Here is a 69,426-nt window from a genome sequence, read left to right as displayed (position 1 = left end):
CCTTCCCCTCCCCTCTTCTCCCTTCCCTTCCCCTCCTCTTCCAATCCCTTCTTTCCTCCCTTCCCTTCCCCTCCCCTCCCCTTCCTCTCCCTTCCCCTCCCCTCCCCTCCCCTCCCCTCCCTTCCCTTCCCCTCCCCTTCCCTACCCTCTCCTCCCCTCCCCTCCCCTCTCCTCCCCTCCCTTCCCTTCCCCTCTCCTCCCCACCTTCCCCTCCCCTCTCCTCCCTCCTTCCCCTGCCCTCTCCTCTCCCCTTCCCCTGCCCTCTCCTCCCCCCTTCCCCTGCCCTCTCCTCCCCCCTTCCCCTCCCCTCTTCTCCCTTCCCTTCCCCTCCTCTTCCAATCCCTTCTTTCCTCCCATCCCCTCCTCCCTTCCCTTCCCCTCCCCTCCCCTTCCTCTCCCTTCCCCTTCCCTCGCCTCCCCTCCCTTCCCCTCCCCTCCCTTCCCTTCCCCTCCCCTCCCCTCCCTTCCCCTCCCTTCCCTTCCCCTCCCCTCCCCCCTCCCCCTTTCCTCCGCTCCCTTCCCCTTCCCTCTCCTCCCCCCTTCCCCTCCCCTTCCCTTCTTTCCTCCCATCCCCTCCTCACCTCCCCTCCCTTCCCGTCCCCTCCCTTCCCCTCCCCTCCCCTCCCTTCCCCTCTCCTCCCCTCCCTTCCCCTCTCCTCCCCTCCCCTCTCCTCCCCTCCCCTCCTTTCCCTTCCCCTCCCTTCCCCTCCCTTCCCCTCCCCTCCTCTCCCTTCCCCTCCCTTCCCCTCCATTCCCCTCCATTCCCCTCCCTTCCCCTCCCCTCCCCTTCTTTTGAGACAGAGTCTTCCTCTTGTCATCCAGGCTGGAGTGCAATGGCGCAATCTTGGCTCACTGCGACCTCCACCTCCCAGGTTCAAGCAATTCTCCTGCCTCAGCCTCCGGAATAGCTGGGATTACAGGTGCGCACCACCATGCCCAGCTAATTTTTTTATTTTTAGTAAAGACAGGGTTTCACCATGTTGGCCACACTGGTCTCAAACTCCTGACCTCAGGTGATCCACCCGCCTTGGCCTGCCAAAGTGCTGGGATTACAGGCAGGAGCCACCGTACCCGGCCTAAACCGCAGACTTTTATGTCTCACGGTTCTGGAGGCTGAGAGTCCAAGATCAATGAGTGGGAGGTTCAGTGTCTGGTGAGGACCCGCTTGCTGGTTCACAGGTGGTTCCTTCTGGCTGTGTCCTCACATGGTGGAAAGGGCGAGAGAGCTCTCTGGGGCCTGTCTTCTAAGAGCACAAATCCCACTCATGACCTAACCACCTCCTAAAAGCACCACCTCTAATACTCTTGCAGTGGGAACTGAGTTTGAACTTGAGTTTTGGAAGGACAGAAACATGGAAGGCATAGCAACCCTCTTACACAGCCCGGCCCCTCTGAAGCCTGCCTGGGTTCACAGAATGGTCCGTCTTCCTCAGGCCCCTGGTGTGTTCGCTTTCTACTTTGTTGATAGCTGATGTTGAGCAATGCAAGATTTCTGTTCTGATTATCTGACCCTGGATATCCAGTTTGGGGACTTGTGACATATTTGGGACGTCAGAAGCACGTACCTCTCACATAGAGCATGGCATACTTAATAAACAATAAATTATAATAGATAAAAAATGAATAATGCATTATAAATTATCATTATTTATTTATTTATTTATTGGAGACAGAGTCTCGCTCTGTTGCCCAGGATGGAGTGCAGTGGCGCCATCTTCACTCACTGCAACCTCTGCCTCCTGGGTTCAAGTGATTCTCGGGCCTGCCTCAGCCTCCTGAGTAGCTGGGACTACAGGCACCCACCTCCACACCCGGCTAGTTTTTTGTCTTTTTAGTAGAGACGGGGTTTCACCATGCTGGCCAGGCTGGTCTTTTTTTTGTTTTGTTTTGACATGGAGTGTCGCTCTGTCAACCAGGCTGGAGTGCAGTGGCACGATCTCGGCTCACTGCAAGCCCCACCTCCCAGGTTCACACCATTCTCCTGCCACAGCCTCCAGAGTAGCTGGGACTACAGGTGCCCACCACCACGCCCGGCTGATTATTTTTTGTATTTTTAGTAAAGACGGGGTTTCATCGTGTTAGCCAGGATGGTCTTGATCTCCTGACCTCATCATCCGCACATCTCGGCCTCCCAAAGTGCTGGGATTACAGGCATGAGCCACCACGCCCTGCTCCAGGCTGGTCTTGAACTCCTGACCTTGTGATCTGCCCGCCTTGGCCCTCCAAAGTGCTGGCATTACAGACGTGAGCCACCGCACCTGGCCTCATTTATTATTTTGTAATCACATTATAAATTGTCATTTATTATTTCATAATTACATTATAAATGATCATTTCAGAATTACATTATATATTTTCATTTATTTCATAATTACACTATAGATTATCATTTATTATTCCACAATTACATTATAAATTATGATTATATTATACAATAGCATTTGCTTCATAATTACATTAGATTATCATTTATTTTTAAATTACATTATATTTATTTCATAATTACATTATAAATTATCTTATAATTAGAAATGATCATTTATTTCATAATTGCAATATAAATTATTATTAATTTCATAATACCATGGTAAGTTATCATTTATTATTTCATAATTACATTATGTAATGGTACGCTTTAATAATTATTAATATACAATTAATAATTATTAACCATTCAATTAATAGTTAATTAACTAGCAATGTATATGTAATTCTATAATTACATCATAGAATATGATATCTAATTTATACATAAATTATATTATTCAAGTATATTACCCATAATTTGCAAGTATAGTATAGAATCCCGTTATAGGATCCTATTACGTTTTAGAATTTTGTTATATATATTTGACTCTACAATTGGAATTTAGACCCCAGACCGGCCCCCCTCCTGTTTGGCTTAAGGGCGATGACCACAGACCCTGGCCCAACTACCTCCCCTGGTTACCCGCAGGCAGGTGGCACCATGGGGGGCGGGCGGGGCGGACTCGCGCACGCGCAGTGCAAAAGGCCGGGCTCCCGGAAGTCCCTCCTCCCAGGGGCGGAGCCAGGGCAAGAAGGAGAAACCGGGTGCTGCCGCGCGGCCTCTTCCGCGAGCCCGCGCGCCGGAAGTGGAAATGCGTCATAGAGGGCGGGCGGCGACGGCGGTGGCGGCGTCGGAGGCGCCTCCAGGGGACGGTGGCGGCGCCCGGCGGTGAGGCCGCGCCTGTCCGGGGATCGTCGGGGGACGGCGGGAGCTTGGGCCAGCGGCGGCGGCGGCCTGGGACGCAGGCGGAGCCCCGCGCAGGTGAGTGCCGCCCCCGTGACTCCCGGGCCTGGCTGCAGCCGGCGAACGCTTCGCTCCTAGGGCCGGGCCCGGGGGGCCGGGGCTTGGGAGGCGGCGCCTAGGGGTCTCGGAGGTGACGGGGCTGGGGTTGGGGTGCGTGGGGTTGGGGGGCGTGGGGTGCCACCGGGGGGCTGGGAGCGCCTGGGGCCGTACGGGGGAATCGGGGGCTGGGGAGGTCTGCGGTCGGGGTCCCGGGGTCCCTGGAAGTAGGGGTAGGGGCTGGAGCGGTTCCTGGGACTGCACCGAAGGAGCTGAGGCCTGCAGCGGTGTCGGAGGGCTGGGAGCTCGGGGGATCGGATGGGCGGGAGACTAGGAGGCCTGGGACTAGGGGACGTGGCGCTGCGGTCGCTCCTAGGTCTACAGTGGGAAGCAAGGGGCTGTCCGGGGTTTTCGGAGGCTGGGGCGGTGCTGTGTAGGTTGGGGTATTGGGGCTCATCCAGGAGGGTGGTGGGGAGCGGGGAACTGAGGAGCTGAGGGTACCGAGTGGCCAAGGGCCTGAGAATGTGTGGGGCCCTGCCAGGGGTGCCAGCGGCAGCCTGAGGCTATGCTGGGGGGCTGCGGTAGGTGGGAATACCAGGGGCAATGCCGCCTACTGGGGATTGGGCAGCCAGGTGTACCGGGGTGGTCGGAGGGCGCTGGAGGCCAGAGTGGGGAGGGTTCCTGGGCGGTGAAGTTGCTGGGGCCGCTTGGGTTCTGGGGGAGGGTTCACTGGTCTGTGTCCAGACTGGAGCCCCTCCCTGGTGCCCCACTGACCTTTTCTGGTAGCTTCTCCACCCTCCCTCCCTTCTTTCGCACCTCCCACCTCGGGCTTGGGCGAGGAGGCCGTCTCCTGGGCCTGGCAGGAAGCCTCCAGGTTGATGGGGTGGGCGGCCGGGCCGGAGGCGGTCACCTGAGATGTTTGGGTTTGTGTGTGTGAAGCTTCCTCTACTTGGACTTGGCCGTCAGGAAGTGGCTGCCCGTCAGCTCAGCAGGGAAGAGGTGGGTTAAAGAAGGTGGGCGGAGAAAGAAGGCGCAGATGGGGGACTTCGGCCCCTATAACTTGTGGAAAGTTCCTTGTACTTTTTGGCTTTGAGTGGGTTAAAGCTGGGATACGTCTGGCCTTCGTGGAGATTACTAGGGTTCATGGTTCTGGATTGTTTTTGTAGCCCGAGACTTCCTGTTTTATCAGGGCAAGTACAGGGCCGCCGCCCCCTCCACAAAACCTTTCCAGATGCCTGCAGCTGTGCTCTCCCTGGCCCCTTCCCTTCCCCAGTGTCTTTCTGCCCCTTCCCGTGGAGGTAGGCGTTTGTAGCGTCCCCGTTCCTACTTGACCTGTGTGAGGGGCCTGGTCGTGCTCAGCTTCCTATTCCGCAGGCCTTGGGAGCTGCTAGCTGCTGGCTGCTGGATGTAAGGTGTCGGGCAGTGCTGACCGAGGCTTTGACACTAACCTGTTCTTTATCAGCTCGGCTCTTTCCCCTTTGGTGTACTCTTAATGATTTCAAAAAGTAAAAAACTCCGTTGAGATGGCTGTTAACAAAGTGGAAACCAGTCTCTGACACGGCAGAGAGACACTGCTGTTTCTCTTCTCCGGGTCCAGAAAGTGCCTGCTGGCTTGGCCCCTCCTCAGTGGCGGGGGAGGTGGGGGGTGCCGGTGCTGACTGACTGCCTCTTATGTTTCAGGCCCAAGGTCCCGGAGGCTATGGCAGCGGCTACCATCGTGCACGACACGTCTGAGGCCGTGGAGCTCTGCCCTGCTTACGGCTTGTACCTGAAGCCCATCACCAAGATGACCATCAGCGTGGCGCTCCCACAGCTGAAGCAGCCGGGGAAGTCCATCTCCAACTGGGAGGTGATGGAGAGGCTGAAGGGCATGGTGCACAACCACCAGTTCTCCACGCTGCGTATTTCCAAGAGCACCATGGACTTCATCCGCTTCGAGGGGGAGGTGGAGAACAAGAGCCTGGTCAAGTCTTTTCTGGCCTGCCTGGACGGCAAGACCATCAAGCTCAGCGGCTTCTCCGACATCCTGAAGGTGCGCGCGGCCGAGTTCAAGATCGACTTCCCCACCCGCCACGACTGGGACTCCTTCTTCCGCGACGCCAAGGACATGAACGAGACCCTGCCGGGGGAGCGGCCGGACACCATCCACTTGGAGGGGCTGCCCTGCAAGTGGTTCGCCCTGAAGGAGTCGGGCTCCGAGAAGCCCAGCGAGGACGTCCTGGTCAAGGTGTTTGAGAAGTTCGGGGAGATCCGGAATGTGGACATCCCCATGCTGGACCCCTACCGGGAGGAGATGACGGGCCGCAACTTCCACACCTTCAGTTTCGGGGGGCACTTGAACTTCGAGGCCTATGTGCAGTACCGCGAGTACGTGGGCTTCATCCAGGCCATGAGCGCCCTGCGCGGGATGAAACTCATGTACAAGGGCGAGGACGGCAAGGCCGTGGCCTGCAACATCAAGGTGAGTCCTGGGCACCGAGAGCCACGCGCTTCCTCCCTCCGGCGACTTCCTTCCAGCAGGGTCAGCAGAACGCTCCCAGCCACACCCCTGAGGCTGTGGGGACCTCCCCTAAGTAAAATGGCAGCAACAGTCCTGTGCCTGTCCAATTTCAGAGGCACAGGCGTGAGGTGGAGTAGGGGTCCCGTGCTGTGGTTTTGGAAATTCGGTATCTTAAGGAAGATGTGGGGGAGACACAGGTCATATAGTAGGTGAGGGGTGGAGCCTCAGGAACTCTGACAGGGATTTGAACCGTGTCAGAACCAAGAGAACCTGGCCTTCCCAGAATGCGCCTTGAAACCAGGGCTGAACGTTCCCTTTAGCCTCATGTGCTTTTTTATTTTTTTATTTTTATTTTTATTTCGAGACAGAGTCTCGATCTGTTTCCTGGGCTGGAGTGCAGTGGCACAATCTTTGCTCAGTGCATCCTCCGCCTCCTGGGTTCGAGCGATTCTTCTGCCTCAGCCTCCCGAGTAGCTGGGACTACAGGCGCGTGCCATCACACCTGGCTAATTTTTGTATTTTTAGTAGAAACAGGGTTTCGCCGTGTTGGCCAGGCTGGTCTCGAACTCCTGACCTCATGAACTGCCTGCCTCGCCCTCCCAAAGTGCTGGGATTACAGGCGTGAGCCACTGCGCTCAGCCTAGCCTCGTGTTTTGACCGTGTTGGCTTCACAGTGACCAATGAGCCAGCCTCCTGGAGGGGGTTTTGTGGCCTTAAGATGTGCCCTGTGGGTGTGGGCAGGCAGCCTGCTCAGTGACTGTGGCCACAGGGAATGGTGGAGCCGGGTAGCGGAAGGGGAGCTGTGTCTCACAGCGGTGGCGTGTCACTTGTTTTCAGTAAGTGGCGAGGGCTAGTTGGTGTTCCTCGTTGAGTCGTAACTCCGTGGGATGAGCTAAGTCTTGAGCCACTGATGGTGACTTGAAGGGATTGGTTTGGCTTCTGGGCTCCACTGTCTGGGTCTGCACCGGACGGGAGCGGTGAGCGGGCGCTCAGGCTCTGAGGCCACTCGGCCCTACGGCCCAGGAGAGGGCGCCTGGCCGTGTGTCTGGGGGGTTTTGGGGGAAGGCCATCTGACACTGTTTTTGCTTTTAAAGGTTTCTTTTGATTCGACCAAACACCTGAGTGATGCCTCAATTAAGAAGCGGCAGCTGGAGAGGCAGAAGCTTCAGGAACTGGAGCAGCAAAGAGAAGAACAAAAGCGCAGAGAGAAGGAAGCGGAGGAGAGGCAGCGAGCGGAGGAAAGGTACCTTCTGCGGGAGCGGGCCCTCGGCGCTGGTGTCCGGCACCTGGGAGTGTGCGCAGACCCGTGTGCGTGTGTCTGCATGTATTCCTGTGCGTGTGTGTGTGCATGCATGCTTGTGAGCTTGTGTGTGTACCTGTGTGCATGGACGCATGTATGCCTGTGAACCGGTGTGTGTACTTTGTATGTACGTATGTGCGCCCGAGAGTGTGTGCCAGAGCATCTGTGTGCACATGTGCCTGTGTGTGCGTGCACGTGTGTGAGCTCGTGTGTGTACCTGTGTGCGTATGTACGTATGTGTGCCCACGTGTCTGTGCCTCTGCGTCTGTGCACACATGCCTCTGTGCATTCTTGCGTGCCTGTGAGCTCCTGTACCTGTGTGCGTATGTACGCATGTGTGCCTACGTGTGTGCCTCTGCGTCTGTGCACACATGCCTCTGTGCATGCATGCGTGCCTGTGAGCTCATGTACCTGTGTGCATATGTACGCATGTGTGCCCACGTGTCTGTGCCTCTGCGTCTGTGCACACATGCCTCTGTGCATGCATGCGTGCCTGTGAGCTCCTGTACCTGTGTGCGTATGTACGCATGTGTGCCCACGTGTGTGTGCCTCTGCGTCTGTGCACACGTGCCTGTGTGTGTGCATGCGTGTCTGAGCTTATGTGTGTACCTGTGTGTATGTACGCATGTGTGCCTACGTGTGTGTGCCTCTGCGTCTGTGCACACATGTGCCTCTGTGTGTACATGCGTGCCTGTGAGCTCGTGTACCTGTGCGTGTGTACGCATGTGTGCCCATGTGTGCCTCTGCATCTGTGCACACGTGCCTGTGTGTGTGTGCATGTGTGCCTGTGAGCTCGTGTACCTGTGTGCATGTGTGTACCTGTGTGTGTATGTGCCCGTGTGCCCACGTGTGTGCCTCTGTATCTGTGCACATAGCACACATGTGCCTGTGTGCATGCGTGTGTGCCTGTGAACCCGTGTGTGTACTTGTGTGCGCACGTATGGGTGTGTGTGCGTGCCTGTGGGTGCTCAGCTGTGCACGTGAGGACCTGCGTGAGTGGCTGCTTGAGACGCAGCAGAATATGCATGTTTCTCTTTTTCTTGTCACACGTCGTGGTCTGACACGATCTCTGCCGGCTCCCGGCACCGCGCCTTGCCCGAAGAGCCACCTCTTCTCCCTCCACATGCTGTTCACACCTCCCGCTGAAACAAGCAGAATGCCTTGGCTGTTTGCAAGTTTGCATTTAGGTTGAGGCTACATTTACAAAATGAAGTAGAGGGTTGATGGTGATGGCCAGATTTAAAAAAAAACAAAACAAAAAAGCAATGATAGGACAAAAACCCGGTTTCACATAAGAGGCCTTTAAAGCAATTGCCTGGGTCGTTCACTGTGGTTGCGGTACCAGAGACAACCTCAGGTCACTCTTTGTAGCCCCTTTTATCTTCTTAGTATTGCAGGAGGGAACCAACAACTTCCTGTGAATCCCGTGAGGTGGAATCCTCCTCCTCCTCCTACTCCATCCCTCCCACCCTCCTAGTGAGGTGGAATCCTCCTCCTCTTCCTCCTCCGTCTCTCCTGCCGTGTCCTCTGACGACTTTGGTGCGTCCTGCACGTCTGTTGCGCTTCATGTCGCCGATATCAAGTCTGGGACGTGTTGGACTTGGCTGGGGGGCTCCTGGACAGCCTCTGGTGGGACCGAGTTGGTCCGTTTTGTTTCCATTTCTCACTGCTTTATGTGACGCTGGTGCCAGCGTGTTGATGTGTGTGGCCGGTGATGTTTGCACAAGAGTCCCGGCACTGAACTCCTGGGAGCAGGTCCATCCTGCCCGTGGTGTTCTTTACGTAGCCCCCGTTGCCTCCCCAGGGGAGAGTCGGGTTGTCAGCCTCTGAATCTGAACCCCGAGGGCTCCTTAGGTGACGCAGGTGCAGTGTGTAAGCGAGTGGCTGTGAATGTGCTGGCGGGGGGCCCATGTCAGCCGTCAGGATTCCCAGGACCTAAGGCAGGCAGCACAGAGAGGCAGACGCCCTGGGAGGGAGGGACATGCTGCTGCGTCGCCATCCTGGGAGGCGGCCCCTGGGAGGGGCGGTTCGGATGTGGGGTTGAGTCCAGGTCCCCTGTGTCAGCCGCTGTCAGGCCGACCAGGACAGCTGGGGTGGGAGACAGTCCTGGGACGTTACAGGGACTCTTCCGGGCTGCAGACACAGCCCAGGCCTGGCTGAATGTGCCTGTCCACATTCTGGAAGTGTGGAGTGGGACTCAGAGCCTCGGACATCTCAGTGTTGCAGGAGTGTCCCCGCAACATTTCAGAAAGCAGCTTGCGGGTGCGGAGAAGAAGCTGCATCCTTGATCTTTCCCTGAGGAGAGATGGACGTTGGAGTAGTGGAGTGTGTCTCTGCAGGGAAGGGACCCCGTCTGCGTGGCCAGACCACAGAGGGATTGGGGGAAGCGGGGCCGGGCCATGAGGTTCTCGAGAGCAGGATGGGGTGTCCAGAGCCCCAGGGAGGGGCAGGCCTGTTGTCTGGGGGAGCTGGCCAGGAGGGCTCCACACGCACGGCCGTACTTGCCCCCGCTGTCCCCCAGTGTCCTTCCTCAGAGGCTGAGCATGAGGGGAGGCCCAGGGCAGCCTCCTGCATTTCTTTCTGGTGGGTGGAGATGAGGCGTGTTTGCTTGTTCAGCCCTCACGGGTAACTTTGAGCTTGATGAGAGCTGTCCTCTGAAAGCTGCCCAGCCTCGAGGCGGGCGTCGGTGTGAGTCCCGCCTAAGGGCGTGCTGTGTGCTGGGCTGCCCTGAGCCACCCTCCAAGCTCGTGGGGCGGTGACAGCTCACAGGGCGGTTAAACCTTCAGCACATGAAACTGCCTGAGGACCTGCTGGGGATCACTGCCTGGGCGTCGGCACCTGGCCCGGCCCCCTTCTTGGGGTGGCAGAGCGTGGGATGCCTTTTCTCCCGGCCTGCTCCTCCTTGTCCCCGTGTCTCCTCTCGCCTTGGTGTCTGCGTGGGTCTGTGTCACCCCGGCAGGCTTTGTGGCCTCACTAGGCAGTTGGCACCCACCCAGGCTTCAGAAGTCTCCGCCTCCGTGTCGTGTTCCATAGGAACAGCTGCGACTTGTTCCTATGTCCAGTGTTGGTTGAAATGCATTTGAGAGTGGCAGGGCGGGGGAGGGTGAGCTGGGGAACTCCCTACTGTGTCTTGTGGTCTCTCTCTGGGGACCGTGCCCCTCCCCGGCCGCATTCATCCTCACTTCCTGGACACCCCTCTCCACAGGAAAAGTGCAAGGAGCTGAGTGGCGTGGCTGTGGTTGGATTTGTTTAGAGAGAGGTCCCCCCGTGCCAGTGCTGTGTGGTGCTCTCACAGGAGTCCTGCACAACAAGGAGTCACCCAGCGCGGTTCCTGGTGGGCAGAAGCGGCCTCCCCCGCGCCGCCGTGCATCCCGGGGCCTTGTTGGGCCTGCTGGGGTTCCTCTTTCACCCGTCCGTCCGTCCGTCCGTCTTTCCCCTGACCGGGGGCGTGGCTTTTGATGTGGTCGGTCCAGTGGTCGTTTTCTTCGTGGTTTCGGGGTTGGGTCGCACTTAGCAGGACGGTGTGTTGGAAGGTCACGGAGCTCTTCGCCCGGCTCACTCCTTCCACCTCTCGGGCTGCTTTGAGTCAACTGAGGTCCACTTTGGGATAAAGAGTTAAATGCTTAATCGTTGCACTGTGGCCTGTTCCGCCGTGTGTGAAAAGCCGCTTGTATGGTGTGTGGTGTGTTGGCTGCAGCGCGCTCTGTGACGAGCCCCCGGTGTGTTCCACACAGGAAACAGAAGGAGCTGGAAGAGCTGGAGCGAGAGAGGAAAAGAGAAGAGAAGCTTCGCAAGAGGGAGCAGAAGCAGAGGGACCGTGAGCTGCGCCGGAATCAGAAGAAGCTGGAGAAGCTGCAGGCAGAGGAGCAGAAGCAGCTGCAGGAGAAGATCAAGCTGGAGGAGCGCAAGCTGCTGCTGGCCCAGAGGAACCTGCAGTCCATCCGGCTCATCGCCGAGCTGCTCAGCAGAGCCAAGGTACCCGGGGGCTCCCTCTGCAGCCGCCAGCCGCGCCCGGGCTGCCCTCGGTGCCCTCCCCTGAAATGCGGGCGGCGTCACGGCGCCATTTCCCCGCCGGCTGCAGCTGTAGCCACGAAACCAGCTTTAATGCCGAGGATGACGGCTCCTGCCCGGGAGGGTGTAGCGCTCGTCTGTCGTGATTTCAGAGCTGTGACAGTTTCCTTTTGCAAAGCTGGTGCATTCAGGTTCCCCGAGCAGGCTGGCAGCCTCCCGGGGGCCGCGGCAGAGGCTCTCTGTTTCCTTTGGGTCGGGGCAGTGGCAGAGAGTGCAGGGGGCCGCTCTCTCTGGCCCATGCCTCTGTGTGTGGTCAGCTGGCCTGGCTGTGACCTCACCAGTGGCCCAGAGCAGAGGGGCAAGGTGGGCTGGGGGGAGGGCTGAGCACACAGAGGGGGCCTGCCGTGGGCCCCGGGTCCCTCCTCCGCAGAGTGAACCTGACAGGTCTCACCAGCGCCGGTACTGACGACCCCCTCAGCACCAAGAGCCTCCCTGCTCCTCCTGCAGGCGCGACTGGTAACTCCCATGAGCCCGGGGCCAGGGCCCACAGACAGACAGACCTCCCCAGGACAGACGTCCCCGGCACGCTCCTTGTCCTCAGGAGGGCCGCGTCCCCCTGGAGTCCAACGCGGGGCGACCCCATAACCTGTTGTCTGATTACAGTTGTGATAAGTCCCCGGGAAGGAGCATGACAAGAGGCTGAGACATGTGGCAGCCCAGTCCTTACCTCATGGTGAATATTGAAGACACTAACCCAGGCTAGGCCAGGCTCGCCCCGCAGCTACGGCGGCGGCATGTGTCTGCGGCGTCATCTCAGCTCCCTGTTGCTGGCGGCCGCTTGTGACCTAACCGCAGGCGCCTGTGTGCAACGTGGTGGGGCTCCCGGCAGGGCCCGGCTCTGCCCAAGAGGCCCGCCCTGGGGCTGCGCCGAGTCGCTTTGCCAAGGGGTTTCCTTCTCACTCAGACGCATGATGGCCCCAGGTGTGGCCGCGGGAGCCGAGGGATGGACGGGCTGGACCTGGCTCGCCGTAGGAGACGCCCCCCACCCCAGGGCTGGAGTCCAGCCAGGCCGCTGATCCTGCATCCCCAGACCATGGGGCCTCCAAACACCTTCCCAGCTCCTGTCCCACGTGTCCGGCCAGGCTCGGGAACCGGGCTCAGCTGCACTTTCCTCTTCCCCGCAGGCTGTGAAGCTACGGGAACAGGAGCAGAAGGAGGAGAAGCTGAGGCTCCAGCAGCAGGAGGAGCGGCGGCGGCTGCAGGAGGCCGAGCTGCGGCGCGTGGAGGAGGAGAAGGAGCGCGCGCTGGGCCTGCAGCGGAAAGAGCGGGAGCTGCGCGAGCGGCTGCTGAGCATCCTGCTGAGCAAGAAGCCGGACGACGGCCACGCGCACGACGAGCTGGGCGTGGCACACGCCGACCTGCTGCAGCCCGTCCTGGACATCCTGCAGACCGTGTCGTCCGGCTGTGTGAGCGCCACCACGCTGCACCCCCTCGGGGGCCAGCCCCCGGCCGGTGCCCCCAAGGAGAGCGCGGCCCACCCAGAGGCCGACGGCGCTCCCAAAAGCGTGAACGGGAGCGTGGCCGAGGAGGCCCCGTGCAAGGAGGGTCAGAGCTCCTGTCGTGTGGCCCCCGAGGATGGCTCTCCAGAGAAGAGGTGCCCGGGCGGCGTCCTCTCCTGCATTCCTGACAACAACCAACAGCCCAAGGGCATCCCTGCCTGCGAGCAGAATGTCTCCAAAAAGGACACCCGGTCGGAACAGGACAAGTGCAACCGGGAGCCCAGCAAGGGCCGGGGCCGGGCCACCGGAGACGGGCTTGATGACCGGCACAAGCGGGAGAGGAGCCGGGCCAGGCGGGCCGGCAGCAGGGAGGACGGGAGGCCGCGCAAGGAGCGGCGGCCCCACAAGAAGCACGTCTACAAGGATGACAGCCCCCGCCGGCGCAGCACGAGCCCGGACCACACCCGGTCCCGGAGGTCCTACAGCAAAGACAGGCACCGGAGGGAGCGGAGCCGGGAGCGGAGGGGCAGCGCCAGCAGCAAGCACAGCCGCCACCGCCGCCGAAGCGAGCGGTGGCGCTCCCGGTCCCCGAGCAGGCACCGCAGTACCTGGAACAGGTAATGACGGGCACGGCCTGTCCAGGAAAGACCAGGACCTGCTCGAGCCTCCTGGCCGCTCCTTGGCCGCTCTCCATCCACCCCTGCAAAGCCAAGACCCTTCTGCAGCCACGAATGTCCAAGGAGCCCGCTGGCAGGAAGGAAGACACCATGCGTTAGAGATCCATCTTTCTCCACTCACCACAGCGTACTTGGCACTTCAGTTTCAAACACGTAGTCCTTTAAAACTTGATCCGATAGCTTTAACGCGGCCGCTCCTCTCTCAGTCAGGAAAATTGCACAGACCGACAGTCGTGAGGATGGCAGAGCTGCTGCATTCCCCCACACGGGGATTTCTGTGTCTGCTTGGCGACCTCCGTGCGTGCACGGCCTAGGAGGTGCACGGGCCACCAGAGTCACACTGGCACTGAAAAGAAAGCGTTGCCCTGGTGATTTTTTCCCCCCGTTTGTAATTTTAACTGATCAGGAAATGCAGTTTGGGTGGGATGCCGAATCGTCGTGCTGACATTGAGTCACGGATGAGGAAGGTACAAGTCCTTTAAGATCAAAACTCGAACGGGCCGTTCTTTCTAAGGTGTCGGTATGTGGGGAGTGGTACAAAATGGTCTGATGCTCCTTCAAAAACATTCACTTTTTACAACTTCAAGGAATTAAGCATAAAAAAGATTGGTTAAAAGCTTTGGTTTCTAGTAAAGGTTAGTGTGTGTGGTTTTTTTAAGAAGCTGTTTTGCTAAATTATTTTTACTTGGAATGTTTCAAACAGATTTCAGGCTGCAAACTTGTTTTATAATCGTTTGCTTCTCCAAGTGAAGCTCAGAAATACCTAAAAATAGCTGTAACGTTCGCGTTAGGAAAGATGGTGTTTATTCCAGTTTGCATTTTTATGGTGAAATAAAATCCTTTTCCAATGAACTAAAATTTTTCACGCTTACGATTTTTGTGTTTTTATGTTCCTTAGACTGCATTATTCAGCTGAGGCTAGCCAAGTGTGCGTGAAACCAGTAGAGATCGTTCGCTTTTCCTAGAACTGCTGATTCAATGATGACATATCCCACAGCTCTCCCGCAGCTGTACGGTGGTAGTAACCTTCTGAGAGGAGAATCCTGGCTCTTAAGAGGCATCTGATTTGTTTGCTGAGAACATAAACTTAGCCAAATTCCCAAAACCAATCTTTTTTAAAGCCAAGGAGCTGTTTTTAAAGCAAATTTAAAAGACGGTCGTTCTTTTTTTTTTTTGAGCCGGAGTCTCGCTCTGTCACCCAGGCTGCAGTGCAGTGGCATGATCTCGGCTTACTGCAAGCTCCACCTCCCGGGTTCACACCATTCTCCTGCCTCGGCTTCCCGAGTAGCTGGGACGATAGGCACCCACCACCGTGCCCAGCCAATTTTTTTGTATTTTTTAGTAGAGACAGGGTTTCACGGTGTTAGCCAGGATGGTCTCGATCTCCTGACCTCGTGATCTGCCCGCCTTGGCCTCCCAAAGTGTTGGGATTACAGGCGTGAGCCACCGCGCCCGGCCAAAGACGGTTCTTTTCCCCGCCTAAAGTAGTGGTCACAGGTAGCGTAGGCACTGCCTGCTTGACCCACAGTGGAATAGTCTGTTCCTCTGTTTAATTAAAACACAAACGTTCTTGGGGACTGGAGGGCTGGACACGTGCCTGTTGCACCCCCAAGCTCATATCACTAGCAGACAGATGAGCGCTACACACACACCTTTCTCTCAAATGGCTCTGTCTGGCCTGAGACCAACTGACAAGATGCGTCCAGACACAGAGCGTTTGCAAACACGGGCCTCTCAGAAGTCTGCATCTGGCCGGGCGCGGCAATTCAAGCCTGTCATCCCAGCACTTTGGGAGGCTGAGGCGGGCAGATCACGAGATCAGGAGATCGAGACCATCCTGGCTAACACGGTAAAACCCCTTCTCTACTAAAAATACAAATTAGCCAGGCATGGTGGCGGGCGCCTGTAGTCCCAGCTACTCGGGAGGCTGAGGCAGGAGAATGGCGTGAACCGGGGAGGTGGAGCTTACAGTGAGCCGAGATCACGCCACTGCACTCCAGCCTGGGGGACAGAGCAAGACTCCTCAAAAAAAAAAAAAGCTGTGTATCTGTGTCAGTCTGTCCAGCCCAGCACTGAGCTTTTTGCCTGTTCAGTAGTTATAAGAACGTTGCCAGGGCCAGGCGTGGTGGCTCACATCTGTTATCCCAGCACTTTGGGAGGCCGAGGCAGGTGTATCACCTGAGGTCAGGAGTTCAAGACCAGCCTGGCCAACATGGTGAAACCCCGTCTCTACTAAAAACACAAAAAATTAGCCGGGCGTGGGGATGGTCACCTGTAATCCCAGCTACTCGGGAGGCTGAGGCAGGAGAATCGCTTGAATCTGGGGGGCAGAGGTTGCAGTGAGCCGAGATCGCGCCACTGCACTCCAGCCTGGGCGACAGAGCGAGACTCCATCTCAAAAAAAAACAAACAAACAACGTTGCTAGGAGCAGGTGTTGCTCTGGGCACCTGGGATATGGTGCTGGAAAAGACAGCACTCCCTGCAACGCTGAGGAATGTGTAGACACAGGGATGAGAAGTCCCAGTGATAGCTTCTCGAGCGAGCTGTGTGCGCAAGACAGAAGGGTGGACGTGGTGTGTCTGAGGTCAAGAAGTGCATGTGGCCGGGGGAAGGAGTAGGCAGAAGAGAAGCAGGAAAGGTGGACATGGAGCTGATCACACTCATGAGGCTGACCCACCCCAGACTTTTGGGACGAGAAGCAAGAGGGCTGTAAGCTGGGAGTGTGATGAGTGTGGCGGCTTGAAGTGCTGGTGGACTGGGCTAGGGGTTGATGGGAGAGAAGGTGGCAGAAATTGAATGCGTGTTGCCTTGTGATATGTTAGATGTGGGCAGTCTAGGAAAGCTGGAGAGCACCACCCCCAGGCCTATAGAACTGGGTATCTATGGAAGAGATTTAGGAATCTGAACTCCTTTTCTCTGTTTTCTCTTTTCTCTATCGCTCGTGCTCTCTCTCTCCCTCGTGCTATCTCTCTCCTTCCTTCCTTCCCTCCCTTCCTTCCTTCTCTCCCTCCCTCCGCCCTTCCTTCCTCCCTCCTTCCCTTCCTCCCTTCCTTCCTTCCGTCCTCTCCTTTCCTCCCTTTCCTCTCCTTCCTGCCTGCTTTCCTTCCTTCCATCCTTTCTTTCTTTCTCTTTCCTCCCTTTCCTTCCTCTCCTTCCCTCCCTCCCTCCCTCCCTTTCTTTTCTTTTCCTTTTCTTTCCTTTTCTCTTTTTTCCTTTCCTTCCTTCCCTCTTTCCTATTTCTTTCTCTTTTATTTTTTGAGACGAATTCAAAAATTCTAAAATTTTTGAATTTTTAAGTAGAGGCAGGGTTTCTTCATGTTGGCCAGGCTGGTCTTGAACTCCTGACCCCAGGAGATCCACCAGCCTCGGCCTCTCAAAGTGCTGGGATTACAGACGTGAGCCACCGCGCCCGGCTGAAATTTCTCTTCTTTGCTGTAGGGGTCAGTAGCAGTAAGTAGCGGCTGATAGGTGAGAATGGAGATTAATTGAAGCAACGCTGTTACTGATTAGATTTTGTCTTTACACTTGAGCCTGGAAGGAAGAAATGGAAGCATTCAACCCGAGGAATGTTGCCCCACAGATTTCTGGGGGGAGCATAGGAGATTGGTGTGTGCGTGCCCTGCCCTCCTCCCTCTCTCAACCCCTCTCAGTCTCTCCCCTGTTTCTCCCTGCTGTCTCTTCTCCCGCCCAGCTTCCCCTCTGCTTGTCCTCTCTCCCAATCTATGTTTTTGTCTCGTCTCTCCTCCTTTCTTTTTTTTTTTCTTTTTTTTTTTGAGATGGAATCTCACCGTTGCCCAGGCTGGAGTGTAGTGGCGCGATCTCGGCCCAGTGCAACCTCCGCCTCCTGGGTTCAAGCAATTCTCTGCCTCAGCCTCCCAAGTAGCTGGGATTACAGGCACCTGCTGCCATGCCTGGCTAATTTTTTCTATTTTTGGTAGAGACGAGGTTTCACCATCTTGGCCAGGCTGGTCTTGAACTCCTGACCTCGTGATCCACCTGTCTTGGCCTCCCAAAATGCTGGGATTATAGGCGTGAGCCACCGCGCCCGGCCTGTCTCTTCTCCTCTCTTAATCCTTCTTTCTGTCCTCTCGCCCAGCTTCCCCTCTGCTTGCCCTCTCTCCCTATCTCTATTTTAGTCTCTCTTTGTCTCTCTCGGTCTTGTGATTTAGGGCACTTTGTGTTCAGTCCCTTTCTAGTGATTGGGATTATTATCCACTTAAAATATCCACAATAGGCCGGGTGCAGTGGCTCACCCCTGTAATCCCAGCACGTCGGGAGGTCGAGGCTGGTGGATCTCCTGAGGTCAGGAGTTCAAGACCAGCCTGACCAACATGGAGAAACCCTGTCTCTACTAAAAATACAAAAATTAGCCAGGCGTGTTGTCACTCGCCTATAGTCGCAGCTACTCAGCAGGCTGAGGCAGGAGAATTACTTGAACCTGGGGGGCGGAGATTGCGGTGAGCTGAGATTGCACCATTGCACTCCAGCCTGGGCGACAAGAGTGAAATTCTGTCTCACAAAAAATAAAAAATAAAATCCACAAGGAATTTCAATTCCATGTGGCAGAACAGAAAAAGAATGGATATATTGCAAAATACGAGTGAGAAAGTGTGATTCTCTCGTTCATACCCTTTTATGACACTTAGTTCTGAACTGATTTGCCTCGTGTTCAGTTGGGATCTCAGGATCTCTTTTAGCCAAAAAAATCAAACTTCCCTGTTGAGTATGGCCTGTGTCACGGTGACCATCCTGGGCTCCTTCCGTTTTTTTGTTTTTTTTCAAGACAGTCTCGCTCCATCGCCCAGACTGGAGTGCAGTGGCACAATCTCGGCACAATCTTGGCTCTCCGCAACCTCCACCTCCCGGGTTCAAGTGATTCTCCTGCCTCAGCCTCCGAAGTAGCTGGGATTACAGGTGTCTGCCACCACACCTGGCTTTTTTTTTTTTTTTTTAATTTTTAGTAGAGATGGGGTTTCACCAGGTTGACCAGGCTGGTCTCAAGCTCCTGACCTCAGGTGATCCACCTGCCTCCCAAAGTGCTGGGAATATAGGCATCAACCACCGCACCCAGCCTCACCAGGTAAACTTTCAAGTTCAAAAGTGCAGCTTGGAATTCCAGCGGGAAGGAGGATGGGGATACGGGTACGTGTGAAAAAAGCAGCACTGTGTCTACGATTCCACTCTCTGTGCTCACGTGAACACATTATTTAGCTCCCACTCAGAAGTGAGAACACGCTGCGTTTGACTTTCTGTGTCTCTGTGATTTCAATTAAAGTAACGGCCTCCAGGGTAACAAAACCGCACTTCTATGCCCTAAATCTATAATAATATATCAAGGTAAAAAAAAAAAAAAATGGGCCAGGTGCGGTGGCTCTCGCCTGTAATCCCAGCACTTTGGGAGGCTGAGACGGGTGGATCACCCGAGGTCAGGAGTTCCAGACCAGCCCAGCCAACACGGTGAAACCCCGTCTCTACTAAAAATACAAAAATTACCTGGACATGGAGGTGCGTGCCTGTAGTCCCAGCTACTCGGGAGGCTGAGGCAGGAGAATCGCTTGAACCCGGGAGGCGGAGGTTGCAGTGAGCCGAGATCACCCCACTGCACTCCAGCCTGGATGACAGAGTGAGATTCCATCTCAAATAAATAAATAAATAAATAAATAAAATGTATTTCAAAAGTGCCAATATGACATGAACTGCTGTTAATTTGTTCACCTGTATTGTTAAAATGGGTGAATATGGTTACCAGATTGTGATCATGTTCAAATTCCATAGGCCGCAGCCTTCGGGATGAAGCAAAGAGTTTTTGAAAAATTATATATTCTATGTCTAAAATGGCACCATCTGCATTTTTGAAAAATTTTAGATAATATTACAAATGCGTAGGTTGGCTCATGCCTGTAATTCCCAGCACTCTGGGAGGCCAAGGCAGGAGGATAGCTTGAGCCCAGGAGTTTGAGAACAGCCTGGGCAACATAGCAAGATCCCATCTCTACAAAGATAATTAATCAGGCTTGGTGGCAGGCACCTGTAGTCCCAGCTACTCAGGAGGCTGAGGCAGGAGGATTGACTGAGCCCAGGCATTCGAGACCAGCCTGGGCAACATGGTGAGAGCTTGTCTCTAGCAAACATACAGAAACTTTAAAGTTTTTAAACTAGCTGGGCGTGGTGGTGGGTGCCTGTGGCCCCAGCTATTCGGGAGGCTGAGGCAGGAGGATCGCTTGACCCCAGGAGTTCAAGGCTGCAGGGAGAAATGATGGTGCCCCTACACTCCAGCCTGAGTGACAGAGTGAGACCCTATCTCTAAAAGAGAGACCCTCTGTCTCTAAAAAGAAAAATAGACCGGGCGCGGTGGCTCACGCCTGTAATCCCAGCACTTCGGGAGGCCCAGGCGGGCAGATCACGAGATCAGGAGATCGAGACCATCCTTGCTAACACGGTGAAACCCCGTCTCTACTAAAAATACAAAAAAAATTAGCCGGGCGTGGTGGCGGGCACCTGTGGTCCCAGCTACTCGGGAGGCTGAGGCAGGAGAATGGCGTGAACCCAGGAGGCGGAGCTTGCAGTGAGCCGAGATCGCACCACTGCACTCCAGCCTGGGCGACAGAGCGAGACTCCATCTCAAAAAAAGTAAAAAAAAAAAAAAAAAAAAAAAAAAAAAGTATAGAAAAATATGCATGCATGGGGTGTATAGGAGAGGTCCCAGCCCTCAGCCGTAGCCATGGATGTCCAGGTGGTGATGTGTTGCCCTGGCCCGCCCCGCAGGCCTCCAGCATCTCCAACAGCGGCTTCCCAGGGGATGCTGAAGCTGCGGCCAGACCCCTACCCTCCCCGCTGTACGCTGCCCCAGCAAACCTCCCGAGTTTGCACCCGGCCGCTGGATCGGCCTGCACAGGGGCTGCCGCCTCCGTCCCAGATGGCAGGGGCTTTTCCGTGCACCCCATCTCACTCAGCTCATGCCTCTGCTCCTGGTGAAAAACTTTTCCCATCACTCCGTCCCGTCCCCTCTCTGCAGCAAATGACTCTTGTCCAGGCTGCCAGAGACCACCGAGCCACTCAGTCCGGAAGCCCATCTGTGCCAGGGTCATTGGGAGGTAAAGGCAACAGCCTTTACCTCTCCAGGCCACCCCTGCGCCTACTCCAGCTAAGACTCCAGGTCACCCCTGCCCCTACTCCAGCCAAGCCTCCAGGTCACCCCTGCCCCTACTCCAGCCAAGCCTCCAGGTCACCCCTGTCCCTACTCCAGGGGCTGAGCGCGGTGCTTCACACCTGTAATCCCAGCACTTTGGGACTCCGAGTTGGGCGGATCACGAAGTCAGGAGATCGAGACCATCCTGGCTAACACAGTGAAATGCCGTCTCTACTAAAAATACAAAAACAAAATTAGCCGAGTGTGGTGGCAGGTGCCTGTAGTCCCAGCTACTGGGGAGGCTGAGGCAGGAGAATGGCGTGAACCCGGGAGGCGGAGCTTGCAGTGAGCCAAGATCACGCCACTGCACTCCAGCCTGGGTGACAGAGTGAGACTCAGTCTCAAAAAAAAAAAAAAAAAAAGCAACAGTATGTTCCCCTGGGAGAATGGAGGGGGCGGCTGTTTACAGTTGCCCCAGGGCAGGACCTGCACACTGGACCATCCAGGGCCAGTCACCCCACAGGCATCTCAGACTCCACACATCCCCGCCAAACCCCAGCCCCGGGTCTTCTGCATTCTGGGGACATGGGGACACCACGCTGGCCGGGAGGGTCCCAGGCTCTTCTCAATCTCTCTCGGGCCCCTCCTCTCCTGCTGCCGCTGCCCCGGTGAGACTCCGAGGCCTGCAGGAAGCTTCAGGTGCCTGAGCCTCCAGTACAGCCCTTCCCCTACTCCAGCCAAGCCTCCAGGCCACCCCTGTCCCTACTGCAGCCAAACCTCCAGGCCGCCGCTGTCCCCTACTCAAACCAAGCCTCCAGGCCGCCCCTGCCCCTCCTCCAGCCAAGCCTCCAGGCCAGCCCTCCCCTTAATCCAGCCAAGCCTCCAGGCCACCCCTGTCCCCTGCTCCAGCCAACGCTCCAGGCTGCCCCTGTCCTCTACTCCAGCCAAGCCTCCAGGCCACCCCTGCCCCTGCTCCAGCCAAGCGTCCAGGTCGCCCCCGTTCCTACTCCAGCCAAACCTCCAGGCCACTCCTGCCCCTGTAGCAGGACTAGCCGCGGATAAAACCCCTCAGACACCAGGTTAAGGAAGGTTTTGGCTTTATTCGGCCGGAAGCGTTGGCGGACTCACGTCTCGAGAACCGTGCTCTCCAAAGACAGAGTTCCTGGCCCTTTGAAGGGCTTACAACTCTAAGGGGTTCCACGTGAAAGGGTTCTGATAGATTGAGAGCACGTGTGGTTAGAGTCGGGGGTTAATGTTTTAACCTCAGGCCTGGTCAGGGGTGCCGGCTGGTCTTGCCACTGACTTCATTCCTGTTGTTTTTCAACTTTTACTTCCTTCTCTTCAGAGACAGGAGACAGTAAAATAAATGGCCTCTCTCCCCACCCCGACTCCAGCCAAGCCTCCAGGCCACCCCTGCCCCTACTCCAGCCAGGCCTCCAGGCCACCCCTTACCCTACTCCAGCCAGGCCTCCAGGCCGCCTCTGACCCTGCTCCAGCCAAACCTCCAGGCCTCCCCTGCCCCTACTCCAGCCAGGCCTCCAGGCCACTCCTGCCCCTACTCCAGCCAAGCCCCCAGGTCACTCCTACTCCAGCCAAACCTCCAGGCCTCCCCTGACCCTGCTCCAGCCAAACCTCCAGGCCTCCCCTGCCCCTACTCCAGCCAAGCCCCCAGGTCACTCCTACTCCAGCCAAACCTCCAGGCCACCCCTGCCCCTACTCCAGCTAAGACTCCAGGCCACCCCTGAGCCTACTCCAGCCAAAACTTCAGGCCGTCCCGGCCCCTGCTCCAGCCAAGCCTCCAGGCCACCCCTGCCCCTACTCCAGCCAGGCCTCCAGGCCACCCCTTACCCTACTCCAGCGAGGCCTCCAGGCCACCCCTGCCCCTACTCCAGCCAGGCCTCCAGGCCGCCTCTGACACTGCTCCAGCCAAACCTCCAGGCCTCCCCTGCCCCTACTCCAGCCAAGCCCCCAGGTCACTCCTACTCCAGCCAAACCTCCAGGCCACCCCTGCCCCTACTCCAGCTAAGACTCCAGGCCACCCCTGAGCCTACTCCAGCCAAAACTTCAGGCCGTCCCGGCCCCTGCTCCAGCCAAGCCTCCAGGCCACCCCTGCCCCTACTCCAGCCAGGCCTCCAGGCCACCCCTGCCCCTACTCCAGCGAGGCCTCCAGGCCACCCCTGCCCCTACTCCAGCCAGGCCTCCAGGCCACCCCTTACCCTACTCCAGCCAGGCCTCCAGGCCGCCTCTGACCCTGCTCCAGCCAAACCTCCAGGCCTCCCCTGACCCTGCTCCAGCCAAACCTCCAGGCCTCCCCTGCCCCTACTCCAGCCAAGCCCCCAGGTCACTCCTACTCCAGCCAAACCTCCAGGCCACCCCTGCCCCTACTCCAGCTAAGACTCCAGGCCACCCCTGACCCTACTCCAGCCAAAACTTCAGGCCGTCCCGGCCCCTGCTCCAGCCAGGCCTCCAGGCCACCCCTGCCCCTACTCCAGCCAGGCTTCCAGGCCACCCCTTACCCTACTCCAGCCAGGCCTCCAGGCCGCCTCTGACACTACTCCAGCCAAACCTCCAGGCCTCCCCTGACCCTGTTCCAGCCAAACCTCCAGGCCTCCCCTGCCCCTACTCCAGCCAAGCCTCCAGGCCGCCTCTGACACTACTCCAGCCAAACCTCCAGGCCTCCCCTGACCCTGCTCCAGCCAAACCTCCAGGCCTCCCCTGCCCCTACTCCAGCCAGGCCTCCAGGCCGCCTCTGACACTGCTCCAGCCAAACCTCCAGGCCTCCCCTGACCCTGCTCCAGCCAAACCTCCAGGCCTCCCCTGCCCCTACTCCAGCCAAGCCCCCAGGTCACTCCTACTCCAGCCAAACCTCCAGGCCACCCCTGCCCCTACTCCAGCGAGGCCTCCAGGCCACCCCTTACCCTACTCCAGCCAGGCCTCCAGGCCGCCTCTGACCCTGCTCCAGCCAAACCTCCAGGCCTCCCCTGCCCCTACTCCAGCCAAGCCCCCAGGTCACTCCTACTCCAGCCAAACCTCCAGGCCACCCCTGCCCTTACTCCAGCTAAGACTCCAGGCCACCCCTGACCCTACTCCAGCCAAAACTTCAGGCCGTCCCACTCACCCAAGTTATACAAAAGCTCCTGGGCTTTCCGGCCAACTCTGTGTCCGAAACATCCCATCCCCAAAATGGCAGCTTCTGACTGTGTCCAGACCATGCACGCCTCTCCTGAAACCGTCCTGCCAGACCCTGTCTCAAGGTGGTCAGGGGGTCCGTGCAATGTCCCTGAGGGCTTTTAAAGCCACCCTGTCTCCTGTCCATCGGCCCCCTCCCCTCCCCTCCCTCTGTCTTTCCAGATGCTCCACCCATGCAGGGTTGTTGTCTCTTCTTTGAACAGCCTGGACGCACTGCCGCTACCCCACGGCCTCCGCACCTGCTGTTCCCTCTGGCAGAGACGGTCTTTCCTGGGAGCACCCACCCGGTCCCTCCTGCCTTGGATTTCAAAGACTTCCAAAACCACCTTCACCCCAAAATGCAGCTCTCCCTCCCCTCCCCTTCTGTCCACACCCCCAAATCACCTTCTAACATCTTCATCTTTTTTTTTCTTTGTTTTGAGATGGAGTCTCCTTCTGTCGCCCAGGCTGGAGTGCAGCGGCGCGATCTCGGCTCACTGCAACCGCCACCTCCCGGGTTCAAGCGATTCTCCTGCCTCAGCCTCCCAAGTTGCTAGGATTACAGGCATGCACTGCCACGCCCAGCTAATTTTTTGTATTTGTAGAAGAGATGGGGTTTCACCATGTTGGCAGGCTGGTCTCAAACTGCTGACCTCAGATGATCCACCTGTCTTTGCCTCCCAAACTGCCCGGATGACACATGTGAGCCACCACACCTGGCCGAGATCTGATGGTTTTATAAATGGGAGGTCCCCTGCTGCACACGCCCTCTGGCCTGTCACCAGGTAAGACATGCCTTTGCTTCTCCTTGGCTTTCCTGCCATGAGTGTGATATGTATTTATCAGCAGCATGAAAATGGACTAATACAATATGCTTGTCAGCCACGTGTGTGTCTTTTTTTGGAGAAGTGTCTGTTGGCTGGGTGCGGTGCACGCCTGTCATCCCAGCACTTTGGGAGGCCGAGGCGGGCTAATCACGAGGTCAGGAGATCCAGACCATCCTGGCTAACACGGTGACACCCCATCTCTACTAAAAATACAAAAAATTAGCTGGGTGTGGTGGCGGGTGCCTGTAGTCCCAGTTACTCTGGAGGCTGAGGCAGGAGAATGACATGAACCCGGGAGGCAGATCTTGCAGTGAGCTGAGATCGTGCCACTGCACTCCAACCTGGTGACAGAGCGAGATTCCATCTCAAAAAAAAAAAAAAAAAAAATTACCCAAAATTACGCAGTCTCAGATATGTCTTTATCAGCTGCATGAAAACGGACTAATACAATATGCTTGTTGGCCACGTGTGTGTCATCTTTGGAAAAGTGCCTGTTGGCTGGGTTCAGTGGCTCATGCCTATTATCCTAGCACTTTGGGAGGCTGAGGCAGACGGATCACCTGAGGTCAGGAGTTCGAGATCATCCTGGCCAATATAGTGAAACCCCATCTCTACTAAAAATACAAAAATTAGCTGGGGGTGGTGGCAGGTGCCTGTAATCCCAGCTACTCAGGAGGCTGAGGCAGGAGAATCGCTTGAACCCAGGAGGCGGAGGTTACAGTGAGCCGAGACCACACCACCGCACTCCAGCCTGGTGACAAAGCGAGACTCTGTCTCAAAAGGAAAAAGAAGAAAAAAGAAAAGTGTCCGTTCATGTCCTTCGTAAGACTCCACTCTCTAGCAACCGTGTTCCTGCCCTTCTCAATTCCTAAGGTAATCGCCTTAACTCAGATCCCTGAGAAATCCCCACAGCAGGCAGAGATTTGGTCTCCTGACAGTAGCTTTGGGATTCCATTAAGCAAATATGATTGGGGGCCAGCCCCTTCTGTCTCCAGGTAAGGTGTCCCCAAGGACCCTTCATCGCTCTGAACTTCAAGGATTTCTCTCTTTTTCTTTGTTTCTTTCTTTTTCTCTCTTCCTTGCTTCCTCCCTCCCTTCTTCCTTTCTTTCTGTATCTCTCTCTCTCTTTTCTTTCTTTCCTTTCTTTCTATTTCTGTGTCTCTCTCTTCTTTCTTTTCTCTTCTTTCTTTCTCTCTCTCTCTCCTCTCCTCTTTCTCTCTCTCTGTTTCTCTCTTTTTTCTTTCTTTCTTTTTGATACAGACCTATGTTGCCCAGGCTGGAGTGCAATGGCCCAATCTCGGCTCACTGCAATCTCTCCCTTCCAGGTTCAAGTGATTCTCCTGCCTCAGCCTCCCCAGTAGCTGGGATTACAGGCACCTGCCACCATGCCCGGCTAATTTTTGTATTTTTAGTAGAGACGGGGTTTCACCATGTTGACCAGGCTGATCTTGAACTCCTGACCTCAAGTGATCCTCCCACCTCAGCCTCCCAAAGTGCTGGGATTACAGACATGAGCCACCTTACCTGGCTAATTTTTATATTTTTAGTAGAGTCGGGGTTACACCATGTTAGCCAGGCTGGTCTCGATCTCCTGACCTCATGTGATCTGCCCCACATTGCTGGGATGACAGGCTGTGTTTATATTTTTCCCCTAGAAAATCACTCTGGAGGCTGGGAGTGGTGGCTTACGCCTGTCATCCCAGCACTTTGGGAGGCCGAGGTAGGCGGATCAGCTGAGATCAGGAGTTCAACACCAGCCTGACCAACATGGAGAAACCCCGTCTCTACTAAAAATACAAAATTAGCCGGGCGTGGTGGCAGGTGCCTGTAATCTCAACTACTGGGAGCCTAAGACAGAAGAATCACTTGAACCTGGGAGGCAGAGGTTGCGGCGAGCCATGCATCCTCAGAAATGGGGCAGAGACCTGGCACAGTCACTTTTTTTTTTTTTTTGAGACAGATTCTCGCTCTGTCGCCCAGGCTGGAGTGCAGTGGTGCGATCTCGGCTCACTGCAACCTCAGCCTCCCGGGTTCACACCCATTCTCTTGCCTCAGCCTCCCAAGTAGCTGGGACTACAGGCACCCGCCACCACGCCCAGCTAATTTTTTGTATTTTTAGTAGAGACGGGGTTTCACTGTGTTAGCCAGGATTGTCTCGATCTCCTGACCTTGTGATCCACCTGCCTCAGCTTCCCAAAGTGCTGGGATGACAGGCTACCACGCCCAGCCCTGGCACGGTCACATTTTAATTATGTGCAGGCATTTAGATTGTCCAAATAAACGTTGCAAGATATCTAGGCTGAAGTGGGAGGATCTCTTGAAGTCAGGAGTTCGAGACCAGCCTGGGCAACATAGTGAGACCCCCCCCAACCCCCCCATCCCTACAAAGAATTAAAAAATTAGTCAGGCACATTGGCTCATGCCTGTCTTCCCAGCACTTTGGGAGGCTGAGGTGGACGGATCACCTGAGGTCAGGAGTTGGAGACCAGCCTGGCCAACATGGTGAAACCCTGTCTCTACTACAAATACAAAAATTAGCCAGGTGTGGTGGTGTGCGCCTATAGTCCCAGCCACTCGAGAGGCTGAGGCAGGAGAATCGCTTGAACCCAGGAGGCAGAGGTTGCAGTGAGCTGAGATGGTGCCACCGCGCTCCAGCCTGACGACAGAGCGAGACTCCATCTAAAAAAAAAAAAAAGGGTCTCACTATGTTGCCCAGTCTGGCCTGCTGGCATCTTGATGTTGAACTTCCAGCCTCCAGAAGTGTGAGAGAACTGGTTTTTTGAGCCACCCAGTTTGCAGAAATTCGCACGACCCCCAGAAATGAATGCAGAACCTGTTCAATCCATAAGACGATTAATGAGTGCTAATGATGGGTGAGCATATTGGTTTGGGATCAGTTCTACAGCTGATGAGTCAAGGGCTCAGGGGGGGCCTGATGCAGACTATTTTAGGGCTGTGGAGGGGCGCCCAGAAAGCCAGGGAATTCCCACACGCTTTGTGATCCCCTAATACGGTTAATGAAAATTTCTAGAGTGATCCGTCTTTGTTTGAGTACTGGGCAGGCAGCAGGGAGAGTCAGGCAGCAGCCGTGAGCAGGTGGCTCTTCCCCACCTTGCCAGGCTCTGTGCTCCTTGAAGCAAGCGCTCCAGAGGCTCCGGAAGCCACGGCTGGATTGCAAACAAGATGGGATCCTCAGAGGACCACGCCTATCGCCTCCTTAATGACTACGCCAATGGCTTCATGGTGTCCCAGGTAGGATACGCTCTGTGGGACAAGGGGGAATAGACTTCCGTTCATCACACTCACGTTCCATTGTTGGGAGTGTCAGTCAAGAAAAATGACGAGTCTCCATCATTTTAGGAGGTTTATTTTCCACCGTGAAAGACGGGCACCCACGATGTAGCCTCAGGAGTTCCTGAGGACATGTGTCCAGGGTGGTCTGGGGACAGCTTGGTTTGATACATTTTACAGAGACATGAGACATCAATCAATGTATGTAAGTACATTGGGCCAGGCGTGGTGGCTCACACCTGTGATCCCAGCACTTTGGGAGGCTGAGGCGGGTGGATCACCTGAAGTCGGGAGTTCGAGACCAGCCTGACCCACACAGAGAAACCCCATCTCTACTAAAAATACAAAATTAGCCAGGCTTGGTGGTACATGCCTATAATCCCAGCTACTTGGGAGGCTGAGGCAGGAGAATCGCTTGAACCTGGGAGGTGGAGGTTGCAGTGAGCCGAGATCGCGCCATTGCACTCCAGCCTGGGCAACAAGAGCAAAACTCCATCTCAAAAACAAACAAACAAACAAAAAAAGCAAAAAAAAAATTAGCCGGGCGTGGTGACATGTGCCTGTAGTCCCAGCTACTCGGGAGGCTGAGGCAGGAGAATTGCTTGAACCTGGGAGGCGGAGGTTGCAGTGAGCCGAGATCGCACCACTGCACTCCAGCCTGGGCGACACAGCAAGACTCTGTGTCAAAAACAAACAAACAACAACAACAACAAAAAAAAAAGAAACAAAGCTTAAAATGAAATACATAGGATTAGAAACAAGACAATGTTTATTGAACTGCAAGTGTTGAAATTTTTAAAACATTTCGTGATGGAGTAGTATATGTGGTTGTTTATTAACCCAGTAAATAATTACACTGTGCGTTTATCATAGAGGTGAGTTTTGAGGGTTCGCCCGTAGAGGAGCAACACCTCATTCCTTTTTTTTATTTTTTTGAGATGGAGTCTCACTCTAACCCAGGCTGGAGTGCAGTGGCACGGTCTTGGCTCACTGCAACCTCCACCTCCAGGGTTCAGGCTATTCTCCTGCTTCAGCCTCCCGAGTATCTGGGATTACAGGCACCCACCACCACGCCCGGCTAATTTTTGTATTTTTAGTAGAGATGGGGTTTCACCATGTTGGCCAGGCTGGTCTTGAACTCCTGACCTCAAGTGATTCACCTGCCTCGGCCTCCCAAGGCCTCATTTCTTCTTCTCACAGAATGACATCGTGCTCAGTGAAGGAAGGCTGACGTGAAAGGCCCCATATGGTATGACTTCATTTATATGAGATGTCCAGAGCAGGCAAATCCTTCGAGGTGGAAAGTGGACTGGTGGTTTGCAGAGGCTGGGCAGGACTGCGGAGGGAGTGTTTAACGGAGACAGTGTCCCTTTTTGGGGTGATGCAAATGTTCTGGAACCCGGCGGAAGTGCTGGTTATACAACATCACGAATGTACTAAGTGCCCCTGAATTATGCTTGAAAAGGGTTAATGATGGCCGGGCTCAGAGGTGACACCTGTCATCCCAACGGTTTGGGGGTCCGAAACGAGGGAATCGCTTTAGCCCAGGAATTCGAGACCAGTCTGGGCAACATAGTGAGAGCCCCCATTTGTACAAATTCTTTTTTCTTTTTGAGACACAGTCTCGCTCTGTCGCCCAGGCTGGAGTGCAATGGCACGATCTCGGCTCACTGCAAGCTCCACCTCCCAGGTTCACGCCATTCTCCTGCCTCAGCCTCCCGAGTAGCTGGGACTACAGGCGCCCGCCACCACGCCCGGCTAATTTTTTGTATTTTTAGTAGAGACGGGGTTTCACCATGTTAGCCAGGTTGGTCTCGATCTCCTGACCTCATGATCCGCCCGCCTCGGCCTCCCAAAGTGCTGGGATGACAGGCGTGAGCCACTGTGCCTGGCCAAAAATATTTTAAAAATTAGCCAGGTGGGGCGGTGCACACCTGTAGTCCCAGCTACTCGGGAGGCTGAGGCGGGAGGATCGCTTAAGACTAGGAGATGAAGGCTGCAGTGAGCTATGATTGCACCACTGCACTCCAGCCTGGATGACAGAGCAATACTGAGTCTCTTTAAAAAATAAACGGCAGGGCGTGGTGGCTCATGCCTGTCATCCCAGCACTTTTGGGGGGCCAAGGTGGGCGGATCACTTGAGGTCAGGAGTTCAAGACCAGCCTGGCCAACATGGTGAAACCCCGTCTCTACTAGAAGTATAAAAATTAGCCAGGCATGATGGTGGGCACCTGTCATCCCATTTACTCGGGAGGCTGAGGCAGGAGAATTGCTTGAACCCGGAGGAGGTAGAGGTTGCAGTGAGCCGAGATGATGCCACTGCACTCCAGCCTGGGTGTCGCAGTGAGACTCTGTCTCAGAACAAAAACCAAAAACCAGCATCATCATGAAAGGGCATCGTGTGCTGACGGTATTTTGAGATGTCTGCAACAGCTCTCATGTGACTTGAAAATATCTGTGGTTTCTCTCCGTCAGCAAGCCACCGGTTTTTTTTGTTTGTTTTTTTCCTTTTTTTTTTCAGACAGTTTCCCTCTTGTCGCCCAGGCTGGAGCGCAGTGGCGCTATCTCGGCTCACTGCAACCTCTGCCTCCCGGATTCAAGCGATTCTCCTGCCTCAGCCTCCCCAGTAGCTAGGAGTACAGGCGCGTTCCAACACGCCCAGATAATTTTGTATTTTTAGTAGAGACGGGGTTTCTCTATGTTGGTCAGGCTGGTCTCGAACTCCCAACCTCAGGTGATCCGCCTCGGCCTCTAAAGTGCTGTGATGACAGGTGTGAGCCACCATGCCTGGCCCCCACACTGTCTTCTATCATGGTTGTGGTTTGCCAGTACGCTCATGGTTGAAGGGAATACCACATCTTAGGAAGAGGTAGTGAAAATTAGAGTGAAGTCTCTTCTCCTTCCTGGTTTGTAGAGCCCGTGAATTTTACCCCTAGGCCCCCAAGGGTTAAAAATACCTATTCCCCAGCCACCGGTACGCAGAGCGGCCTCTGCCTACGGGGTTCAAGCGATTCTCCTGCCTCAGCCTCCTGAGTACCTGGGATTACAGGTGCCTGCAACCAAGCCCGGCTAATTTTTATTTTTATTTTTATTTATTTTTCTGATATGGAGTTTCACTGTTGTTGCCCAGGCTGGAGTGCAGTGGCATGATCTCAGCTCACTGCAACCTCTCCCTCCCAGGTTCAAGCAATTCTCCTGCCTTAGCCTCCTGAGTAGCTGGGATTTCAGGCGTCCACCACCACGCCCGGCTAAGTTTTTGTATTTTTGGTAGAGATGGGGTTTCATCATGTTGGCCAGGCTGGTGTCGAACTCCTGACCTCAGGCGATCTGCCTGCCTCGGCCTTCCAAAGTGCTAGGATTACAGGTGTGAGCTACCGCCTCTGGCTAATTTTTTGTATTTTTGGCAGAGACGGGGTTTCATCATGTTGGCCAGGCTGGTCTCGAACTCCTGACCTCAGGCGATCTACCTGCCTCGGCCTCCCAAAGTGCTGGGATGACAGGCGTGAGCCACTGACATCCAGCTAATTTTTTGTATTTTTGGTAGAGACGGGGTTTCATCATGTTGGCCAGGCTGGTCTCGAACTCCTGACCTCGGGCGATCTGCCTGCCTCGGCCTCCCAAAGTGCTGGGATGACAGGCGTGAGCCACTGACATCCAGCTAATTTTTTGTATTTTTGGTAGAGACGGGGTTTCATCATGTTGGCCAGGCTGGTCTCGAACTCCTGACCTCGGGTGATCTGCCTGCCTCGGCCTCCCAAAGTGCTAGGATGACAGGCGTGAGCCACTGACATCCGGCTAATTTTTTGTATTTTTGGTAGATACGGGGTTTCATCATGTTGGCCAGGCTGGTCTCGAACTCCTGACCTCGGGCGATCTGCCTGCCTCGGCCTCCCAAAGTGCTAGGATTATAGGCATGAGCCACCATGTCTGGCTAATTTTTCTATTTTTTAGTAGAGCTGGGATTTCTGTTACTGTCCCAGACAACAGTAACTTGCTACCTTTGCCTCCTTTGACCGCAGGCCTCCTGCTGGGGCTACTGACTGCTCATTCAAAGACTGTCGCTGGTTCACAGCGGTGTTCAGGGAGGTGGTTTGGTGGGTTCTAAATCTTGGAAGATCAGTCACTTTAAGGCACATGATACCATGTCATGGGAGTTGTCAGAAGTTTCACAGAACCAGAGTTAATGCAGAGTTAATACCACCTTAAGAGGATCAAACTTAGTACACCCTTAACAGAAACAATTAGCTAATGCAGCTTTCATAGACCAAGAGTGAATATCCCCTTAAGAAGATAACATTTAGTATACCCTTGGCCAGGCACAGTGGCTCACGCCTGTAATCCCAGCACTTTGGGAGGCCGAGGTGGGCGGATCACAAGGTCAGGAGTTCGAGACCAGCCTGGCCAATATGGTGAAACCCCATCTCTACTAAAAATACAAAAATTAGCCGGGCATGGTGGCGGGCGCCTGTAGTCCCAGCTACTCGGGAGGCTGAGGCAGGAGAATGGCGTGAACCCGGGAGGTGGAGGTTGCAGTGAGCCGAGATCATGCCACTGCACTCCAGCCTGGGGGGCAGAGCGGGACGCTGTCTCAAAAAAAAAAAAAAAAAAAAAAAAGTGGGGGCTGGGGAGGGAGAGCATTAGAACAAATACCTAATGTAGATGATGGGTTGACGGGTGCAGCAAACCACCATGGCACGTGTATACCTATGTAACAAACCTGCACGTTCTGCACATGTGCCCCAGAACTTAAAGTATAATAATAATAATAAGTCTTTGGGAGCAGAAAAAAAAAAAAGATCAAAGTTAGCGCACCCTTAACAGAAACAGTGAATGCACCTTTCATACACCAAGGGTGAACTCAGCCATAAGAAGGTAACATTTAATATATGCCCTTAAAAGAACAATTAATTGAGACAACCCCAAAAGGAATGAATACAACTTTAATGAATAAAACAGAACACAACGCTAATTTAAAAAGGTTAATACGGGCCGGGTGTGGTGGCTCACGCCTGTAATCTCAGCACTTTGGGAGGCCGAGGAAGGTGGATCAGGAGGTCAGGAGATTGAGACCATCCTGGCTAACACGGTGAAACCCCGTCTCTACTAAAAATATTTTAAAAATTAGCCGGGCGTGGTGGTGGGCGCCTGTAGTTTCAGCTACTCGGGAGACTGAGGCAGGAGAATCCCTTGAACCCGGGAGGCAGAGCTTGCTGTGAGCCGAGATCGCACCACTGCACTCCAGCCTGGGTGACAGAGCCACACTCAGTCTCAAAATAAATAAATAAATAAATAAATAAATAAATAAATAAATAAATAAGAAAAAGGTTAATACAACATTAAAGAACAAGAATTAATATAGTTTTTTTTTTTTTTTTTTTTTTTTGAGACCGAGTCTCACTCTGTTGCCCAGGCTGGAGGGCAGTGGCGTGATCTCAGCTCACTGCAACCTCCGCCTCCCGGGTTCAGGCGATTCTCCTGCCTCAGCCTCCCGAACAGGTGGGATTACAGGCGTGCACCACCATGCCTACTTTTTGTATTTTTAGTAGAGACGGGGTTTCACTATGTTGGCCAGGCTGGTGTCGAACTCTTGACCTCAAGTGATCTGCCTGCCTCGGCCTCCCAAAGTGCTGGGATGACAGGTGTGAGCCACTGTACCTGGCCTAATATAGCTTTAATAGAAAAGGAGCTAATACAAGCTTAGAATAGTAAACTTTATGCAGACTTACTGAAACAAACAGTCAATGCAACCTTAACCAAACGGGAATTGATAACAGTTTAATAAAAAAGCTAATACCACTTGAATACAATATATCTTAATACAACCTTCATAAGAAAAACAACTAATACACTTTGGGAGACCGAGGCAGGCAGATCACGAGGTCAGGAGATCGGGACCACGGTGAAACCCCGCCTCTACTAAAAATACAAAAAATTAGCCTGGCATGGTGGCGGGCACCTGTAGTCCCAGCTAGTCGGGAGGCTGAGGCAGGAGAATGGCTTGAACCTGGGAGGTGGAGGTTGCCGTGAGGCGTGATCGTGCCACTGCACTCCAGCCTGGCGACAGAGCGAGACTCTGTCTCAAAAAAATAATGATAATAATAATAAACAAATAAAGATACCAAAAAAAAAAATACAAAAATTTAGCCGGGTGTGGTGGCACATGCCTGTAATCACAGCTACTCGGGAGGCTGGGGCAAGAGAATCACTCGAACGCGGGAGGCGTAGGTTGCAGTGAGCCGAGATTGCGCCGCTGCACTCCAGCCTGGGTGACAGAGCGAGACTCCGTCTCAAAAAAAGGAACAAGCAAAAAGATAGTGGTAGGTGTAATCTGTGTTTCTTTCCCCATGCTGTTGAAATAAAGCTAACTGTGAGTATCCTGGAAGACACGTGGCCTGAAGAAACCATCTTTCCCTGTGGTTTGTTTATGACTTCCTATCACTAAGGTTGCCTGAGCCTTGGCACCCATCCAAAACGCTGTGTGCAAGAAAAGAAATGCATGGATGATTTATTCTTGTTTTATTTTTTTTTGAGATGGAGTCTCGCTCTGTTGCCCAGGCTGGAGTGCAGTGGTGCAATCTTGGCTCACTGCAGTCTCCACCTCCAGGATTCAAGCAATTCTCCTGCCTCACCCTCCCCAGTAGCTGGGACTACAGGCTCACACCACCATGCCCAGCTAATTTTTATACTTTTTAGTAGAGATGGGGTTTCACCATGTTGGCCAGGTTAGCCTTGAACTCCTGACCTCAGGTGATCCGTCCACCTCGGCCTCCCAGAATGTTGGGATTACAGGCGTGAGCTACCACGCCTGGCTGATTTATTCATTTTTTATAGTTTGTGTATTATTTGAAGGCATTACCTGATTACTGCTTTATTTTATTTTTATATGTATTTGTTTATTTATCTATTGAGACAGAGTTTCGCTCTTGTTGCCCAGGCTGGAGTGCAATGGCACAATCTCGGCTCACCACAACCTCTGCCTCCCGGGTGCAAGTGATTCTCCTGCCTCAGCCTCCCGAGTAGCTGGGATTACAGGCATGCACCACCACACCCGGCTAATTTTGTATTTTTAGTAGAGACGGGGTTTCTTCACGTTGGTCAGGCTGGTCACGAACTCACAACCTCAGTTGCTTCACCTGCCTGGGCCTCACAAAGTGCTGGGATGACAGGCGTGAGCCACCGCACCCGGCCTATTTATTTTTTTTGAGACGGAGTCTCACTCTATCCAGCCCAGGCTGGAGTGCAGTGGTGCGATCTTGGCTCACTGCAACCTCTGCCTCCCGGGTTTACACCATTCTCCTGCCTCAGCCTCCCGAGTAGCTGGGACTACAGGTGCGCACCACCATGCCTGGCTAATTTTTGTATTTTTAGTAGAGACGGAGTTTCACCATGTTGGCCAGGCTGTTCTCAAACTCCTGACCTCAAGTGATCTACCCTCCTCGGCCTCCCAAAGTGCTGGGATTACAGGCGTGAGCCACCATGCCCAGTCCTCTGTCTCTCTTTTTGAGACAGAGTCTTACTCTGTCACCCAGGCTTGGAGTGCAGTGGTGCGATCTCGGGTCACTGCAACCTCTGCTTAGCAGGTTCAAGCGATTCTCCTGCCTCAGCCTCCCAAGTAGCTGGGATTACAGGCATGAGCCACCACACCCGGCTAATTTTTGTATTTTTAGTAGAGATGGGGTTTCACCATGTTGGCCAGGCTGGTCTCAAACTCCTGACCTCAGGTGATCCACCCACCTCCCAAAGCGCAGGGATTATAGGTGTGAGTTAATGCACCCAGCCAGGAGGCATTTTTAAATGAGGTTGCACTGCTATGGAAAACAGGGTGGGGCCAGGCGCAACGGCTCACGCCTGTCGTCCCAGCACTTTGGGAGGCTGAGGCTGGCAGATCACGAGGTCAGAAGTTCGAGACCAGCCTGGCCAACATGGTGAAACCCCATCTTTACTAAAAATACAAAAATTAGCCAGGCATGGTGGAACAGGCCTGTCATCCCAGCTACTCGGGAGGCTGAGGCAGGAGAATGGCGTGAAGCCGGGAGGCCGAGGTTGCGGTGAGCCAAGACCGCGCCACTGCCCTCCAGCCTGGGCGATACAGTGAGACTTCAACTCAAAATAAATAAATAAATTAATTAATTAATAAAAATAAATAAATAAATACAACTGTTTTCCATAGTGGTGCAATCTCATTTGACTCTGTCCCAAAAATAAATAAATAAATGAATAAGAATGTAAATAAAACAATGCCTTCCTCCCCAGCCTGCCATGGTATGGGGTGTTTCTAAGACTGTGGTTCCCAGGAGGCTGAGCCCTGACCTTTTATTTCCGCCCCTGCTCCAAGGTTCTCTTCGCCACCTGCGAGCTGGGCGTGTTTGACCTTCTCGCCGAGGCCCCAGGGCCCCTGGACGTGGCGGCAGTGGCTGCAGGTGTGGGGGCCAGCGCCCATGGGACAGAGGTCCTGCTGGACATCTGTGTGTCCCTGAAGCTGCTGAAAGTGGAGACGAGAGGAGGAAAAGGTAAGGACACGGGCGTTTTGAAGGAGGCATTTTACATAGACACCCTCTGCAGCCCACGTGTTCTGTAAAAAGTGAAACAGTCTCCATCCTGGCTCACACAGTGAAACCCCGTCTCTACTAAAAAAAATACAAAAAATTAGCCGGGTGTGGTGGCGTGCACCTGTCGTCCCAGCTACTCAGGAGGCTGAGGCAGGAGAATGGCATGAACCCGGGAGGCAGAGGTTGCAGTGAGCCGAGATCGTGCCACTGCACTCCAGCCTGGGCAACAGAGCGAGACTCCATCTGTATTTGCAGGTTTGGGGGTCGTGTGGTTTTTGTGGCAGCTACCGACCTCTGCCCTGGGGACGTCAAAGCTGCCAGAGTGTGAGACCCAGGCTGGGGGATTCCTTGAGTCCAGGAGTTCGAGACCAGCCTGGGCCACGTATTTTTAGTAGAGACAGGATTTCGTCACGTTGGCCAGGCTGGTCTAGAGCTCCTGACCTCAGGTGATCCACCCGCCTCGGCCTCCCTAAGCGCTGAGATTACAGGTGTGAGCCACCACGCCCGGCCTCAATAAGTTATTTTAGACATTCTGTGGAATGTAACGTACGTTTCCTCTCGTGGCTCATCTGCCTTTATACTTGCTGCACCCAAACTCCCAATGGGGATTTGTATAAACCGAACCCGACGGGGGTGCTAGCCGCCCCAGGTCACCTTTGCGCCTTCCACAGAAGGCTCCAGCTGTACAAGGCGAGAGGAAGACCCCATCTCTAAAAAAGAGATGGGCTTGTAATCTTGTTGAAATCACGATGTTGCCGAGCTGGGGAGCGTCCGCCGGCAGGAACTCGGAATCTCACTGCTTTTTCCCTGTTTTTTTGTGTGTGTTTCAGCTTCCTATCGAAACACGGAGCTGTCCAGCGACTACCTGACCACGGTCAGCCCGACGTCACAATGCAGCATGCTGAAGTACATGGGCAGGACCAGCTACCGGTGCTGGGGCCACCTGGCAGACGCCGTGAGGTGGGGGCTGCCCCCAGGCAGATGCTGGGAGGTGGGGGCTGCACCCAGGCAGAGGCTGGGAAGAGGGGGCTGCCTCCAGGCGCATGCTGGGAGGTGGGGGCTGCACCCAGGCAGATGCTGGGAGGTGGGGGCTGCATCCAGGCGGTGACCAAGTCTCAGGACTACCCCCAGGGGCTGGTGAAGCGGCACTGGAGGAGGTGAAAGGGAAGGTTTCTTTTTCTTTGTTTTTTCTTTTCTTTTCTTTTCTTTTTTTTTTGAGATGGAGTCTTACTCTGTCACCCAGGCTGGAGTGCAGTGGCGCCATCTCGGCTCATTGCAAGCTATGCCTCCCAGGTTCACGCCATTCTCCTGCCTCAGCCTCCCAAGTAGCTGGGACTACAGGAACCCGCCACCACGCCCGACTAATTTTTTGTGTTTTTGGTAGAGACGGGGTTTCACCGTGTTAGCCAGGCTGCTCTCCATCTCCTGACCTCGTGATCTGCCCGCCTACATGGTGGCAGGCACCTGTAGTCCCAGCTACTCAGGAGGCTAAGGTGGGAGAACTGCTTGAACCCAGAAGGCAGAGGCTGCAATGAGCGGATTGTGCCACTGCACTGCAGCCTGGGCAACAGAGAAAAAACTCTGTCTCAGAAAGAAGGAAAGAGAAAGAGAGAGAGAGGGGAGAAGGAAGGAAGGGAGGGAGGGAGGGAGGGAGGGAAAGGGAGCGCGGGAGGGAGGGAGGGAAAGAAGGGAAATAATGGAAAGAAAGAGAAAGAAAGAGAAGGAAGGAAGGAAAGAAAGAGAGAGAGAGAGAGAGAAGAGCTGGACTCAATAGAAAGGAGTGTCTGGGTGGCCGGGCGCGGTAGCCCATGCCCGTAATCCCAGCACTTTGGGAGGCTGAGGTGGATGGATCACGAGGTCAGGAGATCGAGACCATCCTGGCTAACACGGTGAAACCCCGTCTCTACTAAAAATACAAAAAATTAGCCCGGCGTGGTGGCAGGTGCCTGTAGTCCCAGCTACTCGGAGAGGCTGAGGCAGGAAAATGGTGTGAACCCAGGAGGTGGAGCTTGCAGTGAGCCAAGATCACACCACTGCACTCCAGCCTGGGCGACAGAGCGAGACTGTCTCAAAAAAAAAAAAAAAATAGGGGTGTCTGGGTTAACATAGGGGGTTGTGGAGACCAAATTCTTATTATGTAGATGAAATCTCCAGGTAGCAGGCTTCAGAAAGAATAGACTGTTACTGTTTCCTATCTGACTTGGTTCTCTCCTGGATCAGAAAAAAGGAAGGAAAAGGAAGGTGATTCTCTCCAGAACGTAGATTTTCTTCACAACAGGTAGCTTTACAGGAGTGTTTCAAGCTATGGCAAAGAGAACATGTTTGGGGCTAAAATATTTTTATTTCCTTTTTTTTTTTGAAACAGAGTTTTGTTTTGTTGCCCAGGCTGGAGTGCAGTGGTATGATCTCGACTCACTGCAACCTCCGCCTCCTGGGTTTAAGTGATTCACCTGCCTCAGCCTCCCCAGTAGCTGGGAGTATAGGCATCCACCACACCTGGCTGATTGTTTGTGTTTTAGTAGAGACGGGGTTTCACCCTGTCTTTGAGGCTGGTCTCCAACTCCTGAGCTCAGGCTATCTGCCCCCGTCTTGGCCTCCCAGAGTGTTAGGATTACAGGTGTGAGGCACCACGCCCAGCCTTTGATTTTCTTCTTTATCTGTGATGTGTTGTTATGCCAGAGTCAGGTTGGAAAGTGAGCCACGTAATATAGGGTTAAATAAAACCCATCTCACGAGACGTTATAGTTATAGAGCATAACTCCCCAGGCCCCTTAGATAAGAATTTGGGCAAGGAAGAAAAAGGTCAGGTGTAACAATTAAGTCCTCAGGTTTAAACAATTAAGCAACAGCTGGCCAGGCGCGGTGGCTCACGCCTGTAATCCCAGCACTTTGGGAGGCCAAGGCAGGGGGATCACCTGAGGTCACGAGTTCAAGACCAGCCTGACCAACATGGTGAAACCCCATCTGTACTAAAAAGTACAAAAATTAGCCAGGCACGGTGGCAGGTGCCTGTAATCCCAGCTACTCGGGAGGCTGAGGTAGGAAAATCGCTTGAACCCGGGAGGCGGAGATTACAGTGAGCCAAGATCGTGCCATTGCACTCCAGCCTGGGCGACACAGCGAGACTCCATCTCATAAAATAAAATAAGGCCGGGTGTGGTGGCTCACGCCTGTAATCCCAGCACTTTGGGAGGCTGAGGCAGGTGGATCACCTGAGGTCACAAGTTCGAGACCAGCCTGAACAACATAGCGAAACCCTGTCTCTACTAAAAGTACAAAAATTAGCCAGGCATGGTGGTGGCAGGCGCCTGTAATGCCAGCTACTCGGGAGGCTGAGGCAGGAGAATTGCTTGAACCCAGGAGGTGGAGGTTGCAGTGAGCCGAGATCATGCCATTGCACTCCAGCCTGGGTGACAGAGCTGAAATGAAATGAAATGAAATGAAAATCAGCCTTCTCTCTCTTTTCTTAGAGAAGGAAGGAACCAGTACCTGGAGACGTTTGGTGTTCCCGCTGAAGAGCTTTTTACGGCCATCTACAGGTAACACCCATCACTTTGAAACCAACAACTCACATAAGATTCTGTTTATTTTTAAAGGACTTAGGAGACCCAATCCATTTACTCAAATGGCACAACCCAGGAGGAAGTTGCCATTTAATTTAAAATAACATCCCCTGCCCCCACTACTACCGCAGATGTTGCTCGTCTGATGTTTAAATTGATCAGATTCCTGAGGAGGTGCAACCTGACCCTTCCTTCCAGAGGACTACTCACAAACTCAGTGTTTATGTAGAAAATGGAGGCACGCCCCGGGCGCGGTGGCTCACATCTATCATCCCAGAAATTTGGGAGGCCGAGGCAGGTGGATCACCTGAGGTCAGGAGTTCAAGACCAGCCTGGCCAACAGGGTGAAACCCCGTCTCTACTAAAAATACAAAAATTAGCCGGGCATGGCGGCGGACGCCTGTAATCCCAGCTACTCGGGAGGCTGAGGCAGGAGAACTGCTTGAACCCGGGAGGCGGAGGTTGCGGTGATCTGAGATCGCACCATTGCACTCCAGCCTGGGCAACAAGAGTGAAACTCCATCTCAAAAAAAAAAAAAAAAGAAAATAGAGGTCCAGTTTTTGATTTGGTCAGAGGTGAAGGTGAGGCCAGGTGAGACCTCAGCTCTTCACTTTGCTTCGTGATGTGGACACAGCTTTGGCCTTTGCCCGAAGCTCTTGCCTAGAATTCCCAGATGGAGGTGAATTGATGGGCCCGTCCAGTGTTCCAGCTGGCTGAGGCATGGAGTAGGGCAGGGTATGAAGGACGAGGGGATGCCTGAGTGGTTCGCCTGCCACCCAACCTCTCCTCTCCTCCCCTCCCCTCTCTTCTCCTTCTGTCCTGTTCCCTCTCTTTTCCTCTTCCATCCTCCTCTCTTTCTCTCCTTTTCCTTCTCTTCTCTTCTCTCCTCTCTTTTCCTCTCCATCTTCCCCCTCCTCTCTCCCATCTTCCCTCTCTTGTCTCCTCTCCCATCTTCCCTCTCTTGTCTCCTCTCTCTTCTTCCCTCTCTCCTTTCCTCTCCTCTCCTTTTCCCTCCCATCCCCTTTCATCCTTTCTCCTCTTTTCTTCTGCCTTTCTCCTCTGTTTCCTCCTTTCTTTCTCTTCCCTTCTCTCCTCTCTTTTCATTTCCACGTCTCCCTTCCCCTCTCTTCACCTGCCTCTCTCCTTCTCCTCTCCTGTCTTCTCCTTTCTCTCGTCTTCTCTGTTTTCATGCCCCGTATTTCCCCTCCTTTTCTCCTCCTCTCTTCTCCTCGGTCTGCTTTCCTTTCCCCCTTTTCTCTCTTTCTTTCTCTCTCTCTCTTTCTTTCTTTCCTTCTTTCTCCTTCCTTCCTTCATTCCTTCCTCTTTCTTTCTGCCTGCCTGCCTTCCTTCCTCTCTTTCTTTTTATCTTTCTTGCTTGCTCTCTTTTCTCTACCTTCCTTCCTTCCCTCCCTCCCACCCTCTCTCCTTCCCTCCCTCCCTTCCTTCCGTCCCTCTGTCCATTGGTCCTTCCTTCCATCCCTCTGACCCACCGTCTCTCCTTTCCTCCCTACGTCACCCATCCCTTCCTTCCTTCCTTCTTTCCTTCCTTGCTTCCTTCCCTCCCTCCCTCCCTTATTTCTTTCTTTCTTCCTTCCTTCCTTCCTTTCTTTCTTCCTTCCTTCCTTCCTTCCTTTCTTTATATATATATATATATATATAATGTGTATGTATATGTGAATATATGTATCTGGTTAGTGGGCACAGGTACCCGTGTCTTCCATGCTTACATGTTGCACCTTGCAGCCTAGGCTTTTAGTGTGCCCGTCACCTGAATAGTGACCCTGGTACCTAAGAGGCAGTTTTTCAGCCCTCGCTACTCTGAGGCAAACCCCTACAGCCGGCTCTGCAGAGAGGACAGCAGGAGACAGGGAGCTGTGGGGAGGAGGAGCAGGAAATGCTTCCAACACCGGAGCCCTGTCCGCCTCTGTGTCCACCTATCCGTCTTGGCTCCATCTCACCTGCCTCCCTTCCTAGTTCCTGCCTTTTCTCTAGCCTCTTCCCCAGGATGTGTGGACCTCCAACCCCCTTCCTGGATTTGTCCTCTGGAGCTGAGCTCTGTGGATGGGGGAGCATATTATTGACTTTCCTCTTAGAAAACATCTAAACTCCTCTTCAGATAGAAATCCCTTCCCATCCAGAGAACAATCGTCCGTTCTGAATCAACTCCAGGTTTCCCGGAGCTGGGTACACTTTGCTGGCTGACCTATGGTTCCCCCATCCCAAATGACTTCCTGTTCCGTTTCACAAATGCAAGCCTCCCAGGTGCACCTGTGGGGTATAGCTCCGTTCTCAGCAGGGGGTTATGTACACCCTTGCTCTGGGCGCTTCCCCGGATCCTCACCATCTTGACAAGCGTGGTTTTGCACGCCAGGTCCGACGGCGAGCGGCTACAGTTCATGCAAGCTCTGCAGGAGGTCTGGAGCGTCAATGGGAGAAGCGTGCTGACCGCCTTTGACCTCTCAGTGTTCCCACTTATGTGTGACCTCGGTGGTAAGTACCCCTCACCCCTAATACCTCTGATGTGTGGCTTCTGTTCTGTATGGGGAATGTGTTATAAATGCCTTTTATTTTCTCAATTCTGATGCTTGGTAAGTACCCCCCGCCCCAAAAACCTCAGAGCTGTCTCTCCTGTTCTCTATGGAGAGTGTGTTAGCAATGTCTTTTTTTTTTTTGAGATGGAGTCTTGCTCTGTCACCCAGGCTGGAGTGCAGTGGCACGATCTCAGCTCACTGCAACCACCACCTCCCAGGTTCAAGCAATTCTCCTGCCTCAGCCTCCAGAGTAGCTGGGACTACAGGTGTAAGCTGCCACACCCGGCTAATTTTTTGTATTTTTAGTAGAGACGGAGTTTCACCATCTTGGCCAGGCTGGTCTCGATCTCTTGACCTTGTGATCTGCCCACCTCGGCCTCCCAAAGTGCTGGGATGACAGGCGTGAGCCACCATGCCCGGCCCAGTATATCTTTTATTTTCTGCATTCTGATGCTTGGTAAGTAACCCCCACCCCAAAAACCTCGGAGCTGTGTCTCCTATTCTGTATGGGGAATGTGTTATTCATGTCTTTTATTTTCTGCATTCTGATGCTTTGACATGTGCGGCCTTACTGGTCTTACACGAATCATTCCTCCCAGCACTGGGCACTTCCTAGAGTCAGCAAACATCTCCTCTGCGAGCACACGTTTCTTTTTCTTTTCTTTTTTAAAGATGGAATCTTGCTCTATCGCCCAGGCTGGAGTGCAGTGGCGCGATCTCGGCTCACTGCAACGTCTGCCTCCCAGATTCAAGCGATTCTCCTGCCTCAGCCTCCCGAGTAGCTGGGATTACAGGCAACTGCCACCACACCAGGCTAATTTTTTTTTTTTTTGAGATGAAGTGTCGCTCTCTCGCCCAGGCTGGTGTGCAGTGGCACGATCTCGGCTCACGGCAACCTCCGCCTCCCGGGTTCAAGCGATTCTCCTGCCCCAGCCTCCCAAGCAGGTGGGATTATGGGTGCGCACCACTCTGTCAGGCTAATTTTTGTATTTTTTAATAGAGATGGGGTTTTGCCATGTTGGCCAGGCTGGTCTCGAACTCCTGACCTCATGATCCACCCGCCTCGGTTTTGTTTTTAGTTTTTGAGAGAGGGTCCTGTTTGTCACCCAGGCTTGAGTGCAACGGTGTGATGATAGCTCACTGCAGCCTCAGACTCTCAGGCTCAAGTGGTCCTCCCACCTCAGCTTCCCAAGTAGCTGGGACTACAGATGACTGCCGCCACACCTAGCTCGTTTTAAAACTTTTCTGTAGAGCCTGAGTCTCTCTACGTTGCCCTGGCTGGTCTCAGACTCCTGGGCTCATGCAATCCTGCTGCCTCAGCCTCCCAAAGTGCTGGGATTACAGGCGTGAGCCACCACACCCAGGCTGAGCTGAGCTTGTTTTATTTATTTATTTATTTATTTATTTACTTTTATTTATTTATTATTATTTTTTTTGAGATGGAGTCTTGCTCTGTCACCCAGGCTGGAGTACAGTGGTGCAATCTCCGCTCACTGCAAGCTCTGCCTCCCGGGTTCATGCCGTTCTCCTGCCTCAGCCTCCTGAGTAGCTGGGACTACAGGCGCCCACCACCACGCCCAGCTAATTTTTTGTTTTTTTTTAGTAGAGACGGGGTTTCTCCGTGTTAGCCAGGATGGTCTCCATCTCCTGACCTCGTGATCCACCCGCCTCCGCCTCCCAAAGTGCCGGGATTGCAGGCATGAGCCACCGCGCCGAGCTCATTTTGAAACTTTTTTGTAGAGAACGAGTCTCCCTATGTTGCCCTGGCTGGTCTCAGACTCCAGTTTCATGCAGTCCTCCTGCCTCGGCCTCCCAGAGTGAGTGGTGGGATTACAGGCATGAGCCACTGCACCCAGGCTGAGCTTGCTTTTCGAATACAAATCCCCAACCCCGAGCTCACCCCTTAAGCACCTCCTCTACCCCACAGGGCTGTCACACTCCGGGCTGTGATCCACCCACCCTATCTCCCTCCTGTGACTCAGTGGATCACTCAGAACAGCTCCTGGCTGGTAGAAGGCCCTTTGCAGAGTGAGGAGCTTCTCCAAGTTTATTACTTTTAGTCACTGTGAGAAGGGATAGATAGAGTTCAGGATCCCCCTGCCTGGGGAGCAGCTTGGGAAGAAAATAATGAACAAGCAGAGCGGGCGCGGTGGCTCACTCCTGTAATCCCAGCACTTTGGGAGGCCGAGGCGGGTGGATCTCCTGAGGTCAGGAGTTCGAGATCAGCCTGGTCAACATGGTGAAACCCCGTCTCTACTAAAAATACAAAAAAAGGCTGGGCACGGTGGCTCATGCCTGTAATCCCAGCACTTTGGGAGGCCGAGGCGGGCAGATCCCAAGGTCAGAAGTTCGAGACCAGCCTGGTCAACATGGTGAAACCCCATCTCTACTAAAAATACAAAAAAAAAAAAAAAAAAAAGGCTGGGCGCGGTGACTCATGCCTGTAATCCCAGCACTTTGGGAGGCCGAGGCGGGCAGATCCCAAGGTCAGAAGTTCGAGACCAGCCTGGTCAACATGGTGAAACCCCATCTCTACTAAAAATACAAAAAAAAAAAAAAAAAGGCTGGGCGCGGTGGCTCATGCCTGTAATCCCAGCACTTTGGGAGGCCGAGGCGCGCAGATCCCAAGGTCAGGAGTTCGAGACCAGTCTGACCAACGTGGTGAAACCCGGTCTCTACTAAAAATACAAAAACTTAGCCAGGCATGACGGTAGGTGCCTGTCGTCCCAGGTACTCAGGAGGCTGAGGCAGGAGAATCGCTTGTACCCGGGAAGTGAAGGTTGCAGTGAGCTGAGATCGCGCCACTGCACTCCAGCCTGGTGACGGAGTGAGACTCCATCTCAAAATAAATAAAAAGACTGACTTTCTACAGAAATAATGGACAAGGAGCATGGGGCTGGAAGTCTCTGTGGCCCACGATGGATTTTGTGTGCACAACTCACCGGGGCCTCTGAATGGGGCTTGTTATTACGTCCTTCTCTTAGCTGTTGGCCGCCCTTGGCTGGACAGGTGCGCCGGCTTCAAGAACACACAGTTAAGTGCGTGGCCATATGGAAGCTTGGAGCTTGGGTCAGCCCAGCCGGAAAGACCACCTGAACTCAGGGTCCTGTAGATAATCACGTCGCCATCAAGATCAGACATGGTGGATAAAAAAGGATGAGTTCAGCCGGGCGCGGTGGCTCACGCCTGTCATCCCAGCACTTTGGGAGGCCGAGAGGGGCGGATCACGAGGTCAGGAGATCGAGACCATCCTGGCTAACACGGAGAAACCCTGTCTCTACTAAAAATACAAAAAAAAAATTAGCTGGGCGTGGTGGTGGGTGCCTGTAGTCTCAGCTACTTGGGAGGCTGAGGCAGGAGAATGGTGTGAACCCGGGAGGCGGAGCTTGAAGGGAGCCGAGATCTGTCACCACACTCCAGCCTGGGCAACAGAGTGAGACTCCATCTCAAAAAAACAAAAAAAAACAAAAAAAAGAAGAAAGGGGAGAGAGGCCAGGCACAATGGCTCACGCCTGTAATCCCGGCACTTTGGGAGGCCGAGGCGGGCGGATCATGAGGTCAGGAGATCGAGACCATCCTGGCTAAGACGGAGAAACCCCATCTCTACTAAAAATTAAAAAAAAAATTAGCCGGGCGTGGTGGCGGGCATCTGTAGTCCCAGCTACTCGGGAGGCTGAGGCAGGAGAATGGCATGAACCCGGGAGGCAGAGCTTGCAGTGAGCAGAGATCGCGCCACTGCACTCCAGCCTGGGCGACAGAGCCAGACTCCGTCTCAAAAATAAATTAATTAATAAATAAAAGGATGCGTTCATGTCCTTTGCAGGGACATGGATAAAGCTGGAAACCATCATTCTCAGCAAACTATCGCAAGGACAGAAAACCAAACACCGCGTGTTCTCACTCATAGGTGGGAACTGAACAATGAGAACACATGGACACAGGGAGGGGGACATCACACACCGGGGTCTCTCAGGGCCTGGGGGGCTGGGAGGCTGGGGGAGGGAGAGCATTAGAACAAATACCTAATGTAAATGACGAGTCGATGGGCGCAGCAAACCACCATGGCACATGGATACCTATGTAACAAAACCGCATGTTCTGTACATGTACCCTAGAACTTAAAGTATAATAAAAAGAAAAAGAAAAAAGACCAGACATGGCGGAAGGACCCAAGTTCCTGGGTTGGACCCTTCATGGAGTGTGGTGTGTGGAGTCCATGGTGTGTGGAGGGTGAGCGATGTCTCTCAGGTTCATCTCTGAGGGTCAAACGGGCTGTGTCCCCTTCCAGGTGGGGCTGGAGCTCTGGCTAAGGAATGCGTGTCTCTGTACCCTGGATGTAAGATCACCGTTTTTGACATCCCAGAAGTGGTGTGGACGGCAAAGCAGCACTTCTCATTCCAGGAGGAAGAACACATTGACTTCCAGGAAGGTGTGTTTGTGTCTGTGGGGAAGCAGAGATGTGTCTCACGGCTTCTGCAGGGGGACTGGATGTTTCTGGGAAATGAAGAAGACGTGACGTGGTTTTCTTCTCACTCCCGGAAACACCCTCGACTCAACACTGTCTGTTATTCATGATGGATGGAAAGCTGGGTGTAGATATACAGTTTTCTTACAATTATTATTATTATTATTTTTGATACAGAGTCTTGCTTTGTCACCCAGGCTGGAGTGCAGTGGTGCCATCTCGGTTCACTGCAACCTCCACCTCCCCAGTTCAAGCAATTCTCCTGCCTCAGCCTCCTAAGTAGCTGGGATTACAGGCACCCACCACCTTGCCTGGCTCATTTTTGTATTTTTAGTAGAGACAGGGTTTCTCCATATTGGCCAGGCTGGTCGTGAACTCCTGACCTCAGGTGATCCTCCCACCTCGGCCTCCTGAAGTGCTGGGATTACAGGCTGGAGTGCAATGGTGCAATCTCGGTTCACCACAACCTCACCGTCCCAGATTCAAGTGATTTTCCTGCCTCAGCCTCCCAAGTAGCTGGGATTACAGGCACCCACCACCACGCCTGGCTAGTTTTGTATTTTTAGTAGAGACGGGGTTTCACCATGTTGGCCAGGCTGGTCTTGAACTCCCAACCTCAGGTGATCTCTCTGCCTCGGCCTCCCAAAGTGCTAGGATTACAGGCATGAGCCACTGTGCCCGACTGGGTAAGTTCTTTAGTGGTGAATTCTGAGATTTTGTTACACCTGTCACCCGAGCAGTGTGCACTGTACTCAATGTGTAGTCTTTTCAAAAACTTATTTTATTTTATTTATTTATTTTTGATACAGAGTCTTGCTTTGTCGCCCAGGTTGGAGTGCAGTGGTGCAATCTCGGCTCACTGCACCCTCCACCTCCCCAGTTCAAGCAATTCTCCTGCCTCAGCCTCCTGAGTAGCTGGGTTACGGTGCCTGCTACCACCCCTGACTAATTTTTGTATTTTTTAGTAGAGACGGGATTTTATCATGTTGGGCAGGCTGGTCTCAAACTCCTGACTTCGGGCGATCTGCCTGCCTCAGCCTCCCAAAGTGCCAGGATTACAGGCGTGATCCACTGTGCCCAGCCTTTCTTTTTCTTTTTCTTTTTTTGTTTTTTTTTGAGAGTCTTTTATCCCTCACCCACCTCCCACATTTCACCCTGAGTCCCCAAAATTCATTGTATCATTTGTATGTCTTTGCATGCTCATAGCTTAGTTCCCTCTTATAAGTGAGACCATCTTATACTTGGTTTTTCATTCCTGAGTTACTTCACTTAAAACAGCGGCCTCCAACTCCATCTGAGTTGCTGCAAAGGCCATTATTTCGTTCCGCTTTATGGCTGAGTTGTATTCCATGGAGAAAACACCAAATATAAATAGCTTGCTCATGGGAGGCTGAGATGAGACCTGAAGGATGAGAAGAACCCGGTTTGTGTGAAAGAAACAACTTGTTGGCCAGGCGCGGTGGCTCACGCCTGTAATCCCAGCACTTTGGGAGGCCAAGGCAGGCAGATCACAATGTCAAGAGATCGAGACCATCCTGCCCAACACGGTGAAACCCCGTCTCTACTAAAAATACAAAAATTAGCTGGGTATGGTGATGCGTGCCTGTAGTCCCAGCTACTTGAGGCTGAGGTAAGAGAATCGCTTGAACCCGGAGGCAGAGGTTGCAGTGAGCCAAGATCCCGCCACTGCACTCCAGCCTGGGTGACAGAGTGACACGCCATCTTAAAAAAAAAAAAATAGAAAAGAGAGAGCGTTGTTTTAGGAACAGTCAGCACGTGCCGAGGTCCTGAGTTGGAGAAGGCTTTTAAGTTTCCAATTACAGCGTCTATTGTCGTATTTTCATGCTACTTTCTAAGAGTGTTACGAGTTAAGGTCCAGGCCCGGCGCGGTGGCTCACACCTGTAATCCCGGCACTTTGGGAGCCCGAGGTGGTGAATAACGAGGTCAGGACATCGAGACCATCCTGGCTAACATGGTGAAACCCCGTCTCTACTAAAAATAAAAAAAAAATTAGCCGGGCGTGGTGGCGGGTGCCTGTAGTCCCAGCTACTCGGGAGGCTGAGGCGGGCGAATGGCGTGAACCCAGGAGGTAGAGCTTGCAGTGAGCCGAGATTGCACCACTGCACTCCAGCCTCGGTGACAGAGGGGACTCTGTCTCAGAAAAAAAAAAAAAAAAAAGAGGTAAGGCTCAGTGCAGTGACTCTTGTTTGTCATCCAAGCACTTTGGGAGGCTGAGGTGGGTGGATCACTTGAGCCTAGAAGTTCAACACTAGCCTGGGTAACATGGTGAGAACCTGTATCTACAAAAAAAAAAAAAAATTAGCGAGGTGTAGCAGTGCACCCCTGTGGTCCTAGGTGTTCGGGAGGCAGAGGTGGGAGGATTGCTTGAGCCTGGGAGGTGGAGGCTGCAGTGAGCCATGATTGAGCCACTGCACTCCAGCCTGGGTGACAGAGTGAGACTCTGTCTCAAAAATGGAAAGAAAAAAAAAAGAGTTTGTAGCAGCGCATGTTGGTTGGATAGGACCTGAGATAAAATGTTTTTTTGTTCATGGTTTTGCAACCTCAACAAATGTTAGGATACCTTATGGTTTAATGGGAAGCATCGAGGCTTGGAATCTGGAAGCCTGTATGTGACTTTCGTTTACCATGAGACTCTAGGCAAACTGCCTAACTTCTGTGACATACAGTCATATCATTTCTTTTTTCTTTCTTTCTTTCTTTTTTTTTTTTTTTTTTGAGACTGAGTTTCGCTCTTGTTGCCCAGGCTGGAGTGCAATGGCGGGATCTTGGCTCACTGCAACCTCCACCTCCCAGGTTCAAGAGATTCTCCTGCCTCAACCTCCCGAGTAGCTGGGATTACAGGCATGTGCCACCACATCCAGCTAATTTTTTTTTTTTTTTTGAGACGGAGTCTCGCTCTGTCGCCCAGGCTGGAGTGCAGTGGCGCGATCTCGGCTCACTTCAAGCTCTGCCTCCCGGGTTCACGCCATTCTCCTGCCTCAGCCTCCCGAGTAGCTGGGACTACAGGCGCCCGCCACCACGCCTGGCTGATTTTTTGTACTTTTAGTAGAGGCGGGGTTTCACTGTGTTAGCCAGGATGGTCTCGATCTCCTGACCGCGTGATCCTCCCACCTCAGACTCCCAAAGTGCTGGGATTACAGGTGTAAGCCATCGTGCCCGGCCTTTTTTTGTATTTTTAGTAGAGATGGGGTTTCACCATGTTGACTAGGCTGGTCTCGAACTCCTGACCTCAGGAGATCCACCCGCCTCGGCCTCCCAAAGTGCTGGGATTACAGGCGTGAGCCACCGCACCCAGCCAGTCATATCATTTCTGCAGTGAAGGGTGTGGCCAGGGTCTCCACGACTACCTTCAGGTTCAATAATTCACCAGAAGGACACACGGAGCTCAGAAGAGCCATCATACACACAGTTATATTTACAACAATGAAAGAATACAGATGCATATCAGCAAAGGAGAAAGGAGCATGGGATAGAGTTTGGGAGAAACCACACGTGAGCTTCTTGTTGTCTTCTCCCAGTGGAGCTGTGGACAGCAATTAATTCCCCCAACAACAAGGTTTGACAACACACACCACTCACTGCCAGCCTGGAGAGCCTCCGCAATCCCTGACATCCAAGGATTTTCTTGGAGACTGGTTACACAGACATGGCAGACACCCTGCATGGCTGACTCCAATCTTCACCTCTTCCAGACTTCCCCAGGTGATCCTATCCTAAATCCCACTGTTAGTACAGACTATCCTGGGTGGCCCAGAGACCCAGCTGAACAAAGATCCCCTTGTGAGGTAGGACGTTCTTAGAGATTACAGTTGCCAATTAAGTGCCAATCCTCTCTTTAGAATGTGGAGGGTTTGGACAACACAGGCCTGCTGAGTTAACCTCCCTTTTTTTTTTTTTTTGAGGCAGAGTCTCACTCTGTCACCCAGGCTAGAGTGCAGTGGCGTGATCCAAGCTCACTGCAACCTCTGCCTCCCAGGTTCAAGCAATTTTTTGCCTCAGGCTCCTAAGTAGCTGAGATTACAGGTGCCCATCACCATGCCTGGCTAATTTTTTGTATTTTTAGTAGAGACAGGGTTTCACTATCTCGGCCAGGCTGGTCTTGAATTCCTGACCTCGTGATCCACCTGCCTCGGCCTCCCAAAGTGCTGGGGATTACAGGAGTGAGCCACCGCGCCTGGCCTGAGTTAATGCTTTTTTTTTTTTTTTTGAGACAGAGTCTCGCTCTGTCACCAAGGCTGGAGTGCAGTGGTGCAATCTCGGCTCACTGCAAGCTCCACCTCCCGGGTTCATGCCATTCTCCTGCCTCAGCCTCCCGAGTAGCTGGGACTACAGGCACCCGCCACCACACCCAGCTAATTTTTTTTTTTTTTTGTATTTTTAGTAGAGATGGGGTTTCACCGTGTTAGCCAGGATGGTCTCGATCTCCTGACCTTGTGGTCTGCCCCCCACCTTGGTTCCCAAAGTGCTGGGATTACAGGTGTGAGCCACTGAGCCCAGCCTTTTTTTTTTTTTTTTTTTTTTTTTTTGAGATAGAGTCTCACTCTGTTGCCCAGGCTGGAGTGCAGTGGCGTGATCTTGGCTCACTGCAACCTCCGCCTCCTGGGTTCAAGCAATTCTCTGCCTCATCCGCCCGAGTAGCTGAGATTACAGGCGCCCACCACCATGCCCGGCCAATTTTTGTATTTTTAGTAGGGATGGGGTTTCACCATCTTGGCCAGGCTGGTCTTGAACTCCCGACTTTGTGATCCACCTGCCTCGGCCCCCCAAAGTGCTGGGATTACAGGAGTGAGCCACCGCGCCTGGCCTGAGTTAACTCTTCACTGCACAGAGCTCACCAAGATCTTGCCCAAGATTGGCACCTTATCATTTTGCAGGAAAACTATGACAAGACTTGAGTGTTTCACATCGCACACACATAAAGGGTCAGTCTTGCGTATTTACTTTAAATCTGGAGAACAGGTCTTGACTGTAGGTTCAGTTCAACTCATCAGTTAGGAGCTGCTGACCGAATTCCCAGGGACTCCTGGAATCCACGGCTTTGGGTGATATCAGCAGCTGTGCTTTTGCAGGGGACATCAGAAAGAAAGAAAGAAAGAACATGGGCTGGGCACAGCGGCTCATGCCTGTCATCCCAGCACTTTGGGAGGCCGAGGCAGGTGGATCACCTCAGGTTGGGAGTTCGAGACCAGCCTCAGCAACATGGAGAAATCCCGTCTCTACTAAAAATACAAAAATTAGCCGGGCGTGGTGGCATGTGCCTGTAATCCCAGCTACTCAGGAGGCTGAGGCAGGAAAATCGCTTGAAACCAGGAGGTGGAGGTTACGGTGAGCCGAGATCAGGCCCTTGCACTCCAGCCTGGGCAACAAGAGCAAAAGTCCATCTCAAACAAACAAACAAACAAAAACAAAAAGAAAGAAACCATATTATGATTTTTTTTAAAGGAGAAGGAGAGAAAGAGGCCACACTTATCGTTCGGTATTTTTTTTTTTTTTTTGAGATGGAGTCTCGCTCTGTTGCCCAGGCTGGAGTGCAGTGGCGCGATCTGGGCTCACTGCAAGCTCCGCCTCCCAGGTTCAAGCCATTCTCCTGCCTCAGCCTCCCAAGTAGCTGGGACTACAGGCACCTGCCATCACGCCCGGCTAATATTTTTGTATTTTTAGTAGAGACAGGGTTTCACCGTGTTAGCCAGGATGGTCTTGATCTCCTGACCTCGTGATCTGCCCACCTCCGCCTCCCAAAGTGCTAGGATTACAGGCGTGAGCCACCGCGCCCGACCTCAGTATATTCTTATCTTTCTTCTAAGCCTTTTTGTTTTCTGAGGCTAGGTCTGCAGGTGACTAGCCTGGAAGACCTGGGAAAGGCATGACCCATCCAGGTGACCTTTTGTGCCCAGAATAGGTTTAGTCAAATGGGATTGGATAGCAGGCTGACCTCGGGGTGCCTGCCCTGTGTTCCAGGGGATTTCTTTAAAGACCCTCTTCCGGAAGCTGATCTGTACATCCTGGCCAGGGTCCTCCATGACTGGGCAGACGGAAAGTGCTCACACCTGCTGGAGAGGATCTACCACACTTGCAAGCCAGGTAAGTTGTGGGTTTTGCATTTCAGCGTGCGCTTGTGACACGGGGCAGAATTTTACGAGTCACATTTAGAAGACAGGCACTGAAATCATCCCACAGGTAAGGGTAGACATCCTGCCCAATATGGCTTTCCTTTTAGATAACGACCTGCAATAAATAGGGTCCTAATTTCTATTCTATTGATAAAACCACATAAAGATGGAAAAAGTGAAAGGTCCTCTGAAACTTCAGTGGCCTCACTTTGGTGAAATTCTTTCAGAATGAGGCTAGTATTTGTGTGTGTGATGAGGACAGTGCCCCACTGACTTCTGAGGTCCACCCATCCTGATGCTTCATGAGGACGTGGGCACAGCCTCTGTGTATGATGGGGACAGTGTCCCAGTGTCCTGGGAGGTCCATCCATCCTGATGGCACATGAGGACGTGGGCACAGCCTCTGTGTATGATGGGGACAGTGTCCCAGTGTCCTGTGAGGTCCATCCATCCTGATAGCACATGAGGATGTGGGCACAGCCTCTGTGTGTGAGATAGGGACTGTGTCCCAGCTCTCCTGTGAGGTCCACCCATCCTGATGATCCATGAGGATGTGGACACAGCCTCTGTGTGTGTGATGGGGACAGTGTCCCAGTGTCCTGTGAGGTCCACCCATCCTGATGGTTCATGACGACGTGGGCACAGCCTCTGTGTGTGATGGGGACAGTGTCCCAGCGTCCTGTGAGGTCCACCCATCCTGATGGTCCATGAGGATGTGGGCACAGCCTCTGTGTGTGTGTGTGATGGGGACAGTGTCCCAGTTCTCCTGTGAGGTCCACCCATCCTGATGATCCATGAGGATGTGGACACAGCCTCTGTGTGTGTGATGGAGACAGTGTCCCAGTGTCCTGTGAGGTCCACCCATCCTGATGGTTCATGAGGACGTGGGCACAGCCTCTGTGTGTGATGGGGACAGTGTCCCAGCTCTCCTGTGAGGTCCATCCATCCTGATGGCACATGAGGATGCGGGCACAGCCTCTGTGTGTAATGGGGACAGTGTCCCAGCGTCCTGTGAGGTCCACCCATCCTGATGGTCCATGAGGATGTGGGCACAGCCTCTGTGTGTGTGTGTGATGGGGACAGTGTCCCAGTTCTCCTGTGAGGTCCTCCCATCCTGATGATCCATGAGGATGTGGACACAGCCTCTGTGTGTGTGATGGGGACAGTGTCCCAGTGTCCTGTGAGGTCCACCCATCCTGATGGTTCATGACGACGTGGGCACAGCCTCTGTGTGTGATAGGGACAGTGTCCCAGCTCTCCTGTGAGGTCCATCCATCCTGATGGCACATGAGGATGCGGGCACAGCCTCTGTGTGTAATGGGGACAGTGTCCCAGTGTCCTGTGAGGTCCATCCATCCTGATGGTCCATGAGGATGTGGGCACAGCCTCTGTGTGTGAGATAGGGACCATGTCACAGCTCTCCTGTGAGGTCCACCCATCCTGATGCTTCATGAGGACATGGGCACAGCCTCTGTGTATGAGATAGGGACAGTGTCCCAGCTCTCCTGTGAGGTCCACCCATCCTGATGGTCCATGAGGACGTGGGCACAGCCTCTGTGTGTGTGAGGGGACAGTGTCCCAGTGTCCTGTGAGGTCCACCCATCCTGATGATCCATGAGGATGTGGGCACAGCCTCTGTGTGTGTGAGGGGACAGTGTCCCAGTGTCCTGTGAGGTCCACCTATCCTGATGATCCATGAGGACGTGGACACGGTCGCTCTGTGTGTGATGGGGACAGTGTCCCAGTTCTCCTGTGAGGTCCACCCATCCTGATGGTCCATGAGGACATGGGCACAGCCTCTCTGTGTGTGATAAGGAGGACAGTGTTCCAGCTCTCCTGTGAGGTCCACCCATCTTGACGGTTCATGAGGACTTGGGCATGGCCTCTATGTGTGAGATGGGGACAGTGTCCCAGTGTCCTGTGAGGTCCACCCATCCTGATGGTTCATGACGACGTGGGCACAGCCTCTGTGTGTGATGGGGACAGTGTCTCAGTGTCCTGTGAGGTCCACCCATCCTGGTGGTCCATGAGTACATGGACACAGCCTCTCTGTGTGAGATGGGGACAGTGTCCCAGTTCTCCTGTGAGGTCCACCCATCCTGATGGTCCATGAGGACATGGGCACAGCCTCTCTGTGTGTGATAAGGAGGACAGTGTTCCAGCTCTCCTGTGAGGTCCACCCATCTTGACGGTTCATGAGGACTTGGGCATGGCCTCTATGTGTGAGATGGGGACAGTGTCCCAGTGTCCTGTGAGGTCCACCCATCCTGATGGTTCATGACGACGTGGGCACAGCCTCTGTGTGTGATGGGTACAGTGTCCCAGCTCTCCTGTGAGGTCCATCCATCCTGATGGCACATGAGGATGTGGGCACAGCCTCTGTGTGTAATGGGGACAGTGTCCCAGTGTCCTGTGAGGTCCATCCATCCTGATGGTCCATGAGGACGTGGGCACAGCCTCTGTGTGTGAGATAGGGACCATGTCCCAGCTCTCCTGTGAGGTCCACCCATCCTGATGCTTCATGAGGACGTGGGCACAGCCTCTGTGTATGATGGGGACAGTGTCCCAGTGTCCTGGGAGGTCCATCCATCCTGATAGCACATGAGGATGTGGGCACAGCCTCTGTGTGTGAGATAGGGACTGTGTCCCAGCTCTCCTGTGAGGTCCATCCATCCTGATGGCACATGAGGATGTGGGCACAGCCTCTGTGGTGTGAGATAGGGACCATGTCCCAGCTCTCCTGTGAGGTCCTCCCATCCTGATGATCCATGAGGATGTGGACACAGCCTCTGTGTGTGTGATGGGGACAGTGTCCCAGTGTCCTGTGAGGTCCACCCATCCTGATGGTTCATGACGACGTGGGCACAGCCTCTGTGTGTGATAGGGACAGTGTCCCAGCTCTCCTGTGAGGTCCATCAATCCTGATGGCACATGAGGATGTGGGCACAGCCTCTGTGTGTAATGGGGACAGTGTCCCAGTGTCCTGTGAGGTCCATCCATCCTGATGGTCCATGAGGATGTGGGCACAACCTCTTTGTGTGTGATGGGGACAGTGTCCCAGTGTCCTGTGAGGTCCACCCATCCTGATGGTTCATGAGGACGTGGGCACAGCCTCTGTGTGTAATGGGGATAGCGTCCCAGTGTCCTGTGAGGTCCATCCATCCTGATGGCCCATGAGGACGTGGGCACAGCCTCTCTGTGTGTGATAAGGACAGTGCTCCAGCTCTCCTGTGAGGTCCACCCATCTTTATGGTTCATGAGGACTTGGGCACGGCCTCTGTGTGTGTGATAGGGACAGTGTCCTGTGAGGTCCACCCATCCTGATGCTTCATGATGATGTGCACACAGCCTGTGTGTGTGTGATGGGGACAGTGTCCCAGTGTCCTTTGAGGTCCATGCATCCTGATGGTCCATGAGGACATGGGCACAACCTCTGTGTGTATGATGGGGACAGTGTCCCAGTGTCCTGTGAGGTCCACCCATCCTGATGGTTCATGAGGACATGGGCGCAGCCTCTGTGTGTAATGGGGATAGCGTCCCAGTGTCCTATGAGGTCCATCCATCCTGATGGCCCATGAGGATGTGGGCACAGCCTCTGTGTGTGTGTGATGGGGACGGTGTCCCAGTTCTCCTGTGAGGTCCATCCATCCTGATGGTTCATGAGGACATGGGCACAGCCTCTATGTGTGTGATGGGGACAGTGTCCCAGCGTCCTGTGAGGTTCACCCATCCTGATGATCCATGAGGACGTGGGCACAGCCTCTGAGTGTGTGATGGGGACAGTGCCCTGAATGTCCTCTGAGGTCTGGCTGTCCTTATGGTTCACTGGGACTTTGGCACAGTCTGTCTGTGTGTTTGTGTGTGTTGTGGACTGTGCCCCTCCCTTTCTAGGTGGTGGCATTCTGGTAATTGAAAGCCTCCTGGATGAAGACAGGCGAGGTCCTCTCCTCACGCAGCTCTACTCTCTGAACATGCTCGTGCAGACGGAAGGGCAGGAGAGGACCCCCACCCAGTACCACATGCTCCTCTCTTCTGCTGGCTTCAGAGACTTCCAGTTTAAGAAAACAGGAGCCATTTATGATGCCATTTTAGCCAGGAAATAACTTTTTCTTGTGACCTGGAACTAACGTCAAAGCACACAAGACATAATAATAAAGAGATGTACCTCCAGTGGCTTCTTGTTCTTGGTGTTCACATGATAAGTGACTGGAGGCTTCTGTGGACAGGCTTGGACTGCTTCTACTTTGTAGATTATTTTCCAGGCTTTACTGAGGACCACGCTGATGGGGGTGTGAGCTCAGCTTTGATATTGACTGTAAGCAAAGTTTTGGTCCTCTTCATGCTGTAAAGTGGGACTCCAGTGTTCACCTTGAGGGGTGTCTGTTAGAAGCTTCACCCTGAACAGAACTTTGGCACCAGTGATGGATGTAGCAACTATAGGTGTCTATGAAATATGAGGTTCTCCTTTCAGGCTGCCTTGCACAGCTCTGTGACTTATTAGTGATGCCATTTCAACAGTGAGAAAGGTGAGGCTTTCTGTCTCTCTCTCTCTTTCTGCCTCAGACAGTCCCGTCTGTCTCTCCTGTATGGATCTGTACTCAAATCTTTTCATGTAGCCACCATGAGAATGCAGGCATTTGCCGCCAGATTAGATCACACCCCACCTGTGGATACAGAGAAATCAGCAGAAGATGCTACAGAAGAGGAAAATATTTCCCTCCTACCAATCTCATACCCATTTCTCCCTGGGCCTCTTCTGCGATGTCAACAAGGTTTTCTACTTCTTGTTTTCCTCTAGTGTACATTTTAGATTATTTTGGTACTTTCTTTACTCTCAGTCTAAACATTTTTTTTTCAACTAAAAAGATGAGAAAACAAAACAAAATGGAATAATCGTCAAAGCAAGTTGTTGTGGGTTGAATTATGTTCCCCAAAAGATATGTCCAGGCTGTGGCCCCTGGAACCTGTGAATGGTACCTTATTTAGAAGTAAGATCTTTGCTGATGAAATCAAGTTAAGATGAGGTCATTAGGATGAGCTCTAAATCCAATATGACTGATGTGCTTATAAGAAAACAAGAGACACAGAAACACACAGAAGAGAGGGGAGATTGCCACATGAGGACACAGACACAGGTGAGAAGGCCACATGGAGACAGAGGCAGAGACTAGAGTGATACAGCCACAAGCCCAGGGACACCTGGAGCCCCCAGGAACTGGGAGAGGCAGGAAGAGTCCTCCCCTAGAGCCTCTGGAGGGAACGTAGCTCTGCGACATCTTGATCTCAGAATTCTAGTTTGCAGTACTGGGCAAGTTTATTATTATTATTATTATTATTATTATTATTATTATTATTATTTTGAGACAGAGTCTCGCTCTGTCACCCAGGCTGGAGTGCAGTGGCATGATCTCGGGTCACTGCAAGCTCCACCTCCCGGGTTCATGCCATTCTCCTGCCTCAGCCTCCCAAGTAGCTGGGACTGCAGGTGCCCGCCACCGCGCCTGGCTAATTTTTTTGTATTTTTAGTAGAGACAGGGTTTCACTGTGGTCTCGATCTGCTGACCTCATGATCTGCCCACCTCAGCCTCCCAAAGTGCTGGGATTACAGGCGTGAGCCACTGCACCCGGCCCCAAGCCCCTATCAGCTTTAAAGAAAACTTCAGTTTTTAAAACTAAGATCCTGACTTTCCTGTATGGTGAGTGCTGAGACATTCCTCCCTGATGGCTGCTCCATGGAGGAAGGGCTAGGGTCTGACTTGGGAACTGCCTCCCCTTCTGGGCAGAGAGGAGGACCAGAGCAGGCAGGGTCTTCCATCCCTACTGAAGGGGTTGGAGGTGGGAGATGGTCTCTGTCCAGGCTGACCCTTTTGATGCTGGAGCCTGGCTGGTTTTCCAAGTCCCCATCCATGTGGTAGACATGGCTATGGTGGGCATTGTTCATTGCCATCCTGTCTTCCTTTGTATTCAGAGATCCTCTTAGAGACAGCCAAAGAGTCTCCATTAGAATTTCTGGGGTGGGCATCCCTTGTACTTGGCTGGGAGCCACCTCATCAGCACCACTGTCCTGCCTCTCCATTCACCATGAGAACCTCATGGGCTCCTCTTCCAAGTTCAGGAGCCAGGGGGTTCTAGAAGTTGCCCATTATACCATCACCCCCCATTGGACCCTCTTTGCCTCAGGTCAAGTAGGCACAGGGAGTTTTCTTCCTAACCAGAAACTTAGCAGAGAAAGACAGCTCCTCTCATCTTCTTGCAGGCTCCCCTCAATCTTTATGAGTGGTTTTCTGGGATTTCTTTCTCTTGTCTGGGAGGATACCCCAGCTTCTCTTTCCCAAGGCAGAGCATTCAGACAGATGCTAATTCCTTCCCACACACCCAAAGTTAGTTGTCACTTATGCCACTGGCCTGGGGTTCCTGGGAGTGGGAAGGTGTATTTATTTGGGATTTTTTTTCCCTTTTGTCCTTAAATTCCAAGTCCTGGTGAGTTAATCGACATAATGTACCAAAATCTATTTTTTCCTCCTATTTCTTCCTCTCCTTCCTTCCTCCCTCCCTTCCTTCCTTCCCTCTTTCTTTCTCTCTTTCTTTCTTTCTTTCTTTCTTTTTTTTTTTTTTTTAACGGAGTCTCGCTGTCTCCCAGGCTGGAGTGCAGTGGTGCGATCTCGGCTCACTGCAAGCTCCGCCTCCCAGGTTCACGCCTTTCTCCTGTCTCAGCCTCCTGAGTAGCTGGGACTACAGGCGCCCGCCACCAAGCCTGGCTAATTTTTTGCATTTTTAGTAGAGACGGGGTTTCACCATGTTAGCCAGGATGGTCTCAATCTCCTGACCTCGTGATCCACCTGCCTCAGCCTCCCAAAGTGCTGGGATTACAGGCGTGAGCCATCACGCCCAGACTCACTCTTTCTTTCTTTCTTTCTCTTTCTTCTTTCTTTCTTCTTTCTTCTCTCTTTTGTTCTTTCCTTTCTTTCCTTGTTTCTCTTTCCCCCTTTACCTCTTTTTTCTTTTAATTCCTTTCTTCTCTTTCTTTCTTCTTTCTTTCTTTCCTTGTTTCTCTTTCCTCCTTTACCTCTTTCTTCTTTTTCTTCCTTTCTTCCCTTTCATTTCTCTTTCTTTCTTTCCTTCTTTCTTTCTTTCTTTTCTTCCTTTCTTTCTTTCTTTCTTTCCCCTTTCTGATTTTCTATCTAATGCTCTAAGTTGTAAAAAGAAGAAAAAACGTGAGCATTTGTCACTGCTTTTTCTTCTTGCAGACAGTTTCATTGGGTGTTTGTATTTGGCTGTGTAGTGACCTGTAGCTATTAGTGACCTGTAGCTGCTATAACAAGTTATCACAAATGTGGTAGCTGAAAACAACACAAATTAACTGTCTTACAGTTATGAAGAACAGAAGGCTGAAGTCAGTTTCCCTAGGCTAACATAAAAGTGTTGGCAGGACTGGTTTGTTCTAGAGGCTTTGGAGGTGAATGCATTTTCTTGCCTTGCCAGCTTCCAGAAGCTGCCTGCTTTCCTTGGCTCATGGTCCCTTCCTCCACTTGCAAAACCCAAAAAACCCACACCCACATCACTCCGGGCTCTGCTTCCATTGTCACCTCTTCTATAACTTTGATCCTCTTGCCTCCCTCTCATAAGGAGCCTTCTGATGACAGATGGCCAACCCAGAGAATCCAGGACAGCCCCCCTCTTAGGATCACTAATTAAACCACAGTTGCCAAGTGTGTTTTTCCAGGTGAGGTCACATATTCACAGGTTCTAGAGACTGGGATATGGACAGCTTTGGGGGATATTATTCCTCTACCATATGGGGAGTGGGATGTATAAATCTTTGGGGCCATTATTCTGTCTATCACATGGGGATTTGGGTGTTGATAACGTTTTTAGGGTCATTATTCTGTCCACCATGTGGGGATTAGGATGTGGACATCTTTGGGGGCCATTACTCCTTCTACCACATGGGATTGCAATGTAGACATCTTTGGGGGCCATTATTCTGTCTCCCACATGGGATTAGGATGTGGACATCTTTGGGGCCATTATTCTGTCTCCCACATGGGGATTAGGATGTGGACATCTGGCTGGGCGCAGTGGCTCACGCCTGTAATCCCAGCACTTTGGGAGGCTGAGGCAGGCGGATCACAAGGTCAGGAGATGGAGACCATCCTGGCTAACATGGTGAAACCCCATCTCTACTAAAAATACAAAACATTGGCCAGGCATGGAGGCGGGCGCCTGTAGCCCCAGCTACTAGGGAGGCTGAGGCAGGAGAATGTCATGAACCCGGGAGGCAGAGGTTGCAGTGAGCCGAGATCGCGCCACTGCACTCCAGCCTGGGCGACAGAGCGAGAATCCATCTCAAAATAAATAAATAAATAAAATAAAAGCGTGTGTATACGTTCATATATACAGACAGTTTCCAGCTTACAGGGGTTGGATTTACAACTTTTCAGCGTTACGATCAGTGTATCAAGATACTAAATGCATTTTTAAGTTAAGGTATGTGGACCCATGATAGACTTGTGGGGAGGTAACCCCACTGTAAGTCAAGGGGCATCCCTCTGTGAGTATATAGATTCTCCACCCCCTAAAAAAATTATAAGCACTGTGACCACCCCTAAAGTGGCTCAGGCTCATGCATGCAGCCCGCCTGGGCTTGAATGCTCTTTGCAAACACGTTAGATCTGGACAGCCCAGTTCTTCAGGGAAACCCTCTTGTGGCCATGGCAACATGTGGACCATTCCGGAAGAGCGAGAACCGGTGCCTGCCAGCAGGTGGCAGCATGGGGCAGCTGATGTAACCCGCCTTCCTTCGCTCCAAGATTGCACCTGTCAGAGGCAGTCAGGGCTAGGGTGACCATGAATGGGGAAAAAGCAACCCCCGCCCCAACTTTATTGCTTTGCCGCTTTTTTTTTTTTTTTTTTTTTTTGAGATGGAGTCTCGCACTGTCGCCTGGGCTGGAGTGCAAAGGCAAGATCTCGGCTCACTGCAACATCCATCTCCTGGGTTCAAGCGATTCTCCTGCCTTGGCCTCCCAAGTAGCTGGGGTTATAGGCACCTGCCACCACGGCCGGCTAATTTTTTTTTTTGTATTTTTAGTAGAGACGGGGTTTCACCATGTTGGCCAGGCTGGTCTCGAACTCCTGACCTCATGACCCGCCCGCCTCGGCCTCCCAAAGTGTTGGGATTACAGGCGTGAGCCACCGTGCCCAGTCTGCTTTGCTGTTTTAAATGTTGGGTTTCACTAAAAACAATCCCACATCCAAAAGGATTTTTTCATTATTTTCCCCTATCAAGGGCAGATACACTAAAACTTCAGAGGCTGGCCTGGCGCAGTGGCTCATGCCTGTAATCCCAGCACTTTGGGAGGCCGAAGGGGGTGTATCAGTTGAGGTCAGGAGTTCGAGACCACCCTGGCCAACATGGTGAAACCCTATCTCTACTAAAAAGCACAAAATTAGCTGGGCGTGGTGGTGGGCGCCTGTAATTCCAGCTACTCGGGAGACTGAGGCAGGAGAATCGTTTGAACCCGGGAGGTGGAGGTTGCAGTGAGCTGAGATCGCGCCACTGCCCTCCAGCCTGGGCAACAAGAGCAAAACTTGGTCTCAAAAAAAAAAAAAAAAAAAATCGGAGGCTTACATTTTCTCTTGTTGAAAAATGAGGAGAGGGATATTTTCCCACTTTCCGCCCCGCCCGCCTCCCCAGCAAACTGGTAGCTGCAAGTTCTTTGTCTGCCTTTTTCAAATGTGTGTAAATCTTTTAAAGAAAGCCGCACCACAGCTCAAGAATGTTTCCTGCAGTGTCTGGGAGGAATCTCTTTGAAATGTGATCCCCAAGGGGGAGGAAAAAAAGCCTCATCCCCCAGGGTCCACAGAGGAGATGAGCTTAATTTAATCTGTCACCTCACTCCAAATTGCAAAGCCTACACCTCCAGTCAAAATGAGTCCTTGTTTAGTTTCAGAAAACGAAAGGAAAGGGCTGTCTCCACTTTGCTGCGTAAAAGGATGAGACTTCTTTCTTTTTTTCCTTTTCTTTTTTTTTTGAGACGGAGTTCTGCTCTTGTTACCCAGGCTGGAGTGCAGTGGTGCGATCTTGGCTCACCGATACCTCTGCCTCCCGGGTTCAAGCGATTCTCCTGCCTCAGCCTCCCGAGTAGCTGGGATTGCAGGCAGGCACCACCATGCCCGGCTTATTTTTTGTATTTTTAGTGGACACAAAGTTTCTCCATGTTGGTCAGGCTGGTTTCGAACTCCCGACCTCAGGTGATCCACCTGCCTCAGCCTCCCAAAGTGCTGGGATGACAGGCGTGAGCCACCACACCCGGCCCATAAAAGGGTGAGATTTCTTTCTGTGTTTCTGATCCCTTTCACAGATGGCCTGGGATGTATATCACATTTGAATTTAATGCTTGTTCTGTAGAAAAATGGTTTTCTTTTTCTTCTACCCTTGAGGAGAGGGGTTAAGGAAGGAGTTCCTGGATTGGGAGGAGTTTTTTTGCTTTTGTTTTGTTTTGTTTTGTTTTGTTTTTTTGAGACAGAGTCCCTGTGACTCAGTCTGGAGTGCCCTGGAAGATCTTGGCTCACTGCAACCTCCGCCTCCACGGTTCAAGCGATTCTCCTGCCTCAGCCTCTCGAGTAGCTGGAATTACAGTTGTGCACCATCATCTCTGGCTAATTTTTGTATTTTTTTTTTTTGAGATAGAATTTCTCTCTTGTTGCCCAGACTGGAGTGCAATGGCGTGATCTCAGCTCACCACAACCTCCGCCTCTCAGGTTCAAGCGATTCTCCTGCCTCAGCTTCCCTAATAGCTGGGATTACAGGCATGTGCCACCATGCCCAGCTAATTTTTGTATTTTTAGTAGAGACGGGGTTTCACCATGTTGGCCAGGCTGGTCTCGTACTCCGGACCTCAGGTGATCCACCTGCCTTGGCCTCCCAAAGTGCTGCAATTACAGGCGTGAACCACCGTACCCGGCCAATTTTTGTATTTTTTTGGTAGAGACAGGGTTTCTCCATGTTGGTCAGGCTGGTCTCGAACTCCTGACCTGAAGTGATCTGCCCACCTTGGCCTCCCAATGTGCTGGGATGAGAGGTGTGAGCCACTGCACCTGGCCTTTGGTTGTTTTTTTTGTTTTTTTTTTTTTGAGACAGAGTCCCTGTCACTCAGTCTGGGGTGTCGTGGCTGATCTCGGCTCACTGCAACCTCTGCCTCCAGGATTCAAGCGATTCTCCTGCCTCAGCCTCCTGAGTAGCTGAGATTACAGGCGCCTGCCACACGCCTGGCTGATTTTGTATTTTTTAGTAGAGATGGAGTTTGATCATGTTGCTTAGGCTGGTCTCGAACTCCTGACCTCAAGTGGTCCGCCCGCCTCGGCCTCCCAAAGTGCTGGGGTGACAGGCATGAGCCACCACTCCTGGTAGAGATTTTGCTTTTTAATTCTATTTCCTTAACACCTTGAACATGTATGGCTTGGGCTGTTCCTCATCTTAGCCTTATGTTTTGATTCGATTGTCTTCCAATGAGCACCTTATTATTTAAAAGTGGACTTCAAGATGGGACTGTACCGTTTCCTTTTCTATCACACTTCACTGATGGACCATGAACTCTATTATTAATATTATTATTGAGAGAGTTTCGCTCTTGTTGCCCAGGCTGGAGTGCAATGGTGTGATCTCAGCTCACTGCAACCTCTGCCTTCCGGTTTCAAGCGATTTTCCTTCCTCAGCCTGCCGAAGAGCTGGGATTACAGGCACACACCACCATGCCCGGCTAATTTTTGTATTTTTAGTAGAGACAGGGTTTCACCATGTTGCCCAGGCTGGTCTCGAACTCCTGACCTCATGATCCGCCAGCCTCGGCCCCCCAAAGTGCTGGGACTACAGGCATGTGCCACCACACCCGGCTAATTTTTGTATTTTTAATAGAGACGGGGTTTCACCATGTTGCCCAGGCTGATCTTGAACTCCTGACCTCGTGATCCGCCCGCCTCGGCCTCCCAAAGTGCTGGGACTACAGGCATGTGCCACCACACCTGGCTAATTTTTGTATTTTTAATAGAGACAGGGTTTCACCATGTTGCCCAGGCTGGTCTCGAACTCCTGACCTCATGATCCGCCCGCCTCGGCCTCCCAAAGTGCTGCGATGACAGGTGTGAGCCACCACGCCCGGTCACCATGAACTCTAATGTCAGAAATTACCGAGGCGCTGTTTCTGCATTTTTTTTCTAGTATGGATCCTGGTAAGCCACATCCAGAAGAGATTTCTCTGGAAGAACTTTGCCTTGAATGGAAGCAATTGTCCTGATGGCCACTAGGGGGAGGAAGCATCCTTTTCTCTCTTCGAATTGTAACGCGAGAAGGATCTGAGGCAGGTGTCCATAATTGAGGAAGTTGACTTTGCCAGGGTTGAGGACACCATGACATAACCTCAGGAGGTCTTGATGACGTGGGCCCAAGGTGGTTGGGGTGTAGCTTGCTTTTATACATTTTAGGAAGACTTGAAGCATCAATCAATACATGTAAGATGTACGTTGGTTCTATCTCGAAGGGCGGGGTGACTCAAAGCGGGGTTACACTTAAACATATTCAGGGCCGGGCGCGGTGGCTCACACCTGTCGTTCTAGCACTTTGGGCGGCCGAGGTGGGTGGGTCACCTGAGGTCAGGAGTTCGAGACCATCCTGGCCAACATGGTGACACCCTGTCTCTACTAAAAATACAAAATCAGGCCGGGTGCAGTGGCTCACGCCTGTCATCCCAGTACTTTGGGAGGCCGAGGCGGGCAGATGACGAGGTCAGGAGATCAAGACCATCCTGGCTAAGACGGTGAAATCCCGTCTCTACTAAAAATACAAAAAAAATTAGCCTGATGTGGTGGCGGGCACCTGTAGTCCCAGCTACTCGGGAGGCTGAGGCAGGAGAATGGAGTGAACCCGGAAGGTGGAGTTTGCAGTGAGCCGAGACTGCGCCACTGCACTCCAGCCTGGGCGACAGAGCGAGACTCTGTCCAAAAAAAAAATTAGCTGGGTGTGGTGGTGTGAACCTGTAATCTCAGCTACTTGGGAGGCTGAGGCAGGAGAATCGCTTGAACACTTGAGGCCAGGAGTTTGAGATCAGCTTGGCCAACATGGCGAAACCCGGTTTCTACTAAAAATACAAAAAAATCAGCACAGCGTGGTGGCACACGCTTGTAATCTCAGCTGCTAGGGAGGCTGAGGCATGAGAATTGCTTGAACCTGGGAGGTGGAGGTTGCAGTGAACCGAGATCACGCCACTGCACTCCAGCCTGGGCGACAGATGGATACTCTGTCTCAAAACAAACAAACAAACAAACAAAAACATACTTATTGGCAATTGGTTGAAAGAGTTATTATCCGTAGTAAGGAATGTCTGGCTTATGATGGTGTTGTAGAGACCGAGGTTTTATTATGCAGATGAAGCTTCCCAGGTAGCAGGCTTCTGAGAGAAGAGACTGCAAATGTTTTTTTCTTTTTTCTTCTCTTTTTCTTTTTCTTTTTGACGGAGTTTCACTCTTGTCATCCAGGCTGGAGTGCAGTGGCGGAATCTTGGTTCATTGCAACCTCTGCCTCCCAGGTTCAAGTGATTCTCCTATCTCAGCCTCCTGAGTAGCTGGGATTACAGGCATGCACCACCACGACCAGCTAATTTTTGTATTTTTAGTAGAGACGGGGTTTCACCATGTTGGCCAGGATGGTCTCAGTCTCTTGACCTCATGATCCGCCCGCCTCGGCCTCCCAAAGTGCTGGGATGACAGGCGTGAGCCACCGCACCCAACCAGAGACTCTAGATGTTTCTGACCAGACTTAAGGTCTGTGTTGATGTTCATGCTGAAAGATCAGAGGTGTTTGAACCACAGTGACTCCATCTTAAATAAAGGCTAGGTAAAATGAGGCTGAGACTTACTGGGCTGCATTCCCAGATGGTTAAGGCATTCTAAGTCACAGGATGAGATAGGAGGTTGGTACAAGATACAGGTGATAAAGACCTTGCTGATAAAACAGGTTGCAGTAAAGAAGCCGGCCAGAACCCACCAAAACCAAGATGGCCACAAGAGTGACCTCTGGTCGTCCTCACTGCTATATTCCCACCAGCACCATGACAGTTTTCAAATGCCATGGCAACGTCAGGAAGTTACCTTATATGGTCTAAAAAGGGGAGGCATGAATAATCCACCCCTTGTTTAGCATATCTTCAAGAAATAACCATAAAGGCCAGGTGCGGTGACTCATGCCTGTCATCCCAGCACTTTGGGAGGCCGAGGCAGGCGCATCACGAGGTCAGGAGTTTGACACCAGCCTGACCAACATGGCAAAACCCCATCTGTACTAAAAATACAAAAATCAGCCCAGCGTGGTGGTGCATGCCTGTAGTCCCAGCTACTCGGGAGGCTGAGGCAGAAGAATCGCTTGAACCCGGGAGGCAGAGGTTGCGATGAGCCGAGATCGTGCCACTGCACTCCAGCCTGGGTGACAGAGCAAGACTCCGTCTCAAAATCAAAAAAAAAAAAGAAAGAAAAGAAAGAACGAACCATAAAAATGGGTAACCAGCAACCTTGGGGACTGCTCTGTCTACGGAGTAGCCATTCTTTTATTCCTTTACTTTCCCAGTAAACTGGCTTTCCCTTTGGTCTATGGACTTGCCCTCAATTCTTTCTTGCATGAGATCCTAGAACCCTGTCTTGGGATCTGGATGAGGACCCCTTTCTGGTAACAGAGGGGGGTGGCGAGGCCTGGCCAACCTCCACTTCCCAACATGGCATGAACTTTAAATTGAAATTGAAATAATTTCATGTTAAATTTTAGAGTGTCCTGGCCAAGGAGGGAGTCCATTCAGATTTTTATTTTTGCTTTATTTATTTATTTTTTATTTTTTTGAGAAGGAGTCTCGCTCTGTTGCCCAGGCTGGAGAGCAGTGGCCCCAACTCGGCTCACTGCAACCTCCGCCTGCCGGGTTCAAGCGATTCCCCTGCCTCAGCCTCCCAAGCAGCTGGGACTATAGGCGCCCGCCACCATGCCTGGCTAATTTTTTAATTTTTAGTAGAGATGGGGCTTCACCATGTTGGTCAGGCTGGTCTTGAACTCCTGACCTCGTGATCCGTCCGCCTCGGCTTCCCAAAGTGCTGGCATTACAGGCATGAGCCACCGCGCCCGGCCTATTTTTGGTTTATGAGAGGAGCTGCTGATACCTGGAGACTTGATACCCACAAGCTCCCCTTAGCCACAGTTCCAAAACAGGACATGGCTCAAGACCGCGTCTGGGGAGGAGGGGGAGACAGGATAATTCAGGCCTGCTGGGTGCTGCCTGCTGGGGGTACCCAGGTTCTGTAGATGTGTAAAGCCAGAGAGCTGGGACCAGAGTCTGCTGTTTCATTTTGCCCAAGACTTTCTGTGGACCTCCTGGAATGAGGCAGAGCAGCTGATGGTTGTTTTTTTTTTTTTTTGACAGAGTCTTTCTCTGTCACCCAGGCTGGAGTGCAATGGCGCGATCTCGCCTCACTGCAACCTCCGCCTCCCAGGTTCAAGTGATTCCCCTGCCTCAGCTCCCGAGTAGCTGGGATTACAGGCGCGCACCACCACGCCCGGCTAATTTTTGTATTTTTAGTAGAGATGGGGTTTCAGCATGTTGGTTAGGCTGGTCTTGTACTCCTGACCTCAAGTGATCCACCCGCCTCGGCCTCCCAAAGTGCTGGGATGACAGGCGTGAGCCACCACGCCAGGCCTGGGTAATATCTCTTATAGCCAGAGTGATTTTAGAGTGACCTTCACATATCGTGACCCGTGAGTGAGTTTCCTGGGCGTGATGGTTAATACTGAATGTCAGCTTGATTGGATTGAAAGATCCAATCAAAGCGTTGTTCCTGGGTGTGTCTGTGAGGGTGTTGCCAAAGGAGAATAACACTAGAGTCAGTGGACTCGGAGAGGCAGAACCCCCCTCAATCTGGGTGGGCACCGTCTCATCAGCTGCCAGTCTGGCCAGAATAAAAGCAGGCAGAGGAGCGTGAAAAGGCTAGACTGGCTTAGCCTCCCAGCCTCCATCTTCCTCACTTGCTGGATGCTTCCTGCCCTGGACCACTGGACTCCAGGTTCTTAAGCCCTGGGACTCAGACTGGCTTCCTGCCTCCTCAGCTTGTAGATGACGTGTGGTGGGACCTCACCTTGTGATTGTGTGAGTTAACACTCCTTAATAAACTCCCCTTCATCTAGATATAATTCATGTGGACTCTTTTTAGACCATATACATTGTATTAGTCAGGGTTCCTTACAGGAATAGAACTCATAGAAGATACATACACACACACACATATATGTATGTATATGTGTGTGTATCTATACACATATACACATATATGTGTATATATGTGTGTATATATACACATATATACACATATGTGTATGTGTGTATGTATACACGTATATACACATATATACATATATGTGTATGTGTGTATGTATACACGTGTATATACAC

General features: G+C 52.7%; 2 protein-coding genes across 5 annotated transcripts; both read left to right on the top strand.

Moving 5' to 3' along the window:
* Positions 1–3,122: 3,122 nt before the first annotated feature.
* LOC100993215 (A-kinase anchor protein 17A) lies at positions 3,123–14,152 on the top strand. The gene is made up of 5 exons (XM_055107010.3): positions 3,123–3,289; positions 4,988–5,768; positions 6,902–7,050; positions 10,842–11,082; positions 12,303–14,152. The coding sequence occupies exons 2-5, from the start codon at positions 5,007–5,009 to the stop codon at positions 13,236–13,238; spliced, it is 2,088 nt and encodes a 695-aa protein (XP_054962985.1). The 5' UTR covers positions 3,123–3,289; positions 4,988–5,006; the 3' UTR covers positions 13,239–14,152.
* A 9,356-nt stretch (positions 14,153–23,508) lies between these two features.
* On the top strand, positions 23,509–57,121 carry ASMT (acetylserotonin O-methyltransferase). 4 transcript variants are annotated; one of them, XM_034951349.3, is made up of 10 exons: positions 23,509–24,377; positions 27,539–27,671; positions 36,046–36,220; positions 37,090–37,219; positions 39,730–39,798; positions 42,195–42,313; positions 46,178–46,261; positions 46,643–46,783; positions 52,800–52,922; positions 56,843–57,121. In XM_034951349.3, exons 2-10 carry the CDS (start codon positions 27,603–27,605, stop codon positions 57,052–57,054), a joined length of 1,122 nt encoding a protein of 373 aa, XP_034807240.1. In that variant the 5' UTR covers positions 23,509–24,377; positions 27,539–27,602; the 3' UTR covers positions 57,055–57,121. The 4 variants fall into 4 exon arrangements, with proteins under 4 accessions (XP_034807240.1, XP_063458092.1, XP_054963048.1 ...); XM_063602022.1 differs by lacking the exon at positions 46,178–46,261; XM_055107073.3 differs by lacking the exons at positions 23,509–24,377; positions 46,178–46,261 and having other exon boundaries at positions 26,868–27,671.
* Positions 57,122–69,426: the final 12,305 nt, after the last annotated feature.

This window comes from Pan paniscus, chromosome Y, assembly GCF_029289425.2.
Source record: "Pan paniscus chromosome Y, NHGRI_mPanPan1-v2.0_pri, whole genome shotgun sequence".
Lineage (NCBI taxonomy): Eukaryota > Metazoa > Chordata > Mammalia > Primates > Hominidae > Pan > Pan paniscus.
Note: the sequence above shows the minus strand (reverse complement) of the source record. Positions and strands in the feature narration are given on the sequence as shown.

Bases quoted from the DNA above. Each gene is read 5' to 3' on its own strand.
- LOC100993215 (XM_055107010.3), top strand. From the start codon at position 5,007: ATGGCAGCGGCTACCATCGTGCACGACACGTCTGAGGCCGTGGAGCTC. The intron at 5,769-6,901 runs GTGAGTCCTGGG...TTGCTTTTAAAG, and splicing joins CCGTGGCCTGCAACATCAAG to GTTTCTTTTGATTCGACCAA. The intron at 7,051-10,841 runs GTACCTTCTGCG...TGTTCCACACAG, and splicing joins AGGCAGCGAGCGGAGGAAAG to GAAACAGAAGGAGCTGGAAG.
- ASMT (XM_034951349.3), top strand. From the start codon at position 27,603: ATGGGATCCTCAGAGGACCACGCCTATCGCCTCCTTAATGACTACGCC. The intron at 37,220-39,729 runs GTGGGGGCTGCC...CTCTTTTCTTAG, and splicing joins CACCTGGCAGACGCCGTGAG to AGAAGGAAGGAACCAGTACC. The intron at 46,262-46,642 runs GTGGGAACTGAA...GTCCCCTTCCAG, and splicing joins CCGCGTGTTCTCACTCATAG to GTGGGGCTGGAGCTCTGGCT.